This window comes from Tasmannia lanceolata, unplaced genomic scaffold, assembly GCF_043159265.1.
Source record: "Tasmannia lanceolata isolate RefF3 unplaced genomic scaffold, GAP_Taslan_0.1 ptg000026l, whole genome shotgun sequence".
NCBI classification, from domain to species: Eukaryota; Viridiplantae; Streptophyta; class Magnoliopsida; order Canellales; family Winteraceae; genus Tasmannia; species Tasmannia lanceolata.
The window spans coordinates 6,594,592-6,666,056 of NW_027518703.1; the positions used below are offsets into that span (position 1 = coordinate 6,594,592).

Here is a 71,465-nt window from a genome sequence, read left to right on the forward strand (position 1 = left end):
CCAAGCTCGTTGACTTTTTTCCTTTTTTCTTGGACGGTCGGCGGTTCCGTGTGAGGAAAAAGGAAAAAAATTGTGGAATATATCTTTCTTAGCAACCATATGGGTCCTTTGGAGAGAAAGAAAGGCCAGAGTCTTCAAAGGCTATGCAAAAAGTTCTTCCTTCCTCTATTTCAAAGTGATTGCCCTAATTATTTCCTGGGTAAAGTCTCTCCCAAGCTTTAGATTCGTGTCTGCTTTTGATTTATGGAACAGGTGGAAGGAGGTGTGCTAGGAGGTGTGTTGTAGCGTGGAGCAAAAGCAAAAGATATTACAAGAGTGGGAGCCTCCTTTTTTTGTTTTTTGTTTTAATAGTAGAGTGGGAGCCTCCTCCCCGCATCTTTTTAAAGCTAAACTTTAACGGGTCAAGCTTAGGGAACCCTACCGCTAGAGTTGGAGGTGTTTTGAGGAACGATACAAAGGAGGTGATTTGGGTGTTTGCGCGTCCCATTGGGGTTGTAGATGCTTATGAGGCAGAGGCAAGGTTCTGAAAATTGGAATCAAATCGTAAATCGTAACAGGGTTCGAATCGTAAATCGGAAGGTTTTTTGAGATTCATATATAAAAATGAGAAAAAATATTAAAAAATATAAAAAGGCAAAAAAATAAGAATAAAATGAGTAATTATCTATTTTCCATTTGAAACTATTAAATTAAATATAAAATTCCATGATTAGTAATTCGAAGCACAAACCATATTCATCACACAATAAATTACTAAACAAAGCACACACTATATTCATCATATAGTAAATCATTATATAGTTTATCACAAAAGTAAACAAAGCACATACTCAAATCTATAATAATCATCATACAAAGAAATGTCAGCAATAAACAAAACATTATGAAATGATTTTCATTTTGAAATCACAATCAGTTCTCAAAATCCAAAACAGACAGAATCGTAAAAATCGTAAAAAGAATCGTAAAAATCGCACGATTCAAAGTCGAATCGTACTCGAATCGTAAGATTTTTACGAAAAAAGATTCGTCGTCCGATTTGAATCGTTCAACCCATGAATCATTTTGAATCGTAAGATTCAAATCGTAAATCGTAAGATTTTAACAACAGAGGCCAGAGGTATGCACAATACACCAAGGTCTAAAGCAATTAGATAAAGATAGCATGAATAAAGTAGTGGTAGAAGGGGATTCCCTTAAGATAATCTGTTGGCTTAGAGGTTCTCATCAACATACATGGATAGTTGATCGTTTCTTCGACGAAATGCAAGATTGGGTGGGGTTCTCTTCTATTGTATTCCAGCATGACAAGAGATCTGCCAATGGTGTGGCCGATAGCCTTGCCAGGTAACGGTTGTCTAAGGAAGCTTTGGCATTGTTTGATTCCCTCCCCCCTTGAGTTTTGTCTTTTAGTTTTTTCTGATCTTGTAGTGTCTTCTCTTTTGGTCTGGCTTGCATTAAAAATAAATACAAATAAAAAAAATCTCACAAAGTTAATAACATTTTCTAATGATTATTTTCTAATTTTATCCTTCATAAGTTAATAGATAATAAACTACCAGTTCTTGACTTTGTTGATGAAATAATGAAATAACCAACAAACATTCAAAGTGAATTGTTCACTGGACCAATGTTTGAATAGCATGCAGTGAACACTTGTGAAACATTGATACCTAAATACAAATAAATTGCTTCGCCAGTTTCTTTACTAAAATCCTACTAGAATCCCAATTTTTCGACGACTCTGCAGTCTCATTTGTGTATGGAGGAGGGCTGATCTGATGTGCTGCATTCAAAATTAATAGTTGGGTGTGCCTCAGAGAAACATTATCTATCTTCTTTCAAAGTTCAGTACCATTATCCCAAATCCGAAGACGAATGCAAAGAGAACAGTGAACCCCATGATCACAACAGCAACCACTCCTAGGAAGTCATGTCTGAATCCAAAATAGCTCCTCAGGAATTGAGTTATTGTCTCTCCTGACTCGATTGTATCATGTCTATCTCCATATTGCGAAGCAATTAGCCCATATAGGGTCCAAGCCATGGGGCATGCCCAGTAATACCACCTCCACCACACAGGAATCCTCTGCAGTCAACCAAAAGATCATGGTGATTTCTGTTTTAGAAACCCAACATGTAGAGAACAGATAGAATTGGAACTTACTGGTCGCGGAATCATAAAACCTGAGAAGAGATTCCATAATGCATAGAATGCAACAGAAACTACGGAAGCGATGTGGTGATTCGGAGTCATAGCTACTGACATCATCCCATAGAAGGTGAAGTACAAGAAGGTGAAATACGTGAAGAAAAAATACCAAAAGAACTTGGAAGCTGTCCAATCAAATCCGATCATTGCATACACTATAAGCCCATATACAAAAGCCTGGGCAAAAATATATGGGATCTCAATCACAACCTGCAAATGCATCGTAACAATTTGAGAAGCAATATGAAGGAAGAAGCTTCATAGAGAATCATCGGTACCTCCATATAATCGTGTAACTAGTAAATGGCATTTGGATCAGTTTCTATACGGTTCCTTGTACTCGTTAATCAAACTTCTTAAAAGGAGTACCATTAGAGACATTGTAAAAAATGACTACCTGGCCGAATGCATATGGCAAAGCCGAATACATCCCTGCAGCTCTCTCTCTGTAAAATACTGATCGTTCTACGGACACTACTGGCTGCACAGATGAAGCATTTAGAAACCCAAGGACTAGCACTGCTGAATACATGGAACCCATTGTGTTAAACAAATCCTGTTGCGTAGTCCTGCAGTTTTCAACATCAATGTAATTTGCTATCCTTCTGTCTAAAATTAAAATTGAACTTAAGTGAAGAACTGTAGGGTTTCTTACGTCTTGGAGCCCAGGTCCCAGAATATCGTTCCTATCATCAAGGCAATGAATGTTGTGAAGAAAAATCTCACTGCAGTGTATGGTGGATTGCGCCAATATGACCAGTGCTGTTTCCATAGGCAAGCCATGCACTGCGTGAAGAAGGGTTGAGAATATTGAGTGGGAAAGTAAAGATCTTTAGAACCGGGAGGAGGAATACTCAGTTCTTTTATCAGAGATTCATTTCTCCTGCGGCAAATGGCAGAGGCAAGTAAGAGCTTTCCAAAAAAATAAAAAATGGTTGTCCTTTAAGACATGGGGGCCAAAAGAGTATATATCTGTTAATCACACCTAAAAAGTTCTGAGTTCTTGTATATTTCTGTAAAGTTAACCCCCAAAGATTCTTCTTGTGCTTGTAACGTCACCTCCAACATCCATGTTGCGGGGTTGTAACCTTCGGTTATCTTACTGACTCCATCTACTCCCTTAACAACATAAACCCAATTCGATTAGAACCAATCTGGGAGAATTTGTTACAGAGGCTTCGAGGAAAACATGATTCGAAGGTTTTGCACCTCAAAGTACTTGATTAAGTGGAAAGAATTGTGCCCCAATGGACCTACATATATTTCTTCACCTCCTCGCTTCAATAGGAAGAGCTTAAAGCAGAATGGAAAGGCGTTAATATGCGTGAATTAACAATAAAACACGGCACACAACTAACAAATTTCATACAAATTTCATATGCTCTAGTTGTTGCAAGTTTTCCATTATATCCGTTCCTTCTCTTTTTAATAAATTGCTTAATTAGCTAAAAAAAAAAATTCTTAATTTCAATTTTCTCTCACCTCATCAAAAGCCTCGAATATGTCAATGCTGGGTTGGTGAATTGTGCACACCACTGTTCTTCCTGTGTCCACAGTGTTCCTCACTGTTCTCATCACAATAGCTGCTGCCCTGGCATCGAGCCCGGAGGTTGGCTCATCCATGAATATTATAGAGGGGTTGGCGACAAGCTCAACTGCAATGGTTAGCCTCTTACGCTGCTCAGTTGAAAGCCCACTGACACCAGGCAATCCAACCAATGCTTCCCTCAATGGTACCAACTCTACAAGTTCCATCACCTCTTCAATGAACATCTGCATCTCAATATTATATGCCTTTAGAAGCCAATTTTGAGTAGATACTATATTTCTTTTTTATGAGAAAAGCAGAAAGAGTGTATGAAACAAATATATTTACACCACCAACCATTCTTCTTGTATAATCGACTTCACTGGGCAATCGGAGCCATGCAGAGTAGATAAGAGACTCATAGACAGTGACGTGTGGAGAGTGAATATCAGTCTGTTCACAGTAACCCGATATGCGGGCAAATGTTTCTTGCTTCTTGGGATAACCAGATATGGTGATGTTTCCCTCTATATATCCACTGGTTTTCCTTCCTGCCAACACATCCATTAGAGTGGTCTTACCAGCCCCACTAACACCCATTAGTGCCGTAAGAACTCCTGGCCTGAAGGCTCCGCTAACACCCTTCAGAAGCAACAGTCTATCTTCTTGAACACCTTGAGCTTTGATCTCCTGTGAGTTCAAATGTAACAAGGAACTTTCAATTTTTGTGATCAATAGGCATGTGAACAAGTATTGAAACTCCTAGACACTGATTTACCATTTATTGGGAACTTAATGATACCTGCGGCATATCTACAGAGTATCGTATATTATCGAAAGTTATGGAAAGAGGTTCAAATGGAAGAACCATCCCTCTCATCCGAATCTGATTGCCATCAGTTGTTGTTTCCGCCTGTGCAGATGTAGAGCCTTCTTGACTGCTGCTTCTAATTTTATCATCTCTTGCTGCAGTAACATAGATTGATTTAGATTATATGGATGAAGAATGCATTAGAAAATCGCAAACTGAATGATTGATCTTACCTTCCAACATAGTACCATCAGCAGAGCTCTTTCCTCGCGATGACCCCGTCCTGTTAACATGTTTCTCCTCTAGGATCTCTTCAGATACCATTGCCTGAGCTGACCCGAGTGCTGCCACTAATTTGATTCAATGATCAGATTATAACTGTTCAAAAAATGATCAAATTATAAATTTGCTTCTAAAAGATTTAAACTGCGATAATGTGCTAGAGCTTGGATTTGATTAAAGTCGCCCATCAAAGAAGAGAATACTCGCGGTTGAGATAAGTAAGAGCCATAGTATAAAGGCCATTGAATAGGAATATATATCCAAACAACGCGCTTACGCCAATCCAGTACCAGTATGCATGGGGAAAGATTCCACGAGATTCCAGAATTGTCACTCCCAATGTCCGTGTTGATCCAGGAAGGACCTGCATCAATTGCCAAAATAAAATCTGACCTGATTTTCCAGTATAAATTTAGAGAATCCCAACTTTGTAAAAGGACTCTTACGCGTCTCCACTTTTCTGCAAGGAATTCGTTTACTGCAATTGCATTCTGCCCGTACATCAAGGGTGAGACCCAGTATCCCCATTTCCACCATTTTTTCACATCCACTGTGTCATGAAAATAATGTTACGACTTCTTTGTAAGGCATTAACTATATAATCTCTAACATTATCAGAACCATTATTTACAAATGATCATATTTGAATTCCAAAATTCTTTTTGCATATATGATTATATGCAAATAATTATTAGATGTATCAAAAGAATTCCTTAGTCATTCTTGTGGATATAAATAGCCAAGCTTCCAATTTCATTGATGTGCTTAGTTACGATGAAGCCTGTGTGTTTTAGAAGTAGGAAAGCATGCACCTTTGGTGTATATTGTACCTCGAGATATGACGAATCCACCCAAAACCATGATTGCGAGCAATGCAAAAGATCCAAATGTGTTTGCAACAATCATGTTCCTTCCCAATGCAGCAATAAACCGGAAAAGTCCAGAGGCCATCTGATTAAGTACTAGGAGTAACAGAAATTGCCTAAACAACCTGCAACAATATCACTGTGGTTATTGCCAAGAACTAATGAAAGAGAAATATAATCCAAAACGTCTTGGAAATGATCTGTTATAATCTTCTTCCTCACTCCTACCTCTTAACACTCGGATCATAGCCAATGACATAATAAGTCATGAAAACCCAGACAAAAACTTCTACAAATGATATTGGAATTTTGAGGATCCACCCAGGTATAGCATATACCCATGCAGGATAGAAAAGGAGGTCTCTTTGCTTATAGAACACAGGAAGCTTAACAACTGTCATGCTGAGCTCTGTGAATCCGTTAAACATAATCGCAGTCAGTGTAAAAAACAGAGAACCCATATAAATTCCTCCATCTCTTTCTGTATCGCGGTGCATCTTAGTGCGCAAGAATACCGTCATTGATGAGACTGCAAGAAATATAAGCTGGAATTTTGGAAAAAAAAAAAAAAACATAATTAAGTTTTAACTTTTATATCTGGAATACAACATTGATTTTGATGAACCACAGAACCACTTTACTTACTTGGCCTGACCCGAAGATATAGACAAATGAATTCCTCTTCATAAGTAAATATTCTCTTGAGATGGAGGCTTTCAACAGTTCCCTCATAGTAGCACCATATTTAGAAGTTGTCAGAGCTGCAGGATGGCTCTTGTTCTTGTCGAACGGAATGGCGAGTTCATCTCCTAACTTCTGACCAACATGGAACGATTGGAATGCCTCTGAAAATTCTTTAACACGAATGTATCTGTAAGGCTCATCTTTGCGCATCCAGTATTACTGCTGATCTTTCCTTGATGTCACCTATTAGCTTATAAAGAATTCAGCACTGACTTTGCCATGAGATAATGAATTAATTCTGATGATGGAAATAGTTCTCACTCGAGACACCTATATAAAGTGAAAATAGATGGAGTGGTAAAGAAAATCAGTATGAGACACTTACTTCCTGCAAGAAATCAGCGACACCTTTTCTTTCCGGGCATTTGAAACCCATTGATTCAAAGAATTCAAGCACATGTTCTCGCGGACCTTCATACACAATTTGCCCATCGGATAGAAGAATAATGTCATCGAAGAGGTTGTAAGTCTCTGGTGCAGGTTGGAGCAGAGAAATAAGAGCTGTCTCATTGAGAATGTGAATGGATTGCCTAAGCGAATTCACAATTTGGAAAGTCGTGGAGCTGTCCAAACCAGTGGATATCTCATCCATGAACAATGCTCTCGCGGGTCCAACAAGCATTTCCCCTACATATTTTAGAATCCCAAATGATACAATCCAAACTCCACATAAAACTGTAAAAAGATATTCTTCACTATAGGATTCAACCTTAGACACTAGTTTTTTTACCCGTTGTAACACGCTTCTTCTGTCCTCCGGAGATTCCCCTCAACATTTCATCTCCTACCAAGGTATCTGCACAGATGTCTAGTCCTAAAATCTGCAGTTTTAAGAGGAGTGACAAGAAGAATTTTATCTCTATCCTTCAGGAAACCTCCTCCGTGTAGAAATGGCATGTTTCTCTATCTGCAGTACGTACCTTCAGAATATAATCTGTAACTACACTGCTCTCCTGCCCTCGTAGTGCTCCTGCCTGCAGTAGTAGAAAGGGAAAAAGAAGAAAATTATTCTATCAAGAAAACAAAATGTATCTAACATTGTATGTTTTCTATCAAGAAAACAAAATGTATCCGACTTTGTATGGAAAGAGAACTTATGTAGGAAGCATATGATTTCCTACACTATCTAATAATTGCATAAATATAGCATCGAAATCGAATATTCACCAACGAAGATGGGACCAAACACGGTTTTATAATGTTTGAATATAACCGGCAGAAGCTTATAACTCATTTGGGCTTCACATTATTTGATGGATCATCGACGATACAACAAAACAATCAAAAGTTCGATTCAATTGAAAGATAGAATATAGAAAAGCCTGTGTTAATGGACGCTGAGCCTAACTCTGTATATCAGAAAGAGTAAATCTCGTAACTGGAATGACACATTCGGCTCACCTTCATGAAGACATCGATATCAGGATCTGGCTTAATATTCGCTGCCTTCTCTCTTCTAGACAGTTCTGCTAACATTTCTGCACATTGTGATTTGAAAGGAATCAAACTCTCTGAAACTTTACTTTTAAGCTCTCCATATCAAAAGTTCTCATATTTAACTTACCATAACCTGTTCCGACTCCTTGACATCTGGCAGAGAAGGCTAGAGTTTCTCTCACGGTCATTTCCCCCGTATGGAGATCAAACTGACTTATGTAAGCAGATGTCCTCCGAGGCACAAACTCTTCCATTCCATGGCCATTGTAAGTTACTCTCCCAGAAACCTTTTCATAAAAAAAAGCAACAGAGAAAAAAGAAGAGAAAGTTGTGATCAGTTCAGGAATATGTACCATATGTCAACCCGTGACTCGATTTCTTAATTTTATAACTCGTGACTCAACTCAACTCGTGACTTGTAAGAGTTTTTGATAAAAAAAAAGAAATTTAGTTGAAAAAAATGTAATTATATATCAAAAGATGAAGTATGTAAAAAATATAACCCAATAGCAAAAGATGAAGTATGTAAAAAATATAACCCAATAGCACATAGATAAAGCACTATACAAGCATACTCACATTCATTAAAATTTTCTAAAGGATTCATTAGCCGACCCCAACTAGTTTGAGACAAAGGCTTAATTGAGTTGAGTTGAGTTGAGTATGCTTGTAACTTGCATGCACAAAAATAACTAAGTTCTAGTTGGAACTTAATCATGGGCGAAAACCCTTCCTTGCTTTAGATTTGTTTCAGTCCATGATTTATAGTATGTTTGGAAGGAGATTTGTCGTGGTTTCAGGTAAGAACCCAAGATTGTCCAAGATTGAGAGCCTCCCACATGGTTTTATGAAGCTAAACTTTGACAGGTTTAGCATGGGGGAATCCTAGTCCTGCCGAAATTAGGGAGTCTTGAGGAATGAATTTGCAGGTCCCATTGAAGTCACTGACGCTAATGAAGCTTAAGTGTGTGCTATCTACCATGGAATAAGGTATCTTCAAAATGAAGATTTGAATGAGTTAATGGTAGAAGGAGACACGCTCAATGTGATAAGGTGGCTTAGTGGTTCTCATTCCTTCCCTTGGAGATTTGCCTCTTTCTTCGATGAGATCCATGACAGGTTGGGGGAGGCATTGATTTCTTTTCATCATGTTAGGCGGTCAACTAATGGTGTGATAGGCAGTTTAGCTAGATATGGTGTCTCTAGGGAGAGAGTTGAGCTATTTAATTTCCTTCTTCCTTGATCCTTGCAGTGAGGCTTGTTCTTGTCTTTCTTTTTCTTTTTTCTGTCTCATTATTTGTATAGACCTCCTCGGTCTTTTTTCGCATTTAATGCAATTGCCAAAAAAAAAAAAAAAAGTTCAAAGTTCCAACTTCCAAGTTTTCAACCATCAAAACAAGAAAGGCCAGATCCAGCGACTCTCCTTGACTTTTAAGATTCTTATTTTTTCGAGTCGACTCGTAAGAGTCTTCAACAGAGGCGACTCTCCTCGAAAGCCCAACAACTCGACTCAATTCGAGAGTTGACTTGTTCGACTCGTAAGATTTTGACAACTATTAGTATAATTGTTAAAAGGAGTCAAAATTTGAAAATTACAACAACCATGAAACAGTAAGCAGAGGAGTCGAGCTCCTCGAGCTCTTCGCTAGAGTCGGTGCCTCCTTTGGCGCCTTCTCTTCTGAAGTGGCCGGGTATCGCTCCTCAATTTCTCGTTACCAGAGCTAACAGTGTTCCGCTTGGTGGTGGTGGGGATTTTGGTGGTCGTTCAACAGGGTTGGGTTATTTGGGGGGTGGATCCTCTGACTGGAATAGGGTGCGAAATAAGCGCACTCTGCGAATTGAAAAGGCTAGGACCAGAAGGAAAGAAGGCGGTTGGGGAGATTGGAGATGTATCAGGTGTAAATTTAGGAATTTCCAGAGAAGGGTGGTTTGTAAGAACTGTAATAAAATTTGGTCTGGGCTGGACTTTAACTTTCCTATGGGTATTAGAAGCGGCAGGGTTGTAGGAGGTGGCTCTTTGTGGCACAAGAAATCTAATACTGAATGTCCTCTGAGAAGTATCTCTAATGAGATAAAATTTTCATCGGGTGTTGCCTTGAAAATGGACTCTGTGCCTTTGAAGTCTATTTGCAATGCTGATCTAAGCCTTTGGGGAAAGCTGAGAGAAGGTTGGTCTGGGAATGTTCCTGCATTAGAAGAGTGGCTGGGTAGAAAAGGGCATTTACAGAGCAATGTGTCTATTCAGAAAATTGATTCTGGAGAGGTGATGGTGTTCCCTCCGATTGGGGTTAATCTAGTAAGTATCTTGAAGATATGGCTAGAAGCGGTGAACTCACCCTTTGAGGAGATGAGGCTCTGGGCAGATAAATTTCCAAGGGTTGGAGCTGCTGTCTGGTGGCGAATCACCGGCGTTCCACCTGAAGCCTGGTCTGCTGAGAATTTCAAATTTTTAGGTGAAAAAATTGGGAATGTGTTGGCTCTTGATTCGACCTGTGATAAGGGCTCTGGGTATTCCTATGCTTTGATTTAGATAGCTTCTTATGGGGATATTGGTCATTCAATGGTGATTCCGGCTTCGATTGATGGAAAGATTATGTGGATTCTGGCGGAGAGAGGTGCGGATCCTGAGAGTTCTCCGATTACGGAGAGTCTTGATAGCAGTTCTGGTTCTTCCAATTTGGGCTTGTGTTCGGATTCTGAGGGAGGCTCTCTTGAAGCTTCTGGTTCGGAGGCTCTTGAGGAAGATGAAGAGGCAGTGCAAGATAGCCGGTTGCTCTATGATGCGCAGGTAGTGGCGCAGGTTAGAAGTAATTTTGAAATTCAAAATGTTTCTCCACCTGGCTTTAGATGGAGGAGTGTATGTGGATCTTTTGACACCTGTGATGGTCAAAGGTCTAGTATGCCCCTAGCCTGGAATAGCATAGCTGATATTATCGAGGCTCTGTCTCCTCGAGCCACGCGTGACCCCCCCTCGTTTGTTTCTTATGGGCTTGGGTCGGTGGGCCAGGTGGGCTTGTTATCTTCCCCAGGTGTGGTTGGGCCCCTTCAGTTGGGCCCGTCGCCTCGACCTGGGCCTAGATTGACTTCCTCGCCTTTGCCTCAGACTCTCTCTCATTCGCGGGCCCAGCGGACCTTGCTTTCTATTTGTGGTAGGCATAGTTCTGTAGACGCCTATTTTGAGGATGGATCTGGTTCGTTGATTGGCCCTGATAAAAGCAAGGAGTATGCTTCTTTTTCCCGGTGCCTTGTGTTTGAAGAGGCAGAAGATAATGCTCCTTGTAGTCCCCCTTTGACTGGTCCGAGGGACTTGCAGGTGATGGATCTTGGTTTGGATGTGCTGGGGGTTCCTAACCCTATCTCGAGCATGATTGTGTATGATCCGTTGAACCATTTTTTGGCGTCTGCTCCCCTGGAAGTGTATATTCCTTCCTTCTCTGAGGGTCCTTTGGAGGATTTTTGCTTTTTTACTGATTCGATAGCCGATCAGGGACCCGATGTCATTGAGACTCTGGTTAATCACACAGTGTTGTTAAGCAAGAAATTGGGTTCATCTATCCAGGGCTGGAAGTTGATTTCAGAAAGATGATCAGAATAGCGGAGAATAGAGATCGGATTCGTGGAAATTCTGGGGGGAATAGATCTTCCGGGAATTTGGGTAGAAAGGAGAGAGAACTAAAGAGGGTGAATTCTGCGGTGAATTATGGGGGATCTTCGTCGGGTAAATCTAAAGTGGTGGGTTTATCTGAGCGGAAGTATTCGAAGAGAGCAGGTGGGAGTACCTCCAAAAAAGTTGTTTTATGAAGATTTTATCATGGAATATTAATGGGTTGGGTTCGCTCGACAAGCGGATCCAGCTTAAAGATCTTGTGGTTAATCTCAAACCGGAGGTTGTTTGTATTCAAGAAGCAAAAATGGGTCTTATCGATCGGCGATTATTGAAAAGTATTGGTGGTAAAACTGCATGGGATTTTTCTTCTCTGGCATCCAATGGAGCCTCTGGTAGTCTCTTAATTTTTTGGGATGGATATAAATGGCAGAAAGAGGCCGAGATGTGTGGTAAATTTTCTTTATCTGTGCTTTTTCGAAATCGGGTGGATTCCTCTTTGTGGTTGTTCTCTGGAGTGTATGGTCCGCTTATTGGGGTGGAAAAAAAGATTTTATGGGAGGAGTTGGACAGGGTTAGGGGTTCTTGGTCGGCTCCTTGGTGCATTGGAGGAGATTTTAATGAAATCAGATTGGTTAGTGAGCGGTGGGGATGTAGGCGATCTAATTCGAATATGTAGGCTTTTGCGAATTTCATTGCTAAGCATAATCTTATTGACTTACCTCTTTCAGGGGGCAATTTTACTTGGCGTAGAGGGGAGAGTCATAGCCGCATTGATCGTTTTCTTATTTCTCCTGGTTGGTTGAGTGTCGTCCCTGAAGTTCATAAAAAAATTCTTCCTCATTCGGTGTCTGATCATTGTCCCCTATTATTGGATCCCAGGTTGGAATCTTGGGGCCTGTTCCTTTCAGGTTTGAGGTGGCATGGCTCCAGGATCCTAGTATGGAATTGTTATTGGGCGAATGGTGGAACTCAATTGATGTATTTGGTCAAGCTGATGTGATCATTGGTATGAAGCCGCGGTATGTGAAATCTAAGTTGAAATCTTGGGTGATGGAAGGTAAGCTGGTTAAGCTGGCTAAGAAAAGATGGGTGGAGAATTTTATGAGAGTGATCGAGGTGAAGATTGAGGAGGGATTGGGTTCTGAGGCTGAGAAAGTTGAACTGGGCAAAGTTCAAGTAGAACATAAAGGTTTGTTACTGAGAGAGGAGATCTCTTGGAAACAACGTTCGAGGGTGAAATGGTTGCAAGAGGGCGACATAAATTCAGCCTACTTCCATGCCATGGCCAATGTTCATAGGAGGATTAATCGCATTTCTATGCTGGAGGTGGAAGGAAGGAGGCTTGTTGATAAAGAGGGTATATCAGGTTCCATTCTTGATTTCTATTAGTCTTTATATTCTGCGAAAAATATTGTCCGTCCCATTCCAGAGGGTGTGGTGTATAATCGGCTAACGGTAGCTGAGAGGGCGCTGTTGGAGGTTCCCTTTGTCGAAGAGGAAGTTCAAAAAGCTGTCTTTTCAATGAGCAGAGATAAAGCTCATGGCCCAGATGGATTTTGTTTGTCGTTTTTTCAATCTTGCTGGGATTACGTGAAACAGGATATTATGAGGTTCTTCCAAGATTTTTTTAATGGTTTGAGCTTGGATCGGAGTTCAGGGGCTACTTTTATTTCACTTATCCCTAAAGTTACTGGCGCTGTCAAAGTATCGGATTTCAGGCCTATTAGCTTGGTGGGTTGTCTTTACAAAGTGGTTGCAAAAGTGTTAGCAGACCGAATTAAGGTGGTGATGTCTTCCGTTATTTCCGGTTCTCAGAGTGCCTTTGTGTCCAATAGACAGATATTGGATTGCGCCCTTATAGCTAATGAAGCTATCGATTCGCAGTTAAGGTCGGGTTCTGGAGGGATCATTTGTAAGCTGGATATGGAGAAAGCATATGATAGGGTGGATTGGGGGGTCTGGATTATGTTATGGGTCGTATGGGGTTCGGGGAAAGGTGGAGGGGATGGATGCGAAGATGTGTGGAGTCTGCTTACTTTTCGGTTCTTATTAATGGATCTCCGAAAAGCTTTTTTAAGTCCTCTAGGGGGTTGAGACAAGGGGATCCACTTTCCCCTTTCCTTTTTGTGATTGTGGCTGAGACATTGAGCAGGCTCATTGTTTCTGGGTGCGGCCTTGGTTTGTTCCGAGGGTTTGAAGTGGGTAGAGATAAGGTGGAGGTCTCGCATTTACAGTTTGCTGATGATACGCTGTTCTTCTGCTGTTTTGATGCGCCTTCTATTGAAAATCTTAAGGGGACTATCAGATGTTATGAGCTGTTTTCTGGTCAGAAAGTAAATTTCCACAAATCATGTATGTTTGCTGTTAATCTGCCTTCGGAATTAGCTTCTGACCTTGCTGCGAAGTTGGGTTGTAAACTGGACTTTCTCCCTTCCAGCTACTTGGGGCTTCCTCTTGGGGTGGGTAGACCAAAGAAACATCTCTAGGCCCCTGTGGTTGAGAGAATTGATAGGAGGCTAGACATGTGGAAACGGAATTTCATATCCAAAGGTGGCAGATTGGTGTTGGTTAAGACGGTCCTAGCTAGCATCCCTCCATATTTCCTATCTCTTTTTAAATGCCCGGTTAATATTTCGTTGAGGATCGAGCAAATTCAACGAAGATTTTTATGGGGAGGTTCAGGGGATTCTTCTGGGGTTCCTTTGGTGAAATGGGAGGAGGTCTGTACTCCGTTTAAGTCTGGGGGTTTGGGGATTAGGAGAATAAGGGAATTTAATATTGCGCTGTTAGGGAAATGGTTGTGGAGGTTTGGTAGTGAGCAAGACCAGATGTGGGCGAAAGTAGTGGTTAGTAAATATGGGGCTAAGTTAGGAAAGTGAGAGTCGGACGACTTATTCTTGCCTAAAGGGATTACTGTTTGGAGAGATATTTTGAAAGTCAGATCAAAATTTGCTTTGGGAACCAGGTTTAAAGTATATTCAGGAGATCCTATCCGATTCTGGTTGGATGCCTGGTGTGCTTCTGAGCCTTTGAGTGTTTTGTTCCCTGCGCTATTTCTAATAGTTCCTGACAAGGCAGTGTTGGTTAAAGATTGCTTCGTTCGGGAAGGTGGTAGAGTGTTGTGGATGCTAGCTTTTCGCAGGAATTTCTTTGAGAGAGAGTTGGACGTACAGAAGGAGCTTTCCGTGAGACTAGAAGGAAGTAGTTGGTTTGACACGCTATCTCCAATGATGCTTTGGCGAGTCTCTTTCATCTGTTAGAATCTTGCTATATTAAGTTGTTCGGGGTTGATAAGAGAGTATGGATTTGGGATTCATCAGGTTTTTTCTCTGTTAAGTCTTTCTATTCCCATCTTATCCCTGGCCCGCCTTATCCAATTTTGGCTATGGTGTGGAATTCTTCATGCTCTCCTCGGGTGTGTTTTTTCGGGTGGGCAGCTTGCAGGGATAGGATTCAGACCATTAATTTTCTCAGGAAGAGGGGAATGATTCTAGTTGACTATTGCCCTCTCTACTTTAAGGCCGGTGAGTCGGCCTCTCACCTTTTATCCATTGCAGCTTTGCGTCAGTTGTTTGGGGTTTAATATTGTTGAGATTTGGCCTTTGCTGGGTGTTCCCTAGTTCTATTTTGGATTCGTTGAAGTGCTGGGAGGGAGTGCCTTGGAAGAAAAAGGGGAAAATGCTTTGGAAGATGTGCTTATTTTATACATTTTGGCAAATTTGGAAGAAGATGAATGCGAGAATTTTTGAGGGTGTGCATAAATCTGCTCAGAGGGTTTTCATCAATATCATTGCTTCTGTAATAGAAAGGGCTCGTTGTCTTTCCTCTTTCCGTTTCGTTTCTTCTTTTGATTTATGGGAAGGGTGGAGCGTGATTTGTATGGAAGGGTCCCATTGCCCCAAGGTGATTCAAAAGTGGAGTCCTCCCCCGCCTGGCTATCTGAAAATTAATTTTGACGGTTCTAGTATTGGTAATCCGGGGCCGGCTGGGGTGGGGGGATTATGCCGTTCTTCTAGTGGTGAGCCCATTTGGTCTTATTCTGGTCCCCTGAGGGTCTGTGATTTCAGTGAAGCTGAGGTTCTTGCGGCCTTTGAAGGGTTCAAACACATTGATAGGGGTTCTTTGAACTCGTTCATCGTGGAAGGAGACTCTCTCAATGTCATCAGATGGCTCCGGGGATCTGCATCGCCTCTGTGGAGATTTTGGTCCATTCTTGATGAGATTCACGATATCGTTCGTGGCTCTTCCATAGCTTTCAATCATGTGCGAAGATCTGCGAATGGCGAGGCAGATGCTTTGGCTCGGGAGGGTGTAATTAAGGATGTTTTGGAGTTTTTTGAGTTCTTCCCTCCTTGAGGCCTTTGTATTTTCTATTTTTCTTGTTCTTTTTCTCTTGTTTCTTCTTAGGGTGACCTCCTTGGTCTTCCCGTTTTAATATATTTGTTCTGTCTACCTTTCAAAAAAAAGAAAAGAAACAGTAAGCAATACAGTATCTTTACCTTGAGTTTTGGGTCAAGCTTCCCAGCCAAAGCTAGTAGTAAAGTAGTCTTCCCTGAGCTTGGGGGTCCCAAAAGCAAAGTCATTCTGCAAATTTTACATAAAAAGCAATTGATCACCCCAAGAATCCATATTGGAGAAGGAAATCGTAACCGATTCAATTTGTAATTCAGTAGAGCCTTTCTTACCTGCAAGGCTTGATGATTCCACTAACATTGAGAAGGATAGGTAATGTTTTCTTTCGGCTTCGAAGAATACTGATATAGTTCAGTAACCCCTTCCAAAATAAAATAGAAATTAGCATATTAGTAAAATTTATGAACAAGAGCACTTTGCAGACACCAAAGTCCAATATTCCCTTTGCGGGTTGATGATTTTAATATAAATATGAATTACCTCCATCATGTTCATAGAGTAGTTAAGGAGTGTTGGTGCAGCTCTGCTACCCACATAGGCCTCTGCTTCGATGTTCAAATTTTCAAACCGAACTTCAATTGTCGGCATATCAATTCCAACTCTGAAAAAATCCGAAGAACACAAGATATCCAACAGAGATATGTTATTAGAAGACTACGAAACTTGATAAATATGAACAGCCAGAACAATTCATAAAAGAAAAACTGGAAAAAGTAGGGCAGAGAAGAGACGTTACTGATCCATGCGGTTCTTCAATTTCGAAAGGAACTTCTCATTGTCCTCCTCTGCAACTCTAATCAATCTATCTAGCAAATTTTTTTCTCATGATACCCAAGACTATCAATATCAACTTCCCTAATCCCACCTTCAACCCCGGTCAATATCCCTTTCCTTATACGATCGTATGTGGGCAGTTTCTCAAGTGCAGCCCATTTTAAAGCTTCTTCGTCGTTTTCATCACGAGAAGATCTAGAGAAAACGTCAACTGTGTTGTTCCTCCATATTGAAGAACCGTTTCGGTGTATACTACTACTGACCGCTTGGATATCACTAGTCTCCATTAAACAACCCAAAACTTCAAAAAAGGGAAATCGCCTAAAAAGAAAAGCTTCAAGTTTCAGGACATGAAATTTGTAATCTCGACGTCTATAGATAGAAAAAATGACAAAAATACTATGGATTTCTTATCTTCTATTTCGTTTTTCCTTGATAGAGAGATGCAGTGCTGTCTCTGCTATAAACAGGAGGTTGATGGGTGGGTCTTTGTTGAATACAACAGAAGTAGGAAAGAACTTCCCAAGTTTAAGGGGAGAAACTTGAAAATCACAAATGTAAGTTGTTGAATGCAAAAGGGAGACGGGTTTATATAGAGAATATACAAAGGCGGTCGTGTCATCTAACTAGTGAACAAATTTTGAAGGGAAATGGACGTGCAATTCCTTAAACATTTGGAACACGTTGTAAAAACCAGGCCCACTCGTGCAAGTGACTACTTGTGGGTCACTTTACCCACCATCGATCTGGTGGGCCACTACCTCATGCATCACTGCATAGCTTGGTGGATCCTGATCATGTGCCAGGTGGGCCCGCAAGTAAACAAAGCAAAACAAATCTCATTCATGCTGAGTGGAGATTGAAAGTTCTCTATCTCTCTGTCTTTCTATTTCCAACCTCTGCTCCTTTTTTAATATATATTCTCAAAATGGGTTTCATGGATAAGTGTTTCTGGATTTTTTAAATGTTTATTCAATTTTTTATGTCCTGAAAACGTGATTCGTCATTTTCTTTAAATTGCTAAATGAATCTTCTACAAGAAAAAACATGAAAACGAACATAACCCTTTCACACGAGCCCACTCCTTTCCTTCCCTTCTCCTTGTTGAAGTACTCTGGCTAAGGTAAAGCTGGGTTGACGGGCAAGTTATTAACTCAACCAGGGCAAGATAAGACTGAATCGACTCGGGCGAGTTTTTAAACAGTACTCTAAAAGATCAAGGTCATCTAAATCTAGTAGTTTTTAAAGGATGATTTAGGCAAGGTTGGCTTTGAAAATTTTTACTGTATATCTCCCCTCCATTAGAACAACTTGAAATTGGTCAAATTGGTAAAATTTTACAAAATTTTACATAACTCAACCAAGGCACACAGCATCTTGTCGTTTAGTATTTAAGGGCTTCTAAGAGCTTTTTGAGAACTGTAAAATCCTTCTGACAGCTAGACGATAAGATGCTACGCGCATCTTATCAAAACTACACGGTATCAGAGCTACTTTGATCCATCTTCATCTCTCTCTCTCTCTCACCATCATGGCACTTCCTTCTTCCAATTCAACCACCTCCACCCCACTCACCGTGGACGCTCCGTTGGTCGAATCTCCTCTGCTAGTCGCTCCATCACAACCGTCTTTTACTCCTCTTGGCCACCTTCATCATGCGATATCCCTCAAACTAACTTGATTGCACCAATTACTTGCAATGGAAATCTAAATTCCTTCCAATCCTCAGGGCTCCTGATCTCCTTGGAACTGTCATCGAAGAATCTATCTGCCCACCAAAGTTGTACCATCTTAATCCTGCATTTCACCGTCAATACCAATTGATTCTCAGTTGGATCATATCTTCACTCACTAAAGGACCGTTATCACACATGTGGTTGGCCTCGCATCTTCATCAGCTATCTGGCACACATTGGAACAGATTTGCGCATCTTCGTCACAAGGGCACTCGCTCTAAGAATAACTATCTTCAGTATGTCAAATCATTGGCTGATAATATTACTTCGGAAGGTCATCCTATTGCTCGCTAGATTTAGCCCACATCATCCTCGTTGGACTCAGTCATGAATACAAAGCACTAGTGACCGCTCTCATTACTAAATCTGACTTGCTTTGTCTTGATAACCTGCTCTCATTACTAAATCCGACTTGCTTTGTCTTGATAACCTTCAACACATTTTCTATAGCCACGATCTACGCATGCAGATGCAATTAATGACTCTCTCTCTCTCTCTCTCTGACATTGTCTCAACAAAAGCTCATTTTGGATCCAAAGTGCTGATCTCATCTGGGAAACCTAGCAAATTGTCAGATAGAACATGGCGTGGACGAAGCCATGTCAAGGGGGTGGTCGTGGGCGTAATGTAACTTCTCGCTCCAGCTCTCCTCCCCAGTCCCACCCACCACGAATAGATTCTCATGGATGAACCATCTGCCAGCTTTGTGGACGAGCTGGCCATTCTGCGTTGACTAGCTATCATTACGACTTTGGACAACCTCCTGCTACACCTCCTCTCCTCCATCAGCGTTCTATGCTGGAAATCACCCTGGTGCACTATCTCCACCTCCGTCTGCATTATACGCGGACATCAGCCTGCTATACCAACCGTTTGTTTCTTCGACCTGTATCTACTAACCATATCTCCCCTAATTTGGCCTCTCTTCACTCTCCTTCTGAATACCTTGGCCAGGATCAAATTCGTTTTGGTGACGGTAAAGGTTTGCCTATTCTTCACTTCGATTATTCCTCTATTCCTACTACCCCTCGTGCTTTATCTTTATGTAATCAATTAGGCTCTAACAATGCTGTCTCTATTGAATTCACTCCCTCTTGTTATTTGGTTAAGGATCTGCGTACGAGGATTCCTCTTCTTCGAGGGGCGGTTACTGATGGGCTCTACAGTCTGCCATCTCCGCTGCCTCCATCTACATCTTCACATATTCATGCCTTCATAGGGGAGTGCACGACCGCTAATCTATGGCACCACCGTCTTGGTCATCCCTCGCCTCGTTTCAGCTCGCAGATTATACACCGCTTTCATCTGCTAGTCACCTATAATATGTCGCTCTCATTCAGCTCCTCTTGCCAATATGGCAAAATCCATAGACTTCCATCTGCTACCTCTAGTTCTAGATCAACTTCTCCTTTATATTTAGTTTATTTTGATGTTTGGGGCCTTTCCCCAGTACCTCCCGTGAATGGTTATAAGTACTATTTGCATTTTGTTGATGATTTTAGTAAATTCACACGGTTTTATTTCCTTCATAAGAAGCCTGGACTCTTGTCTCTCCCTTCCCCCAACAAGAGTACTTTCTCATGCAAGTGGGTATTTTGGATCAAACGTCATGCGGATGGCTCATTTGAGCATCACAAGGCATGACTTGTTGCTAAAGAATTTACCCATCAAGGAGTTGATTATGATGAGACATCTAGCACTATCATTAAACCCACTATGATAAGGACCGTTTTGAGCACATCAATATCAGCGGAGTGGCCCCCTCACCGACTTGACATACATAATGTCTTTCTTCATGGTCTTCTCCAAGAAGAAGCTTATATGGCTTAACCTCCCGGCTTCATTGACTCTCACTTTCCCTCACATTTGTGCCGTCTCCACAAAGCGATCTATGGCCTTAAGCAAGCTCCTCGTGCTTGGTACCATCGTCTTAGCAAGTACCTCCATGATCTTGGTTTCATTAACTCGCACTCTAACTCATCTCTCTTCATTTTTCACATAAGTGACATTGTCATTTTCCTTCTTGTCTAAGTGACTGGCATTATTCTCACCGGCAACAATGTGGTGGCACTTACCAAGCTCCTCCATCAATTGGGTACTGAGTTTGCTATTAAACACTTTGGCCCCTGGCCTCCACTTCTTCCTTTTCATGGAAGTTCATCCAAATTTTCAAGGCCTCTATTTCATAACTGATCTCCTTCATCGCACTCATATGGATGGCGCCAAACCTTGCTCGATGCCCATGGCCTCATCCTTGTTGCACTTATATGGATGGCGCCAAACCTTGCTCGACGCCCATGGCCTCATCCTTCAGTTATCTCGGTTCAGCAGCATGGCTCTCTCTGACGCCAATGAATATCACAGCACAGTTGGAGCTCTTCAATCACTATGTCTCACTCATCTAGACATCTCCTTCTCTGTGCATAAAGTATGCCAATTTTGTCATCGTCCTACCACTGAACATTGGGCCCCAGTCAAGAGGATTCTACGATACCTCAAGGCTACTCTTCATATGGAGCTCCTTTCCTTAGCTCTTCAAGCATTCTCAGATGCTGACTGGGTAGGATGTCCTGATGATCGCAAGTCCACTGGCGACTATTTTGTATACCTCAGTTACAGCATTATTTCTTGGATTTCCTGCAAGCAACAAACGGTTGCCTGCTCTAGCACAAAATTAGAGCATAAAGCTCTCGCAAATGCCACAGCCGAAATGTCCCGGGTACAATCACTTGTTCATGAGCTCGGTGTCCCTCAATCTCATCCTCCCATCGTATGGTATGACAACTTTGGTGCTATCTATCTCTCCGCAAATCTGGTTTTCCATGCTTGTATCAAACAAGTCGAGATTAAATTTCATTTTGTATGAGACAGGTCTGCATGTAGGAGCTTGATATCTCATTTATTTATAGCACTGATCAACTTGAGTTACACTCACCAAACCTCTTAGCACGTCGTGGTTCTTAATGTTACGGGACAAGCTCACAGTGATTTCTTCACAGTTTCACTTGCGGGGGTGGGGAGAGTGTTGAAGGGAGAGATTGACATCAATCAAAATAAGAAATTAATTGACCCCGCTCTCTCCCAAAATCTCTTTCTAAATAGGTGTACGGTCAAAATCACTTTCCAATATGGGACATCCCATATTTAACCCAATCCTCGTATACTAGGATTTTTTTTAGGGAAATGATATCTGCGCCAAGTGTTCCAATAAACATGCGCTCCATTTGTTTGCGTATCGAAACACCTTGGCGCAGATATCATTTCCGTTTTTTTAATATGGGGTATTTCATATTTGCTAAGATTCCTTGTATTCTTTGACCTTCCCAAAATGTGTACACACAATCTACTTTATACATATACTCTTCCCATGTGATAATGTTATTGAGAATTTATATGGTGGCCGACCGTTAGACAACAAGGGCAGAGAGAGAAAACTCTCCCCCCTAATTTTTGATCCAGGTCAAACCCCTTTTTTTTACTTTTTCCTTAATAAAAAATCAAGGGGTTGATATTTTCTCTCTCCGCCCTTTATATGTGAAGGGCGGCCACCATATAATTTCTCGTGATAATGGGCAATAGAGAAGGTTGCATTCTTTCTTCTAAGTACTTCTACACTGTTTATAAAAAAAAATGAAAAAAAAAAGCATGAATCACTCAAATAAGTGGGGCCCGCTGGCTATGTTTTTTTTTTCCTTGGGAAATGATACCCCCGTGATGGATAAAAATTTATCCTCAAGCAGTGAAACCATTCACACCCGTTACGTTGGAAGGTTAGAATCATCCGATTCGAGTGGATTTTCAAGCATAGCCGATCCATAGCAAGTTAGTGGCTCGGATCATTCAATAAATTTAACAAGTGGGTCCCACTTTTACTTCTACGGGTGAGGTTCCTACTTTTAGAGGCATTTTTCTTCCGCATCCATTCATATTTTTCAGTTCTAGGCCTTTGAATCTTCACAAGAAAGCCTTTACTCTTTCGACTCTTGCAAGGGTCGAGAGCAGAGCCAAAAACAAGTGCAGTTTGAGTTATCATCTGATCAACAGATTTTTGAAGGTTCTAATTTGGCAATTCAGAAAGATTGTTTTGAACAACAGTGTGTATTTTTTGTCTTTTCTATTTCGTGATCACCAATAATCCTTGCAAGAACATGATCCATTCTTAAAATGGTGGAAGCGGGTCCGATCCCTAACAATGACTTCTCTGTCATAAACTTCTGATATGATTTTCGCAGCACAGTGACAATCATTGCACATTCTTAGGTTCTTCACAATTCTAATGGTTGCCCCTGAACTCGAATCGATCAGTCCAAAAGCAATTGCCAACTTCTCACTGTGCCAATGCAGCGCATTCTCTTTCTCTTCTTCCCCTATATCAAGCAACACCTCTGATATGTTAGGCACATATCCAGCAAGCTTCAGCTCTCTATCAATCTCATCCAACTTCGAATAGATCTCACCCGATCGAGGGTGAGATCTATCTCCGGCTACAAACTCGTGGACCAAACCATTCATCTCTATCAGACTGCAGCCCGGTGTCTTTTTTATTCCCCTATCCATCATCAACCTTCGAACTTTACGAACATCCTCCCATCTATTACACGCCGCATATATATTAGACAACATGACATAAACAGCACCATTTTCGGGCTCCAAGTCAAGAAGTCGCTTGGCTGCTGTCTCGGCCAGTTCGACATTCTTATGAACTCTACAAGCACCAAGAAGAGCTCCCCAAACAATAGAATTTGCTTTCATTGGCATGTTATGTATAATCTCTAGGGCCTCTGTTAACTCCCCGGCTCGACCAAGAAGATCAACCATACATCCGTAATGTGCAACGTTAGGCACGATCCCATGGCGAGTAGTCATGGTAGAGAAAAATTCTCTTCCCTTATCTACCATGCCAGCATGAGTACAAGCACAAAGAGCACCAATGTAGGTTATTTCGTCCGGCAGTATAGAAGCTCTTTGCATTTTATAGAACAGATCAAGAGCTTCTTCTCCATGACCATTGATGGCGAGGCCAGTGATCATCGCAGTCCATGTAAACTTGTCCCTGTGAGGCATCTTTCCGAAGACCTCGATTGCATTTTCTATACTCCCACACTTTGAATACATGTCTATCAAAGCATTCCCTACAAAAACATCGGTTTTGATCTTGTTCTTATTAATGTAGACCCTTATCCATTCCCCTACTTCGAGCGCACCCAAATGGGCGCAAGCCGTGAGAATGCTGACCATTGTGAACTCATCCGGTCTGATCTTCGCTGCTTGCATCTCACGAAAAATCCCCAAAGCCTCTTTGAAACGGTTAGCTCGCAAGTACCCATCGATCATGGCGGTCCATGAGACAAAATCCCTTTCTGGCATCTGATCGAAAAACTTTCGAGCCTTGTCGATTTTCCCTGAGTTTGCAAAACCAGCAATAATGGCAGTCCATGAAACTACGTCTCGAACCTTCATATCCTCAAATAGTCTCAGAGCAACATCCATGTCCCCAAACTCAGCATACATATCAATCAACGAATTTTCGAGGATCAAATTGGGTTCGATCTTATTATCTTCAATGTAGTGATGGACCCGCTTGCCAAAATTCAAATCCTTCATCTTGGTACAAGCCGACAACACTGAAACAAGTGTAACCAATGTTGGTACCACATTATCCTCCTCCATCTTGCAAAAAAGTCTACATGATTCCTCAAACTGGTTACTCCTGTTATAACCAGAAATCATAGCATTCCAAGTAACAACATCTTGTTTAGAACTTTTATCGAACAGTTTACGAGCGGCATCGACCTTACCGCACAGAGCATATGTATGGATCAAAGCATTCTGTACAAAAACATTTGAATTGACTCCCAGCTTGATAATTTGAGAATGAAATTCCTGTCCGCAATTTAAAGCGATTTCTCGAGTAAAGGCCTTAAGCAAGAAGGGGAAGGTGTAGTTGTCAGGCTTGACGCCTTTCTCTAACATTTCTATGTAAATGGAAGCTGCAGATTTGGGTAGTTTCCGACTAGAATAGCCCCTGATCATGGTATTCCAAATGTAGATATTGGGGTCTTGAATTTCGTCGAACACAAGGCGTGCATAATCCATGTTGCCAGTTTCATGTGTGCAACAGAAGGCGATGATTCGGCTCTGTTCGAGGGTTCCGGTTCGGATCATTTGAGAGTGAATTTGTTGAAGTTCTTTCATGGTTTTACAGTTTTGCAAGAGAGAGATTGAGGGGTGTTTTATTTCAAGAGGAGGATGAAGTTGCGTGGTTGGAGAGAGATGGGTTGAAGTAAAAGAAGCCATGGTTATCATCATCTTCTTTAAATGGGTGTTGGAACGAGTTGAGATTGGGAATGGCATAAAAAAACGAAAGAGTAAAGATTTTTCATCATCTGATAGCAGTGCGAGGCAACAATTACCAGCAGATGACACATATCAAGAGGAAATTCATCATGGTCATGAAGAGCATAACAGGGGAGGAACAATCAGGCGTACCCCTGTTTGGATGGAAGATTATATTAGCAAATAGCTTAAGAGTTGTTAGTACTAATATGCTTAATTAGCCTTGGTAAGTGTCTTTAGGAAAAGAGAGGGAAAATCTTTTTGTACTGTATGTCAGAGAATAATAAACCGTTACAATACTATTATATAGGAATGTGCTGTAGATGAATGAAAATATTCTCTCATATCCCTTCCTTCTTCCTTCATCTCTTCCCCTTTTCTTCTTCTGAAACTTCTTCTCGTTAACTGGTTCTTGAAGCTTGGTTCTGAGTATTGTAACATTAGCGCTTTCACTGAGTCACCTCTAATGGCCGAAAATACCAGAGCGCAAGCCAAAATTGACGAGCAATTGAAACAAGACCAACAGCAACTCAATGATCTGCGTCTTCTCCAATCTCAGCAACATGAGGAATTAGTGAATATGATTAAGCAATTGCAGATCCGACCCAGACATCCAATTCCCAACGATCTACCAGTGATGATCATTCCTCAAGCACCGCGGAGGAAGGACTCATACCGGTCACATCAAATTTTAGCAGATTTATACGGATGGATGTTCCGAAGTTCGATGGATCGGATCCTGTCGGATGGAATTATCAAGGTTGAACAATTTTTCAATTATTACAGTACACCAGACGATCAACGTTTCACCATCGCTTCATTTCACTTGGAAAGCCCTGCTCTCTCCTGGTTTCAATGGGCGAAAGCAAACAGCATGTTGAATTCATGGAAAGGATTTCTGGAATCCATTCAATTGCGATTCGGCCCTTCCCTTTATGAAGATCACAAAGGCGCATTATCAAAACTTCATCAAACTTCATCTGTTGCAGACTACCAAACCAGGTTCGAGGATTTATCGAACAAGGTCAGTGGGTTACCTGAGTCTTTTCTCATTAGTTTCTTTGTCTCCAGGCTTAAACCAGATCTGAAACGAGAACTATTGGTTAAACAACCACATTCTCTTTTACAAGCCTTTTCATTACCTCGAATTTATGAACAAAAATATGACGATCTACGAAGATCTTGGAATACTCTGTTTCCTAAGACCACCGGAGGACCTGGGTTACTTCCAACCCTACCCACTTTTCCCGTCAAGGCGATAGCAGCCACTCCACTCCAACAAATCCCAATGAAGACTCACCAATTAACTAAAGAAGAAACGAGATCCAAACGGGGAAAAGGCCTATGTTACTATTGCGATGAGAAATTCACCCAAGGGCATGATTGTCGACGACGACTGTACCATCTTGTCGCCGTGGATGATGAAATGGATCCTTTATTAGAAGGTGCTACAGAACTGGTCGACTCTCTTCTACCAGAGGACTCACTTGACGAAAATTCAGCTGAAATTAGTTTCCAAGCCTGGTAGGACAACAAAATCCGAGCACCATACGAGTCACGGGAGTCTGCGATAATCATTCACTTCATGTCTTGATTGACAGTGGATCTACTCACAATTTAATCAAAGAGAAAGTTCCTAGAGCTCTGAATTGGCCCATTATTCCGACAACCCCATTCAAAGTGTTAATTGGAAATGGTGAGTCCTTACTCTGCAACAAACGGTGTTTGAATGTCAAAGTGACATTACAATCTCATTAGTTTTCCTTTGATTTATTCATTCTACCAATCCAAGGAGCTGATATTGTTTTAGGCATCCAATGGCTAGTGGAATTAGGCCCCATTGTCACAAATTACAAGATTTCGACAATGGAATTCAAGTGGAAAGGTCACCCAATAAAGCTCACAGGGGAGGCAGCTTTAAATCCTTACCCTCTTAAAGCTTCACATTTGAGATGCTTGACCAAGACAGATTCGATTGCCTCCTATTTCCAGTTAGTCTGCATTACCAATCAACAAGCCACATTCCTCGGAACTGAAATCGCTCAAAACAATTTTCCAGCTGATATACCAGTTGACATTTCCGCTCTTCTTCGTGAATACGCGGAAGTATTTTAGGTCCCAATCGCATTGCCTCCTCACAGAGAAATAGACCATCAAATTCATCTCATTCCAGGGTCCAGCCCTGTTAATGTCAAACCATACAGGTATCCCCACTTTCAAAAAAATGAAATTGAAAGATTGATTCAGGAGATGTTGAGTAATGGTATCATTGTTCCCAGCCATAGCCCCTACTCTTCCCCAGTTTTATTAATTAAGAAGGACAATACATGGCGGTTTTGTGTTGATTACAGAGCACTTAATTCCATCACCATCAAGGATCGATTTCCTATTCCTACGATTGATGAGTTAATGGATGAGTTACATGGTGCCATGGTTTTTTCAAAACTCGACCTTCGATCAGGCTACCATCAGATTCGAATGAGGGAAGAAGACTGTGCCAAAACTGCCTTCTGTACACATGAAGGTCATTATGAATTTGTTGTCATGCCATTTGGTCTCACAAATGCGCAATCGACATTCCAGAGCACTATGAACAAGGTATTCAAACCCTTCCTTCGACAGTTTGTCATTGTTTTTTTTTATGACATTCTAGTTTACAGCAACAACATGAATGCCCATATAGATCATTTGAAGTCTGTTTTAAACTGTTTACACACCCACAAACTATTTGCAAAATTGTCCAAGTGTCAATTTTGTCAAGACAAAATCGACTATTTGGCATTTAGTTTCAGGAACAGGCGTTCAACCAGACCCTGACAAGGTCCAAGCAATGCAAGAGTGGCCATGCCCCACTAATCTGAACCAATTAAGAAGATTCTTGGGCCTTACTGGCTATTATAGAAGATTTGTTCGGCACTATGCTACGGTGGCAGCACCCCTTACTAACCTCCTGAAGAAGGATGCGTTTAGTTGAAACTAAGAGGCCCAAGTAGCATTCGATGAACTGAAAGTGTGTATGACTCAACTTCCAGTCCTAGTGTTACCTGATTTCTCTCAAGATTTTGTTGTCGAAACGGATGCTTCTAGCATAGCTATTGGCGCCGTGTTGATGCAAGGTAAACATCCTATTGCCTATTTCAGTAAAAAAATGTCGCAAACAATGTCCTTAGCCTCTGCATATGTCAAGGAACTTTTCGCTATCACTGACGCTGTTAAAAAATGGCGCCAATACTTATTGGGTAGACACTTTGTGATCTATACAGATCACCGTAGTCTCAAAAACCTCATGGCTCAAACCATTCAAGCCCCTGAGCAACAACAATATCTCTGTAAATTGTTGGGATACAATTATTTGATCCTTTACAGGTCCGGCAAGGAGAATCACGCCGCTGATGCTCTATCACGAATAAAAGAAGCAGTCATTCCAACTCCCTCTTCCGGTGCCTCTCAAATGCAAATGGCAATCTCTCGACCTGTATTTGACATCTCCGGTCATTTACAAGTAGAGAACACCACGGATGAGGAGTTACATAAGCTACATCAACAGATCACTCAAGGCCTTGCTTCCCCTGAATTTACTGTCAAGAATGGGCTCATCTTTCATAATAAGAGATTATTCATCGGCTCTAAGTCTACCTTGCGCCATCACATCATGTATGAATTTCATAGTACGCCACATGGAGGCCACACAGGTGTCCTGCGAACCATCTTACGAATCTCTGCAAATTTCTTTTGGACTATATTGCGAAAGGATGTTAAGCAATTCGTCAAAGATTGCCTTGTTTGTCAGCAATTAAAATATTCTACTTCTCCACCAATGGGGTTACTCCAACCCTTGCCCATTCCGCACATGATATGGGAGGATCTAACCATGGATTTTGTTACTGGATTGCCAACTTCCAATGGATTCAACACTATCTTTGTCGTTGTTGATAGGCTATCAAAGTATTCGCATTTGGGAGCACACTATACCGCAACGAAAGTAGCAAAACTGTTTATAGAGATGGTAATCAAACTGCACGGCATTCCCAAATCTATTGTGTCAGACCGAGATCCCATTTTCATCAGCAAATTCTGGTCGGAGCTCTTCAAATTCAGTGGCACTTCGTTGAATCTTTCGTCGGCATATCACCCCCAGACTGATGGTCAATCAGAAGTTCTGAACCGCTGCATTGAGCAATATTTGCGAGCTTTCTCTCAAGAAAACCCCAAACACTGGCACAATTATTTGATATGGGCCGAGTATTCCTACAATACAACATTTCACACAGCCATCAAACTGACTCCTTTCGAGGCCGTCTATGGGAGACCTCCACCAGCTTTACCCTTCTACATCTCAGGATCTTCATCTATTGAAGCAGTCGACACAGAGCTGCAACAAAGGGATGACATTTTGAGGCATCTTAAAACTAACCTCATTCAAGCTCAATCAAGAATGAAATGTATGGCTGATCGAAAGCGCCTTGACAGACAATTTGAAGTAGGCAGTTGGGTTCTGTTGAAGTTACAACCATATCGGCAACATACAGTGGCTAACAGATCCTCTCAGAAGCTCAACAAAAGATTTTATGGACCTTATCAAGTTGAAGCAAGGGCTGAGAAGGTTGCATATAAGCTGAAATTACCAGAGGGCAGTAAAATCCACCCAGTTTTCCACATTTCCTTGCTCAAACTTTTTTATGGACCTACTCCCCAATCACCATGCACCTTACCAGTTCAGAGTTTCAATAACCAACCATTAATCTCACTGTTAGCCATCTTGGGTAGTCGAATTATACTCAAAGATAACCAACCAGTGAAGCAAGTACATGTCCAGTGGAAAGGACTACTTCCGGAAGACACTTCTTGGGAAAACTGGCATGACTTGCAATCGGATTACCCACAGCTAAACCTTGAGGACAAGGTTAGTTTTGAAGGGGTGGGCAATGATAGTAGTAGGAGGCAACAATTACCAGCAGATGACACAAATCAAGAGGAATTTCGTCATGGTCATGGAGAGCATAACAGGGGAGGAAGAATCAGGCGTACCCCTGTTTGGATGGAAGATTATATTAGCAAATAGCTTAAGAGTTGTTAGTACTAAAATGCTTAATTAGCTTTGGTAAGTGTCTTTAGGAAAAGAGAGGGAAAATCTTTTTGTACTGACATATGCCAGAGAATAATAAACCGTTACAATACTCTTATATAGGAATGTGCTGTAGCAGAAAAGATATGATGAATGAAAATATTCTCTCTTATCCCTTCCTTCTTCCTTAGTCTCGTCCCCTTTTCTTCTTCTGAAAGTTCTTCTCGTTAACTGGTTCTTGAAGCTTGGTTCTGAGTATTGTAACATCATCTCAGTTCTTCCCAACCCAGGGATAAAAATAATAATTTCCTCCGAAACCAAACCTCAAAACTAGGGGTGCAACTCGGGTCGTGCGGGTCGGGTTTTGGAGAACCCAACCCTACCCGAGAAATATCTCGGGTCCGGTCGGGTCGGGTTTTTTTTCGGAAAACCCACGATTCCCAAACCCGGCCCTACCCATGATAAATCTCGGGTCGGGTCGGGTTTTTTCACGTTGACGCAATTTTTTAAGGAAAATTCTTGTTTGGCAAGGCAACTCAACTCATAGAAGTAGAAATTACACTCACATTACACTTGAATCAAACAATGATGTAATTACACTCACATTACACTTGAATCAAACAATGCCGTAATCAAACAATGTTGTAATTACAATCAAACAATGCTGAATCAAACGCTTGAATCAACTCAACTCATAGAAGCAGAAATTACACTCACATACAATAACAGTGGGTGCGTGGGTTTTCACTTTTAACTTGTAATTAACAATAGAAAAAAATGTACATACTATAACTTATGTAACTCGGGTCGGGTCGGGTCGGGCCCCTTCAAACCCGGCTCGACGGCCCGACCCGACCCGAGATTCATGCGGGCTTTTGAATGCTCAACCCGGCTCGACCCGAAACCCATGAAACCTGAACCCGAACCAGGTTATTTTTGGGTCGGGTCGATGCGGGTCGGGTAAAACCCGGCTCGAGTTGCAGCCCTACTCAAAACCCTAGAGCCTAGACAACGTTTGATGCCAATCAATAATATAGCTTCGGCAATAATCTGGGCCGGGTACCCGGGTACCATAAGTGTGAGCTTTTGCTAAAAGGGTGATGATAAATTCGCACCCCTGTAGGATGATGATTCACAGCCATTTAAACACATAATTCCCGTTCAAGGGTGCGAATTATCCTATAGAGATGCGAATTTATCATTGTCCAAAAAAAAATGAATTGGAAACAATCTGAACCCGAATTCCCAAAAATGACTCCAGTTGCAAATTGTGGCCAGTGGGAAAGAGCCAAACAACCACATCATTTTAGCAATTTTTTGAGGAATGCTAAACTGAAGGGCGCTGAAGGGTGCCCTTCGAAAATCAGCCAGAAGGGCGCCCCCATTGGATCCACATCACCAAAGTGCTTGTCCCAACACAACCCGAGAAAATGCCAACCCAACCCAAGCCAAAACCGGGTTGAACCCATCAGGTTTGATTTGAGCACGACCCAAGTTGCACTCCTACATGGGGCGTAGCAGGTCATATGCTTCTTTCATTTTGTAACAAGAACAACATTAAAACGACGGTGGTTGCTAGGCTCCATAAGAGACATTTTTCTGTTGATGGGTTTCTTGATCCGACCAGCAAAGACATGTCTGACCAAATGCCATTAAGAACTTGATTGGATGATTATGGGACCTTGATCTACCAAATTCTATTCAGAACACCTTGACTGGAGCGGATTGAATAAGCTTGGAGATTTTTTATGCACTTCCCCCTTGATTATTTTGGGTTGTAATTCTATGTTTCAATTTGTTGCTTGCTCTTATTGTTGTTCCAAGCATCTCGGTTTGATTGCACAAACGCTGGCATTTATTAGAATTTCAAATGCCAATGAACGTCGATTTCTTGTTTGATTGTCATTATTGTATTGAAGTTCCATTTGACACACTAACATGTTCCAGACATTATTATTGTTTTTTTGCATATATATATATATATATATATATATATATATATATGTGGTGCCCATGTGGCACTAATGGTCCCCTCTAATAATCTTTTGACTAGTGGAAGAATAGTTGAAAAGATATTGTCTTTTGTATCTTTCTTTCTTTCTATCTCTTCCATGTCTCTCTCTTCACTCTTTATTTTGGTAATGACACTCCTACCTTTTCCACTGCTCTCTGAGAGAACTGCCTCTCAACTAAACACTACTTACCACTATTTCACTATTCTTCCGAATAAATCAAATGCGTGTCTTCTCCCTTTTGATTTCTTATCCTACTACTCTCCGAACCACCCTTACCTAACCAATTTGGTTAAAAAGGTGGTAAGACCATGCACGGGGGATTGAGCCTTCAGTTCAGTTGGTTAAATCTTTGCTCTCGAACTCTGATGTCAAAAGGTTCAACCCAGCTTACCTACCCAAAAAAAAGACCATGGGGGACGTTCGTGGCATGCCACACAAGCTACGTACAATGCATTAGTAGCAGTATTTTTTTTTTTTTTGGGGACAAAAATATTTTCAACTTTTTTGTAATGGACTACGATACGTTTAAGATTATGAACCGATTGTGAATGCCAAACCGGTTATTGGACTCGAAATTACGTTTATGTTTGAGCCCAATAAGGCACTAAAATCGCTCCATGGTTTAAAATTTTGGTTTCGGTATCGGTTTTGGGCTCTTGAAATTTTGAAATTCCGGCCGAAATCCAGCGAAACAAAGAAAAGAATATTTCATTCAATATTAAATTTCGGCCAAAATTTCAGCGAAATATTAAATTAATTAAAAAAAACAGGGGTCCGAAATTTCGGATTTGGGTTGAAATTTAAAACCATTTGTATCGTTCTCCAAGATGTGGAGAGAGAAACACAAACCCTTCTCTACAACGTGTCGGGAGGGGAGGGGCGTGAAAGGAAGGTGAGAGACGAATCTTCAACTGTAATACGTGGATGATGACGTGTCGAAACGGGCGCTGTTTTTGTCCGGAACTTCTGGAGAGACGTGTTGGGCTGCGGGACTTTGTACTTATCGAGGCATGTGACGTAGCATATTCACTTTCTAACGTGTAACCATCTGGACCATTCGTTGCGTTGCGAATCACGGGTTCGGTACTCTAATACGAAAACCATAAATTTTTTGGACTATTCAACAAGTTGAGGAACAATCCGTTTTTTGAGTAAAGTCTAAACCCTACTCTTCCTTTAAAATACTTCTTTCTAAACCAAGCACACGCAACATCTCTTTAATGAGAACTTATAAAATCACGAGAAAAAACACATCAGACTCTTAAAAAATCGATGAATGCTAAACTCAAGGGCGCCCTTCCTGTTTAGCATTATTCCTTATAAGTCTTAAATATTTAAGCACTAAATTAAATCATAAAATATGTATTTTGATTAATTATAAATGGTGAGTTATTTATACCATGAAAGAAAGGGTAACATGCATTATGCACCACTTGTTTCAACAAAATTCAACCAATTTTGAACCGAAGAACCAAACTAAACTTGTAATCTCTCATGGCCGTGGTTCGCCATCTGCTCATTTAGTCTCCTGTCCAAATTAGGCAATCTTTGAGGTATGGGTTCTCCTCGTATAGGCCTCCTCCTTTGGAGAACGGTTATCGAAACAACCATTTTAATAAAGGGAATGTAAACAAGCAATTCATAGGGTACTGTTCAGACAGTGACCGAGACTTGGATTCGTAAAGTGAAGATAATACCATAACAAAGAATTAGGGCAGTGATAAATCGACTCCTATATATCTTAAATCGACTCCCCATGTGCCTTTCTCTCTCTAGTCGATTTATCACTCCCCAAGAATTATTGTACTAACGATAAAGGCGCACGAGATATCTAAATACCCTGCACACTGAGGAGAGTTACATTACAACTATGTAATGCTAAAGCTAAACTATGCCTTGTGGTTACCGATGGGTCATAACTTATAAGATAAAAAGTAAAGAAAATGTAAAGTAAAGACGATGTGTGTGGCTAGTGCCGACTCGAAGGTTTGCGTATTATTTGGGACTTTCAGTGGAGTCACAACTTCCTTCACGGGGTCTTTTAGAATGTCTTCCTGCAAGTCTCTCCTATAATCGCCTTGTTGATTGTGCACCTACTAGGGTGATGGCTTCGTGTGACATGCGATGCTGCCCACTCTCCTTTTCATCTGTAGTGGTCTCCTATTATATGAAAACCTCCGCATTTCTTTATTACGGTTGATTTGCCTATGTCTCTTCACCCTTCACCCTGATCTTTCCTTGATCTCTGGATTGTCCTTACCGTGGCAAGATTTTGTCCTTGTAAATTGACGACGGTGTTTTGGCCAACTTCTGAAGATATCTGTGATGAAACAGATAGTAGTCAAATTGTACCCAATGTTGCTTGTTGTGAGTCGGAACAGGAAGCGGAAGAAGATCACCCCCAACAAAATAACATAGAGCTCTTCCATCAAAGAAAAACAGGATCTCCGAAATTTCAGAAGTTGAGGAAGAGTCACAGAGCTAGAAAACTTAGCCAGAAGATGAAAGACATCTTTCAATAGGGAATTTGGCGATTGTCTCTAGAGATGCACGTGTATTCTCTCTTCTTTTGCTTGTTTTGAGCTTTATTTTTAAGGGCAACATGTCCTTGGTTGTTCTGTCCCTTCCTTGGGCTTTGTCTTAAGGATGGGGGTGTGTCCTTGTTTCTTTTATTGTATCATCTTTCTTTATTTAATATTCTGATAGGAGTCCGCCTAAACCCAGCTTACCGATAAAAAAAAAAAATGGGTATATTCATATTAGTTGGAGCTCGTGGCTGCAACTAAAGCTAAAGAAACAACACTAGCTAGGGTGAATATGAACGTGCATTTGTGGGGACCCACTAAAAATGAGGTGGGGATGATAAACTCAACAGTTGGATCAGTAGACATGGCAATTGAATGCGGATTGTTGTGGGCCCCAAGATTTGTAACGTTTTGAATTCTTGAATAAAGCCATCCATGTCAGGTCTTGCATGGATGGTTGAGATTGAAGTAGACATGGCCACAAGTTAGAGGAGATATGCCCAGGAATCAACCTTTATAGTTTATACTACTAGAATATTCTACAATTCCTCATCGTGTAAACCTTTGGAAGTATTTAACTTGGGGATAGCAAGCTGGGGTTTATTTTATCAGACTTGCTATCCTCTCCGTGACCCCCTCTATCTTCAGATAAAATAATAAACTCATCCGGCAGAAACAGCTTATCAAGGAATTACTATCCTTGTGGTGAACCGCTGCAAAGGGGCTGCTTGATTTGTGGGTAGGGTAACTAAGTCAAGAATAAGTATCAGGTGGAAGCCGGGTTCTACTCATCCCCAAAATATAGCGGGTCAGATCCAACACTGATATCGATTACCCTAGAATAAGACGAAGCGGAAAAACAATGTTCCATGAGAAGAACCTTAATGTGATATTAACGTTGCAACCAAACAATGTTCCCTGAGGACCTTGATTTGGAAACGTAAGACAGAAAGCAGCCTCTGTGATTTCAAGAGGAAAGTGCACTTCTTTAACACGAAAAAAAAAAAAACTCAAATCATGTCAAACACGGATGTGTTGGTTGTATGGCAAATGCTTTGACGATTCATCCTTCACGTGATACTTATTTTTCCTTTCAAAAAATTGGACGATATTTATTGGTTAGTATCAGCTCACCACCGTCCATACAGTATTGTGTGGCAGTAAATGGAGCCATTGATCTTGTGGGCCACCAACCGTCAGCGTTATTTGGTCCCCACTAAACAAACAATCCTCACCCTTATGATCAAAAATATTTTGCCAAATAGAATTCCTAATTCTAGGGTTTCTCAAAGCCCAAGAATTTGGGTTTCTCTGAATCTTCACCCGTTGGTAATTCTCGTATTTTGATGTCCCCCATTGGCAATTTTACCTTAGAAAAAATAATGGAATAAAACTCTTGATCCAACACCAGCAACATCTTACTGTTGGAAGGGCGGTACTGTTTTGACGGTACTTGACGGTCGGACATCATATAAAAACGCTAAACGGAGATGGGAATGCCAATGTAAAAAAGGAGTTTTTATATGATGCCCGACCGTGAAAATTAGAAGGGTAGGGTTTTGGAGCAGGGTGTCAAAAACTCTGCACATTGATTTTTGATCTGGTCAAAGCATCTTGTTTGAGTTTCCACTTACATAAAAATAAAAATAAAGGAGCAGGATTTTGACATCTGCCCTTTTAATTTTCACAGTCGCCACCATATAAATTCTCATAGAAAAGAGAAAGGCATCTTTGGGTATTTTGGGTATGAGAGTCCACATTCATTTATATTTGTTGCCCTCTCGTAAGAAAGATCTTTTGTATCTATTCATCCTTTTTCGTGGCATTTCTTTGACGGTGGAAAAATCTCTTGCGCTTGTCATTGATTAGTTGACGGTGGAAAAATCTCTTGCGCTTGTCATTGTTAGTTAAGTTCTGTTTTGAGAGTTAAAACAAAACACATGCATGAAGTCTCATTTCATAGGTTCCTTTTGTTATCTTGATATAGGCAAACTTTCATCATCCCCAAATATTTTTTTTATGCTGCTCTGAGGCTTCTGGGTTTTGAAGTACTTTGAGATATGGAAGCTGCTATCCAAACCAAAGGTCTTCTATCTCTGCCTTCAAACTCCAGAACTAGAGATTTCTCTCCTTCTCAAAGGTTGAAATACCGTTTCAACAACAAAAACAATAGTCCTGTTGGTGGGTTTTCTTTTTCTGTTAATGGGTTTGTCTCTAAACCACATGGGTTTTGCCAAAAAAAGAGAAATCTGCAGATATGCAGAGCAGACTCTGCTGCTTCAACAGATGGGCAGGTTTTTATTGTTGATTCAGAGAAACCCAAGTTCTTGGGGGTTGAGGTTTTGACCTTGAGGAAGATTGTCCCACTGGGTTTGATGTTTTTCTGTATTCTCTTCAATTATACAATACTTAGGGATACAAAAGATGTTTTGGTTGTGACAGCAAAAGGGAGCAGTGCTGAGATAATACCCTTCTTGAAGACTTGGGTGAATTTGCCTATGGCTATTGGGTTTATGCTCTTATACACAAAGCTCTCAGATGTATTGTCCAAAGAGGCTCTTTTTTACTCCATAATATTCCCCTTTATTGCCTTCTTTGGGGCATTTGGTTTTGTTCTGTATCCTCTCAGCAATGTAATTCACCCAACAGCCCTTGCAGACAGGCTACTAGCAGCCCTTGGGCCTAGCTTCCTTGGGCCGGTCGCGATTTTGAGGATTTGGAGTTTCTGCTTGTTCTATGTCATGGCTGAGCTTTGGGGGAGTGTGGTGATATCAGTTTTGTTTTGGGGATTTGCCAATCAGGTAGACTTTATTTTTGAATTGATGTTCTTGTTTTAATCAGTTAAGAAATCTTACTCTCTGATGGTTTAGGTTTTAATATCTTGATATGGGTTTTTTATTTTCATTTTCTGTTAATAGTTTCTAGTTCTTCATTGATATATATGCTGCTCAATTATTTGAAAAGTTTTGTAGACATATGGTTTTTGCTTTTTAATCAGTTCATCATATTCTACTCTATTAAGGTTTAAGTTTTAAAATCTTGATATGGGTATTTTTATTTTCATTTTCTGTTAATAATTTCTAGGTCTTTATTGATATACATGCTGCTCAAAGATTGGTAAGTTCTTTAGAGATATGGGTTTTTGCTATTCCATTTTTTTTATGAAATTTACGGTTGCTTGGGTTTGAATATATTTTATTTTAGGGGTCTATGCTGTTTTTAAAATCTTCCTCTTAAATAGGGATATTGATTTCTGATTGGATGTTGATAAATACTTTCTTTACCTTTTTAGCACCCAATCTCTATTACCATTTTCCTTTTCTTCTTGTCCTGTCTGTGGTCTATTTGTCTTGGTGAATTTGCATTTCATTTCCATGAGAGGGAAGTAAAGAAATTTGTTGGGATTTCTTTCCATCTTTCTTCTACTTGGGATTATCTCCGTGATTCCACTTCTTGTAATTGGTGACATTTCTGGAGTCGAGTTAATACCGATCATTTCCTGCTTGAATCTGTGATAGTTGCTTGATCTGTTCATTAGATTTAGTAATATTAAAGTTTTTCTCGAACATCTATTTTCTTATTTATTGGCAGATTTTAAGCATGATCTTAATTATGTAACACGTTGTTTATGTTAGAGTTTGCTTGAACCTGCAATTTTCTGTTGGAAAATTTGTTGAGGGTATTGTTGATGATAGAAAACAGAAACTTGTTGCTTCAAGGCGTGATATCACTTTCCTTAAGACAAGATTCGCCCCCACTAGTAGTGTGCAAAGGGGATCCGCGAATTGCCTCCAAGATACAATGAAGCCTAGTAGGGAAGCCCTACTAATGTTTGATGACGCGTAGCACTAGCGGAATCAAACCCGAAATGCCCTTCCGAAATTTCAAGCCTTAGAGAAATCTCTAGATTCTGTTTCTGCAGAAAAACAGTATCTAGAACAGTAAACAAAAGAAAAACAGTATGTAGAAATACTTGGGGATTTTTGTAGGAGTGTAGAAGAGAGTGTAAAATCAGTCAGAATTGCCAATTCGATTTCTATATTAAATGACTGAAGTTTGCACATTTTTTATAGACCATCTGGTGACTTTTCAGTGTGAAAAACACCTCTACAGGGCACCTTTCCAGAATGTTTGAAATCTGACCGTTAGATCGCACCCATTGATATTGAATGGTCCTGATCGATTCTAGAGGTGACTGTTGGTTTGAGTAAAACCTCTCTCCAACCCAGTCATCGTTAGATCAACCATCTATGGTGTGGATCGCACCCCCTTGGCACATGACCGTTGGGGGAAGGGACACAACCCATTTGATCACACCCTTTGACCGTTGGAGTCATGGGCCCGTTGGGCCGACCGTTAGGCCCGAACCGAAGCCCAACCCAACTGAACCATTCGGCTTGATGGGCCTGCGAACCATTTGACCCACCCATCCGACCGGTCCACCTTCATCTTGATCCAACAGTGCAGATCAAATCTGGAAAAATTAAAGGCTCCAATCGCTCCCCGCGACGTTGCGTACGTGCGAAGTGCAAAGTGCGCCTAAAAAAGAGCCACTATGCGCCCTATAGCCCATTGCCCACGCCGCGCGCGCGCGTGTGCGAACGGTGCGTTGCACCGTCCCGCGGGTCCAACCATGGGTTCAACCCAATGTGCAATCAACAAGATTTAGAAAAGGTAGTGCTTTATAAGCCCTTCTCTTTCTTTTCTCTCATCCGATGTGGGACTATCTTTTCAACTACACTTCTACATCCTTTTGTAAAAGCAAATATTTCCAAGAAAACATTTTCTTTTTCCCAAACGCTTTTGATAAAATATTTTCCAAAACACTAAAACATGTAATATACATGATTTTGAAAATGCAAAATCACTAACTTTTTCTTCATTCCTGTTGGATTTTCAGCATGAGTATTCTTAATTATGTAACACTTCTATCTTTATCTTGCTTATTGTTGAATGGGTATTTGATCATATTTCTAATCTGTATCGATCCAAGAATGTCTACTTCTTTACACGTGCCGCTACAATTTGTCAGATGTTTCTCCTGCCACAATAATAAACTTGTCTTTTCTTATTACAAGGGTTACTTTTTTTTTTTTTTTTTCATTCTGAGTATATAGGTCCTACACCTTTTACATTTCTTTGACTCTATTTGTTCGGGGCTAAAAGTTTCTTACATGACCAATCACAGCTCCATAATCCATTGCATGGTTTTTACTTGTCACTGTTGGACTTTCATGGCAAATCCTTTTTTTTAGAGTCGGTGGACCTGGTAGGAAGTTTCCCAGCTTATATTGTCCTTGTTATCATCTTTTCCCTACCCTGCATGCAGAAAATCCCCATTGATGAACTGCTAGTTGGAACTACAGTGTAAATTGAGTTGATGCTTCCTATGGCCAACTTTCTCTGTATTGAAACATCAATGTTCTGAACTTGTGACTGGTTTGAAGATTGAGTTTTTATACTATCTGCTAATGGAATCCTATTTGAGGGCTTTGCTGAATCAGATAATATCCATCCAAGTATAACTAGCAGAATATGCATTAACAGCAAACTGAGGACTTCTACATTCAAACATCTCACTTTCACTTGAGTTCGTCATGGGTGCATCACGTCTTTCTGTAAAATGGTATACGTACCAGTTGAGTGTCTTGCTCACTTCATTGGAGATATGGGCTAAATGGTTTACTTGTGTTCCACATAATTTCAGAATCATAATTGGTCTGTGATTTTATCAAGGATCTTCAAATTATAGGATGTGGAGCAAATGCATGCACGCGCGCGCACACACACACACACACACACACACATTCACACATGATTTATCTAGCAACCCATGGAGGCACCTTAAATTTTATTGATAAGAAGCATCTCTCTTCCTTGCTTTATTGTGTAATAGGTACATAACTACTGCATCCAATTATTAAAATCAGAGGACGGCTAGGCTGCCCGTCACTGTCGAGATAATGCGAACGATCAATTTTTGGGTTCCATACAGAGACAAGTGCGGACTTGAGACTGTTGATCTTGTAGAAGATCATATGGTCTTTGTCCCATTCTGAATGGACATCCCATGCATAAGATAGAGGACCCAAAAAAAAAAAATCAACAGTTTAGGTTTTATTGCCAGACCCTGAATGAGGCTTGATGGATGAAGGGCCCAAGATCATCTAATCAAGGTGTTCTCTATGGCATTTGTCTGGATTTGTGATTGCCAGGTGGATCAATGGATCCGATCACGTCCATGTGGCATCCATAGGGTGCAAAAATGGACGTTAGGAAGGAGCCCATATTTTTAGCCCTTTTCTTAAAATTAAGGATAGTTTGCTGTTCGACATACAAGTTCAAAGTATCAACCACTTTAAATAATTTATGTATAAAATGTTTTTGCACCCAAGTGATGAGATCTCTCTATTTCTCTCTCTTTTGAATGGTAAAAATTTTATTACAGAATGGGTGACGCTCAATGACCGTGGTGGTCAAATACACCAAAGACATCAAAGAAAGAAACTACAAAGGATAGTTAGGCACAAACTAAAGCCTGAAAGACCAACAGCTGAAACAAAACTCAGAAGGGATGGTCAAGCAAAATAGCTGTCTGCATTGAGACCCCTGGTCAATAGGATCAGCTAATCTCCAAGGATATCTGACGTGGTCTGTCAACCATCTATTCACACTAAGAGAGTCACCTTCAATAACGAGCTGGTCCATCAGAATTTGATCCGACAACCCGATCCTATATAGAAGCCCCTGCACCTTTGCTTCGGTAGAACCCTTAACATAAGGATTTTGCCCTTCATAATAGAGGACTATATTTCCCTCATATCAGAAATCTGAAGATCAATATCAATCTGTTCACGAGTTGAATCTTGTGCTATGGCATGGAATCATGAAAGATGGGTATGCTTATATGCCTTGTAATTTTGGAGAGCATTGTTGCATGATTGCATGAATAAGAGAAAATTGAGATTGGTTAAATGAATAATAAATAGATTCTGGTTGATTGAATGAATTAGCATGCTGCACTTGATCCTTTTAGGTGCTTCAATGCTATAGTTTCAAACATAGTTTTGAAACTCCCCTGCGTCCGCGTTGACTTCCTTTTACCTTGGCTGTGTTCCGCGTTGCGCCGCATCCGCATTCTGCGTTTTGCTCTACAGAGTCAATAAAATTCCTTTGACTGTCCTGAATTATGACTGCGTCAACCGAGTACTCTGCCGCGTCAATCGCTTTCTTGGCCGCGTCTGCGTTTTTGTACACTGGTTTCAAATGAATGGGCTCTCAGGATAAAAGGAGGAAAGCATTGCGCTATAGTCTAAGCCCAGTGCAAAAACTAGTGGGTGACATATTTAACTTCATGACTTTGAGTTGCTAGGATACTGACTCTAAACCCCTATATCTTCTTTTTCTAAAATAGCTTTTGCTTACAAAAAAATGATTTACTACATTATATAGGAATATGCATGTAAGGTGGTTACTTATGCCCCTCGGATCATCAACTGATCCAAGCACCTTCATGCGCATGATGATTCAAGCACTCTCTCATCTCTTAGGAAAATTTGTAATGTTTTCTTTTGAGGATATCCGCACGTGAATCAAAAGTGTAGAGGAGATCACCATCGACAAATCATGAACTTTCTTTGATGTACAAAGTGCTTTTTCACAAAAAATTTGACGAGAAATGAGAGGTAAAAAATGGCCAACGAGGCCTAGACCTAATCCTGGACGAAGAACAAACTGAAGACTCGTCTTCCACATCTCGACGATGGAGCGGAAGATGTGGCTCTGCCGGAAGAGGATGAGAACTATAATGGAGGGATATGAGATGTGCAACGTAACGGATAAGGGAGAAGAGATGTCTTTTTTTGGATACCCTGTGATTTGCCCTTCCATTCGCCAAAGAATCCACCTCATTATGAATATGAGAGACCTGTAAAAAATTTTAGTGAATTTCTTTCCAACCTTAATTAAGCTTGTCATCAGGCATAGGAGTGCACGAGACTCTTTCTCTAATTCAGGCATTTATACTCAACCCATTCCTTACTAGATAGAAAGGGAGTATATAGAATTGCAGTGTGTCTTGGAGCATGATTTTATGGTGCTTAAGTTGATCCTATGCAAGGGGTTTATAAGGAAACATAAGGCCATGGTAGTTATCTGTTGAGGGAGTGGACCCTAGCTTGTAGTGCTTTTAAGCATAAGTTCCAAGCTTAATGGGTCTTATGGAGTTCTCTCTTCAAAGACAAGAGTTGTGGCTCTGAAACATCATTTCTTTAAAACAACTCCAGTCCAAAATGGAGGTCTGCATTTCTAGACCACATCTTGACAAACTCTTTTCGTTCCCACTGTTACTTTTGTTAGAGTATAAAAGATAAATAATGCCTTTCTCCAATAGCTTAAGCTTTTGGAGAAGTTGGCAAGTTAACATGGTATCAGAGCCAAAGGTCTCGAGTTCAAACCTCCCGGATAGCAAAAATCCATATGCGATGGTCGGCCCAAAGTGGGACCACATTTGCCACGTGTTTGCCAAGTGGGCCACACGTGCGGGCAGTGTTAAAGTATAAAAGATAAATAACGCCTTTCTCCAACAGCTTAAGCTTTTGGAGAAGTTGGCAAGTTAACAACTTTATTTCATTTTTTGTACAAAATTTATGAGTTGGAATTCTACAACAAAATTACTTCTGAATGTGACCGTTCTTTTTCCCAACCTTTCTCTGCAATCCTAATTAATCTCTGTATGTTATCTTTGGTTGTAACGGTATTCCTTCTGCTGCAGATAACTACTGTTGATGAAGCAAAACAATTCTATCCCCTATTTGGCCTTGGAGCAAATGTCGCCCTTATCTTTTCAGGCCGCACAGTAAAGTACTTCTCTAATATGCGCAAGAGTTTGGGCCCAGGGGTCGACGGTTGGGCAATTTCCCTCAAAGGAATGATGAGCATTGTGGTACTGCTGGGACTTGTAATCTGTGCAATCTACTGGGGAGTGAATACCTTTGTTTTGAGGGGCACCTCTCTTCCAAAACAACCCAGTCGTAAGAAGAAGGTAGGCCTCTGGAAGGATCATTTCAAACTTTTTCTATTAGCCCTCCTCTTTTTGTTTCTCATCATATAAAAGTAAATTACGTTGTAGGAAAAACCCAAACTAGGCTTGAAGGAAAGCTTGAAGTTCTTAATCTCTTCGAGATACGTCAGGGATCTTGCCATGTTGGTGGTTGCATATGGTATTAGCATCAACCTTGTTGAGGTCACGTGGAAATCAAAGCTCAAGGCTCAGGTAAGGAAATTGCCTCAATCGAATCTTTACCTTACCCATCTGCGACCACTTCCAATCCTTAACAACCTTTTCTTTTCTTCATATTGCAGTTTCCAAGCCCAAACGAATACTCATCCTTTATGGGTGATTTTTCAACAGCCACCGGGATTGCAACATTCATAATGATGCTTTTAAGCCGAGTGATACTTCGCAAGTATGGATGGGGAGTTGCTGCCATGATCACACCCACAGTGTTACTCCTTACCGGAGTAGGATTCTTCTCTCTGATTTTGTTTGGCGAGCCACTGGCCCCCTTACTCGGGAGTATTGGGATCACTCCTCTACTTGCAGCCGTTTACGTGGGTGCTCTGCAGAACATTTTCAGTAAGAGTGCAAAATACAGCTTATTTGACCCTTGCAAAGAAATGGCTTATATCCCCTTGGATGAAGATACAAAGGTCAGGAGTTAATACATCCTACATTCATTGTTCATACTCAATTCTACCTCCATCCCTTTTATCATATTGCCAAATAATTCATTTGGTTTCAATCTGTTTCCAGGTAAAAGGGAAGGCCGCCATTGATGTTGTCTGCAACCCTTTGGGAAAGTCTGGTGGTGCTTTGATTCAGCAGTTCATGATTTTGACATTTGGGTCGCTCGCAAATTCGACTCCCTACCTTGGAGGAATACTATTGGTGATTGTTCTTGTATGGTTAGGTGCGGCAAGGTCTCTGGATTCCCAGTTCTCTGCCTTGGCTAAGGAAGATCTTCTGCAGGAGAAAGAGGCAAAAATGGCTGTTAAGAAAGCGGCAGTGGAGGTCTCCTCTGTAAAAGAAGAGGCTACTAATGGATCAGTTGCGAGTGAGAAAAATTCATTCAATGGGTCGCCACTGAAAGAGCCAGCAGCTGAAGGGCCTGAAGTTTCATCCGGGAGCCCAAACCAATAAATTCTTTTTATTTTCTGCGGGTGAAAATTACAATGCTGATAGGAATGATCAGAAGTTTTCTTGGTGAGTTACTGGTACAAAATTGTGCTCTACGGATTGAAATAACAAGCAGAGACAGGTCTGTCTCTGATGAGTTGTTCCTTTCTTTTTTTAGTTGATAATTATACAATGCCCTACTGAACATTTGCTGGGATTCTGGTCTCTTGGGCAAATACATGGAGGTCATTTGTTTGAATAGTTATAAAAGCACATCTTTTCATAGGCAATGAATATGCTAGTGTTTGAAATTTTTGTCAAAAGGAGAAACTCAAATTAAACTCTCTAAACTGAAATAAATCCAGATGAAATAAGCCAGTATATCCAATTTGAATAAGACTTTGTGCGGGAATGCCTATCTGGAGACACTCTCACTGTTCAATTTTTCAAAAGTGAGGGTCAACTAGCTGATATGTTCACAGAGGAACTTCCATATAAGCAGTTTGTTTGGCTAAACCTTTGGTGCGTTTGAAGGAGGTTATTTATGATCAATATGGCAGGCAAGTTGCAATAAATCTATGATCAATGCATTCAGTCAATTGCTAGCGTCCATCGCAAAAGGCATTTCACGGCTGGTCTTTCTCACGTCAGACCAGCCACAAAAAGCCTTTTGTGATGGGCCCCAGCAAATCCCTTTTTTCAAATGTTTCCATAAATTTTATTGAAATATCATGGAAAAACATACAAGAAGGTAAAAGATGTCCCAGTATTACATGTCATCCAGATAATAACCATCGAAAATCTGATAGAGAAATACATAAGAAAATATAGGGCGCTAGTCCATCTCGTTAGCATAGACAACCACGACAGTTTCACTATCCACCCCTGCCTTGATTCATCAGCATTGGTTCGCAGATCTCCGCATATGGACGAATTGAATGCGGATAAATCTTGCCAAATCACGGATTTCATCGATCTTGCTAACTGCTAGGGACCACAACATCTGTTTTTTTGCCCAAGCAATAGTGTTAGATGAATCGCCTTCAACAATAAGAGGGCCCAAATTGTTCCTCCCATACCATTTTAGCCCAAAGAGAAGTGCAGACACCTCTGCTTCATTCGCATCACATACACTAGAAAGACCCGAGTAGGTCATGATGCTGTTGCCGTTGTGGTCACATATACAATAGACCTAATCAAAACTATAATATATACATATGAGAGAACATTTCCTACATACTTGTGTAGGTAAGTTTCCTACATACTTGTGTAGGTAAGTTACCTACACACTACCTTAAAATACAGTGGGGGCCCACATTGTTTGGGTGATCCAAACAATTCATTTGAATGGTCCTCACATAGATAGGGTGTCCACAAAAAATCAGATCCATAGGATCATCCCAACCCTACGATTTGCGGAGGTAAAATGGACGTGCATAAACCTTCACAAATTAGACCATTTTTTGCCTCCATAGTTTGAATGGTTAGGATGATCCTATGGATCTGATTTTTTGTAGACACCCTATCTATGTGAGGACCATTCAAATGAATTATTTGGATCACCCAAACAATGTGGGCCCCCACTGTATTTTAAGGTAGTGTGTAGGTAACTTACCTACACAAGTGTGTAGGAAATGTTCTCTCTCTATATTCTCTCTCTCTCTCTCTCTCTCTCTCTCTCTCTCTCTCTCTCTCTATATATATATATATATATATATATATATATATATATATATATATATATCTTTGATGGGATAGATCTTCTGATGATCAATTTGATGGCAGTAGAGACTAACCCTCTTATTTATAGAAACTAATTGTTACTGTTCTATCCCTAAAAGAACTCTAATCGGTCAGTTGATCTGATCTTAGATCAATCTACTATGATCTAATGATGCACGCTATGATCTAACGATGCACGTGACAATGCATGCATTAGAGAGAGAGAGAGAGAGATCCAAATCCTTAATAAGCTGTTCCTATCCTGCTTAGATAATTTATCTTAAAATTATGTATCCTGCCATTCACCAATTTTCTTCTTGTAATATTTTATCCAAGTATAAAGGTCAATGTAAACAGAGGGTAGCAAAGTTGTCCAAGGATAAAGTAACCCTGCTTGCTGTCCTCATGAACAGCCTCATATAGGGATTCAAGTCATTGTCAACCTTTGGCCTCTTGTTATAAAGTTTTGTCTTGGTCGCAGAGAATGAATGGCAATGTGTCATGGAGAGAAGGAATATTGCATTGCATTAAAAGAGAAGTTTGTCTCTACTTTCGTCCCTCACCTTCAAACAAACCTCTATCCATCACCCCATTATCCTTCTCCCTTCTCCACCCCATGCTCTCAACAGTAAAATCCACATATAATATTTCCCCCTCTTCATCTCTACCTTTAAGCAGCAAGCTTCTACCTTTTACAAAGAACCCAAAAAGAAAAAAACATTTTACATGTAGCAATTACAAGAATACTAGCCTTGAATATTTGTCATTTTCCAGATTAAAAAGGCATCTTGAATTCCAGAGTGTTTTAATCCTGTTGGCTGACAAACATCAATTGCACGTGTGAGCTGTATTATACACACAATAGGTGATCTTCAAGGGCACGCAAATCATAAACCGCTGACAAGACATGGTCCGAAAGATCGAAGGTTGTGTTTATCCGATTGGTGTGATTTTTTTTACTGTGACTCTTGCATTGCAAACCCATCTAGATGGACGGTCTCGATGACTCACATGGGAGCTATGTTGAGATGGAGATAGCGAGGGATCACAGTGTATGGAGCTCTCGCGGGTCACCTTTGTCTATTAAGTGCCTTGGAGCATGAATTCCTCCAATAAGACCATTATCAACTCTTGGCTCTACAACTAGGACCTCTCTCTCTCTCTCTCTCTCTCTCTCTCTCTCTCTCTCTCTCTCTTCACTAGAATGAGGCCCCTCTTCCCAAAATCATCTGACAAGGTGGCAAAGCCGGAATTCGCCATCGAAAAGCCGCCACTGGCAACACAATTTGCCGGGGAATGCTGGTTCGACGACACGTCCATCCTCGACATGGACTACTTTGTGAAAACAGTCTCCGGGTTCAAGTCCAAAGGTGTTCGACCGGACCTCATCGGCTCAATTATTGTTCATTACGCTTCCAAGTGGCTTCCCGACCTCTCTGGTGAAGAGACTGTCAAACTTCAAGACAATCCAACCAAATTGCCGGAGAGTGTCACGGCCTCGTGGATGAAGAAAAGGTTCTTTGTTGAGACACTAGTAGGAGTCCTCCCCCCGGAGGAGGACTCAGTGTCTTGCAATTTCCTTCTAAGGCTCCTACGAACGGCCAACATGGTCGGGATTGAGTCAGCTTATCGAGCTGAGCTTGAGAAACGAATTTCGTGGCAGCTCGACCAGGCCTCTCTCAAGGAGCTAATGATACCTGCCTTTAGTCACAGTTGCGGAACCCTTTTGGACGCCGAGCTCGTCCTTCGATTGGTTAAACAGTTCATCGGCATGGATGAAGCCACAAGGAGAGGAGCAGCACTTGTCAAGGTAGCCAAGCTGATAGATTGCTACCTCGCCGAGGTCGCTGTGGATGCTAATTTGATGTTACCGGAATTTATGGCTCTCGCCGGAGCTCCACCTAGCCATGCTCGTGCCACTGACGATGGGTTGTATCGAGCCATCGATACCTATCTCAAAGTAAGTCCATGCCTCTTGTAACGAGCCATCAATAATATATTTGTGGGTGCTTATTTAAGCTTAGTTGCACACAATAAAAATATCGAGCCATCGATACCTAGACTCACAAGCACCCTTGCAAAAAAGGGGTAAAAGGGCACCCCCATTGGTCAATATTCCTTTATTTTGCACTTTACCACTACACTACGACATCATTGTAGTATAGTGAAGCACTCCCACTACAGCGTACACACACTACGGTATAGTGGGTTCCACCTTTGAGTGATCTGAACAGTCTATTCGATAGGCCTTGCTTTGGATCCCTTATATCTAAAAAATTATGCCGTTCATGCAATCTTAAATTCTTGGCCAAGTTAGTTTATCAATGGTGCGAAAAGATTAGAGAGGGTGGGAGGAGAGACTCGAGAGGACATGAATAAGGAGAGGATGAGAAGCAGATAAGAAATAATGAAAAATAATTCGTATTTTTTCCCATAATTTTCATCCTTCCTCTCCTCACTCAGTCTAGGGCTGGCAACGGGGCGGGGCGGGGCGGGGCCGGATGTTGGGGTCCCCTTCCCCTTCCCCTCTGCGGGGAATTTTCCCCCTCCCCTCCCCACGGGGAATATCTAATCCCCATCCCCTCCCCTTCCCCGCCCCGCATCCTTCGGGGACAATCACTTTACTTTCTCACTTTACTTTGTTAAATATTAGGTTTAAAACTAAAGATTTGCTAGGGACAATCACTTCAGGCATGTTGCGGCTTGGCTGTTGCATGTGAGAGTAGCCACACAACCCACTTAGGCTAAGATTTTGTCTTATTCATTTTATCAACATGGGGACAAAGGTGGTTGCTCTCAGATTCATTTAATTGATCAATAGTCCCTAGCAGATCCCTAATTCCCAATCCCACTTGCCAAAAAGTATTGTACGTGTCTCACCATAAGAAGATCCAAACTGTCCATTTGATGGGCACACCATACTACCATAGGCATAGGATGATCCAAACCTTCCACTTGATGGGCACATTGTAGGATAATCCAAACTGTCCATTTCATCCAAACTGCCCATCGGCCACAACGTAAATAGGTTGTGGCCCAAAAATCATTTCCATAGGATAATCCCAACCCTCTGATCTATAGAGGAATTGCATATTATGGTACCTTCTATAGATCGGAGGGTTGCAATCATCCTATGGAAATGGTTTTTGGGCCGCAATCTATTTACTTTGTGGCCCATCAAATGGACGGTTTGGATGATCTATGGTGTGGCCTGTAAAGTACTTTTAAATTGTAGCCTATCAAATGAACGGTTTGGATCATCCTATGGTGTAGCCCATACATTACTTTTTGAAAAATAATGGACTATACGAGCGCACACCATATAAAATCTCATCACTCATCAGAGAGATGTTGCCTTTATTTGGGGGAGGGAGATTTTCAAAGAATTTAATGTTGCCTTACAATGATGGTTTGATGGAGAGATTTTAGGGATTTCTAAGGATAATATACTAATATAATGAGGGACAATGCCCAATGGATTATGGGTAAAAGAAAACATAAAAAGCTATTTCAGGGACAAAACTCTACTAATGGAAATTATGAAAATTTTGGGAGAATCTTGTAGATATGTTTTGATCCAAGGGGTTTTTAGTAGCTTTCCCAAAAAAAAAAAAACACTTCAAAAAATACAAGAAAAAAATAGCATTAATGCGGGGCGGGGCGGGGCGAACTCCATCCCCTTCTCCTCCCCTTCCCCGCACCGGGGAATTTTTTAAATCCCCTTCCCCTTCCCCTTCCCCTTCCCCACTCAAATCGAGGAATCCCCTCCCCAAGCGGAGCGGGGCGGGGCGGATCCCCGCTTTTCCGGGTGAAATTGCCAGCCTTAACTCAGTCCCGATCAGGTCTTTTCCTCTTCTGTCCTTCCTCTCCATCTAGAAAGATAATATTCCATGAAAAAAAATAAAAAATAAAAATCATGGTTGCCAAATATTGCATTAGTAACTTTTTTTTGTTGAATTTGAACAGTTGGTTATATGTAGTTTTTGGCTGAAGTTATTGTGCTTAGGACCGGCAAGTGGTACTTTATTTTTTGTTTTTTTGTTTTTTTGCCATAGGTTATCCAAAGTGAAACCTGAGAAATGAATGGCTGCGATCATTCAAATCTGGGGCCAACTATGTCTTCTTCACAATCAAGAAATGCAGAGAGACCAAAACTCTAAACAGATTAGAGCCAGTGATCTGGAATTAAATTTCAAAGAGGCTGTAACTTCCCATTTACTAATAAAATCTAACTTAAAATTGGTTTGAGGTTACTTTGGTTTATATCATTAGTCGATCTTCCAAAATGATCAAATTATCCTCAAGCTCATGTTCTTCCATAGAGTGACACCTTCAAATGTCCCTTGGCAGGCACATCCAAGCACGCCTAAGCAAGAAAGGAAGGCTCTCTGTAGATTGATCGATAGCCGGAAGCTATCGCCAGAGGCATCCCTACATGCTGCACAGAATGAACGATTGCCTGTTCGAGCTGTAATCCAGGTGCTCTTCTCTGAGCATGCAAAGGTTGGGCGTCATGTTGACTGGAGTGGCTCCTTTAGTAGGGTGATTAGCCCGAACCCTTCCCTTCAGGCGTCTGTCCGGTGCCAATCAAAGCGTGAACTGTCAGCTCAACAGAATGAGATTCAGAGATTGCGCGAGGATGTACTCAAGCTCCAGAGTCGGTGCTACTCAATGCAGGCTCAGATAGATAAGCTTTTGGACAAAAGGAAGGGTTTTTTTGGTTGGCGAAAGCTAGGGGGGCCTTTATTTCGACCGGCCAGGGAGGGAGAGAGGATAGAGGAAGGTGGTGGAGAGTCTGAGGTGGGGTTGGAGCACCGAACGCCTGCACAGATGAAGGCAAAGCTGGTGCAAGGCAAAAAAACCCCACAAAAGTGGAGAAACTCATTGTCTTGAAGGTGGCTAAACAGTTAGACGGTTTAGTGTATCTAGTTCATCTTGTTTATCCTTGTATTATTCAGCTTCTTGACCTGCCAATTCATGGAAGTCTAAAGTAAGATATGTTGGGTATTTCCTTCTTAGTTCTGTCATGTTTTTTCATTGAGCCATGGAAGGCATGATCAATTGGCTCAATCAGATTAGGAAAAGGCTAATTGCAGCTTCCAGATAGAGGTGTTTAATCAGTACAAGAAACCCAATCAGCCAAAACATATACTTGAGATGATGAAGATCAGCTACTAATCTAGTAAACAACACTCAAGATATGGGAAAAATGTACTTGGAATATTTCAAGCTTCCATTTCTCAATAAATAATCTATACATTCATGTTAGAACAACTTGTTTTGATACACCACCCTATGCTAATCAATATTAAATGATGTGATCTAAGAACAAACAAGATCATCACCAGAAGTCCTTACAGGAACATGATCCATCCTTAAATTGATGAAAACGATTCCTATCTCGCACAATAATCTCCCTATTGTAAACTTTCGCGATGAGCTTGGTTGCAGAATGGCAATCACTACAGATACGAAGGTTCTTCACAACTCGAAGAGACGCACCTGGATTTGTACTTATAAGCCCAAAGGCAATTGCTAACTTCTCGCTATGGCGACAGAGAGCATTCTCCTTCTCCTCCTCATCCATGTCAAATAACACTTGAGATTTGTTGAAAACGTAACCGGCATCCTTTAAGCGTTGCACCATGTCATCCACCATTGCATAGATATCAGGGGATTGAGGGTGTGAGACATCACCCATGACAAATTCGTGAACAATCCCATCCACCTCTATCAAACTGCACCCAGGGGGTTTCTTAATGTTCCTTTGTGCCATGAGTTCCCTTGTCCTCGTAACTTCATCCCACTTCCCTAATGAACCATATATGTTAGACAGGAGAACATAGGCTCCACCGTAGTCAGAGTTGAGCTCTAGAAGTTGCCGAGCTGCTTTCTCTGCAACCTCGAGATTACCATGAATCCTGCAGGCACCGAGGAGACCTCCTAAAACAAAATAATCTGGTGCCATGGGCATGTTTCTAATCAACTCTTCTGCTCTTGCTATGTGACCACCGCGACCTAACATGTCAACCATACACCCATAGTGTTCCACACTAGGCTGGATGCCATAAACTCTAGACATGGAATTGAAATGACGGTAACCTTCATCAACAAGTCCTGTGTGACTACAAGCAGCTAAGACACCCACAAAGGTCACAGCGTCTGGCTTCACTCCACTCCTTTGCATCTCGTAGAAAAGCTCCAGAGCCCTCTCCCCATGCCCGGACATCGCTAGACCAGTCATAATGGCCGTCCAAGTCATAACATCTTTGTGGGGCATCTCATGGAAAACTCGCGATGCGATCTCTATGCACCCGCACTTTGCATACATGTCCACAAGTGCTGTTCCTAGGACTACATCAACCTCGACATTTTCCTTATCAATGTAGACGTGCAACCATTTCCCAAGCTCGAGAGCACCTAGATGGGTACAAGCAATCAATAAGCTCACCATGGTCACCTTATCTGCCTTTATGCCCCTAAGCTGCATCTCGCGGAAGAGCAGCAAAGCCTCCTTGTAATCACTATCTTCAACGTGCCCATTGATCACGATATTCCAACAAAACAAATTCCTCTCTGGGATTTCGTCGAAAAGTTTACGCGCGAGATTGACAGACCCGCACTTACAATACACATCCATAAGAGCTGTCGCGACAATTAAACTAAAACCAATCCGATTCTCAATCATATACTCGTGTATCCGTTTCCCCATTTCCAAATCTCTCGCCCTCGCACAAGCTGTTAAAACATTCACCAGAGTAACCTCATTAGGCTTCACATTTTCGAATTCCATCCGATGGAAGAGACTCAAGGCTTCGATAGACTGATCCCAATTCGCATAAGCGGCAATCATAGTTGCCCAAGAAACAACATCTCTGTCAGACATTTTATCGAACACCCGGCGCGCAGAGATTAAACACCCGCGATTTGAATACATATTCATCAACGTGTTCTGAATGTAAGAATCCGAGGGGAAACCGAATTTCACAACGTGGGAATGCAACTGTTTCCCTTGGTTCAAATCCTCACAAGATTTGAAAAGCGAAGGGAAGGTGAAATTGTCTGGTAAGAAACCTTGTTCGACAATTTCCTGATAAAATGAAAGTGCTTCTCCATTTAAGTTTTTGTTAGTGTAACCACGAATTATGGAATTGAAAATGAAGGGTGTGGGATTGAGGATTTGGGCATAGACAAGACGGGCGTAAGGGAGGTCTTCGAGAGCGCAGAAGGCGACTATTTGGCCTGCGGCGAAGACGTTGGAGATGAGGGCGGTCCTGATCATTTGGGCGTGGATTTGCTTCAGCTCGGACATGTTGGAGCATTTCTCGAGCAAAACGAGACATGGGTGGGGTTGAATTGTGTTGTTTTTGTTGATGAGGGTATTGGTTTTCAAGCGGGGTTTTTTTTCATGACTAGATGAGGGGATGTGGGTCTGCAGGGACAGAGGAGCTGCCATGTCTAACTGTCTAGGCACTTTCTTTTCTGTTCATTCAAATTTCAAAACCCCGTGTTTGTTATGCAAGGAGAAGCATATCAAACAGGGAAATGATATCAGCACAACCAAGTTTTAATAATTGCACAAACTACTCTTGTCTTTTCTGTTTTAATTTGCTTGTGGACTTGTGAGAGCTTTTTGGGAACTGTAGTGGCCTTTGACAACTCTCTTTAACTAATAAAAGACGAGATGAGTTGCTGTAATAATCAAAACTTGAAAACGTGGTTGTGCTAAATACCATTTCCCTTCAAACAGGGAAAAACTTTACTAAAGATTGAAGCAGGCAGGGCGGGGCGGGGCCACAGTCATTCCCATCGCTGCGCTGTCCCCGCCCGCAACAGGAAATTTTTTAATCCCCGTCCCATCCCATCCTCGTCTAAATTGGGGAATCCCCGCCGCACGAGGCTTGGCCGATCTCAAGGTGAAGTTTTGTTTGAGAGAGAGAGAGAGAGAGAGAGAGATTTATAATTGAAATTGGGTAACAATTGAAAGGAAACCCTAGAGTCCATCCATTACAGACTCTTGCTCTTCAAATATAACTGAAATTAGGTAATAATTGCAAGGAAACCCTAGAGTCCATCCATTACGGACTCTTGCTCCTCAAATATAACTGAAATTAGGTAATAATTGGAAGGAAATCCTAGAGTCCATCCATTACGGACTCTCGATCCTGAAATAGGCTCATTAACCTTATTGGACTTACATCGGACCCACACATATTGCTAACTCATTACCGTACTCCTTCCAATGTGAACACACGTGGATTTTCTCTTACTAACCTTCTATGAACCAATCTAGATTATTTTCTTGGATTTCCTGGATAGAAGAAAGAGAGAAGAAGGAGACCACCAATTGTTTTCTGATTTCCCACCCTTCTTTTCCATCGAGCAAGAGAGTAGGATATTTGACATGTTTCCAGGTTTTATAAAGCTCAGGATGGGGGAGAGATTTCTAAAACCTAGATTTCTCACTTAAAATCCAAGATGGCAGACGAGAGGACGTCCGTTGTTTTGTGCCCCTCTTGTACACATCTTTCAAACTAAATTATAAAATCCAGGTATCCAGATAGCCCCTTAAGCACCGTTTGGTGTTGAGAAAATCAGCTGGGCAAATCCGATTGGATCGTGCACAAATTAAATCGAAAACTAAAATAAGCAAAAGCAAACCACAGGATGTACACCAAGATTTTACGTGGTTCGGCCAACCCTACTCCATGGGCGAGAAACACGATCTTCCACTATGAGAAAACAATATACAAGGATTACAATGGACTAACCACAAACCCACAACCTGCAAACCTTTCCTTGCTTCTCAAACCAAGACAGTACAAGAGTAACCCAAGCGAAACCCACAAGAGAACGAAAGAAAAACCCCAAGAGGAATCCTTTCTCCTTCTCTCTTTCTCTCTCACTCTTTCTCTCTCTTCTCTCTCCACACTTTTGCAACCGCTTAGAGGTAGCCGACACACCTCACTAGAGGCCTCTACTCTTGCCGCTCACCCCTTTCCCATTCTCACGAGTAAACCTTTAATACATAGTTTTTTTCACCAAACTTAAATAAAAGTTATTTCTAATTTTGCCTTCCCAACCAGCATGGGAAATAAGGCAACTTTCTCAACATTTGGATACGCGGATTTTAGAATCTTAGATTTCCTCAAAATAGTAGATGGGACATGAGAGAAGAAGGAGACCATCCTTCATTTTCTGATTTCTCACCCTTCTTTCCATAAGTTTGTGAGCAAGAGAGTAGGAGATCATCCCATGTTTCCATGTTTTAGAAATCAAATCTTACTATATTAGGATGGGGGAGAGATTTCTAAAACTTAAATTTCTTACTTAAAATCCAAGATTCTAAAGAGAAGCGAAACGAATGGTCTCCTTCTTCTCTTGTCTCCCATGTAGGATTTTGATGAAATCCAAGATTATAAAATCTGCATATCCAAACAGTCCCTTAGGGTCAGAGAGAGAGAGAGAGAGAGAGAGAGAGAGAGAGAGAGAGAGAGAGGATTGTCGGCTCAATTAAGTGTCCATTTCGAAGTATGAGGAGTGTATTCTTGTCTAGAGTTCTTGTTTGCACGGACGGGTTTCCAAGAAGTTGAGTATTATGTTACATGCCTAATTAGCTGTAACGGAAATAAGCGAAAATAAAATAGAAATGAGGGGGAAAGAGGCTGATTCGAGGCAACCAGACCTCCTAAAGGCTCAATTCGAGAGGAGCCATGACTCTCCACTTTGTTATGAACACGATTCGGATCACAACGGATTTGATCTTCTTAGAGGGAAGATCGGCCTCTTGACCCACTTCGAGAGAAGGGTTCGTAATGCTTTGTGCTCAAGACACACTTTTGGGAATAAATTTCTGCTTTCTTTCATTAAATCGATTACAATTATTTATAGGAATCCAAGTGCAATACTGATCCTAAACTTTAGCAACAACATCCTATGTGCATACTCCTAAACAATAGCAAATTCACCTAAAAAATTGCAAAGTGATAGCCACAACCTACACAAATCGTTTTTAACTAAAATCTACCCAGTAACGCACGTCCATACCCAATCCCTTAAAAATCTCAACAAAGTGAATACGTAACATTCCACCCTCTTGAAATAACCTTGTTAAAAATCTCAACAAAGTGAATACGTAACATTCCACCCCTCTTGGAATCAACCTTGTCCTCAAGGTTGGAGATGAAGCACTAGTGAGTTGGAGAAAAATGAAATCTTCTTGTGCAGGACTTTTCAAAAGTCTTCTCTCTTATCTTTTTTCCTTTTTCCTTCTTGCTCCCTTTCTTCTTTTCTTCATCGTACGATTAGTCTCCATTTTGTATGGCATCATCAAGAGTTGAGTGAACTTCATTTTCAAATTAATCTCACCTTGTGATCACCAAAGCTCCAATGCCATATTTTTTTAAAATTTTGACACACGGATGGTCGTGGAAGGAAATCTGCTTGTTGGTGTTGGATATGTTGCAAGGAACGACGGATTTTCTGACAACGACCTTGTCGGAATTGACAAGGCTAACAAATGCCTTTCTTCTGTGCCTTTTTCTCCTTTCCTTTTTTGTACTTGGGAAGACAAGAATTCATTAAACGTGAAACATTTGTCACATAGAGGCCATAAGATCTACCTCCATTACGGCCTTGGTTGTTAGAGCTTTCCTTCGGGCCACGCATACGTGTAGCCGTCATCTTGTCAAACCGAGGGTTCAGAGCAGAAAACATCACCTCCATCTTCTTAATCATTCTCTCTTGTCCCACCGCAAGATAACGCAACGCCACTTCCAACCTTCGATCCTTGGATCATCCATGCCTTGCTCTGATACCACTTTGTTATAAACCCGATTCGGATCGCAACGGATTTGATCTTCTTAGAGGGAAGATCAGCCTCTTGACCCACTTCGAGGGGAGGGTCCATCCTTGTTTGTGGGCAAGACACACTTTTGGGAATAAATTTATGCCTTCTTCATTAAATCAATTACAATTATTTATAAGAATCTAAGTGCAATACTGATTCTAAACTTTAGCAACAACATCATATGTGCATACTCCTAAACAATAGCAAATTCACGTAAAAATTGCAAAGTGATAGCCACAAGCTGCACACATCGTTTTTAACTAAAATCTACCCAATAACCTACGTCCATACCCAATCCCTTAAAAATCTCAACAAAGTGAATACGTTTACACCCCTAGTGATTACGTAACATATTGCGCATGCTTAATTAATACAAAATTGCATAGCTAAGTGAGCACGCGTGCACATTAATTGCAAGTTAATGACATCTGATGATTCACGATTCATGGATATGCGACAAGGCTCAAGTGGGCCTTCTTTTTAAAAAAAAAAAAAAAAATGGTACGTGGGCTCTATTTACTGTTCAGAAACTGACAAAATTTCTCTCCTGTATTTTATTCTATGTGTCTTTGCTGGCTCCCTATTTTATTGCACTTAACTGGCTCAGGGAGGAACACCCATTCAATGCAATAGGAAAAATACTAAAAACAAACCCACTTTCTAAACCCAAAGCCACTTTCAGAGTCGTTCCTGCGAGGCTACAAGACCCTTATTGAGTCCACTTCTGCTAAAAACAAACCCACTTTCTAAACCCAAAGCCACTTTCAGAGTCGTTCCTGCGAGGCTACAAGACCCTTATTGAGTCCACTTCTGCCTCATTTTCATGATCAGATCTGTTCAACCAAAAACCAAAACCTGCCATTGAGATCACCTTGCTTGTTGATTTGATGGTGTCTTTTATATATGAAACACATGTGATGTTCTTTCCACGATTGGACCAAGACCGTGAGGATTGCCCCTAGATGTTCTACAAGTTCAACGGTCTGGATCTCTCATAGATTCTCATCTTTGTAGGTGTTGGGACAGGGTAGAACTCACCCTTTAAAGCTAGCTGTTAAGACGAGGGTGCCCGAGTCCTTATAAGCCCATCCACATGGATTCAATTTTCTGATATGGCATCTTTGCTTTTGAATGTAACCCCGAACCGTAAGACCCACAAATTAACTTCACTCTTGGCAGTATAAGTGACTTTCTTGCTAGTTGGTTCTCTAATTTTGCCCGTTGAATGTAGGCAATTTTTTAAAATAACCGAGTTGGATTAGTCATCGATCGACGCGATTTGAGCAAAATCGGCCATGTTTTCAGTTGAATTTGGAAAGCCGTTAAACTACTTACCCGAAACCAAATCAGCCACAAATGGGTGTATCCATTACAAGTCAACAATACGGGCACTGCATTTTCTGAACGGTAGATAGGGCCCACGTCGGATTAAAAGAAAGAAAGCCCATCTCATGCATTGTCCCATATCCATCACCCGTCACTCATCATGTTGTTATCACTTACCTATGCAATTACAACTCTAAAAACGGACACAGGCATGTTTGGCAACCATGTATATTTTTCATTAATATAGTTTATAAGATGATGAAAGAGAGGGGGTAAGGAGGGTGGGAGAACGAGGACTAGAGAGGGCATGAGTGAGTAGGGTGTAGGGGTGTAAACGAGCCGAGCCGAGCCGAGCTTGGCCAGGCTCGGCTCGGCTCGGGCTCGGGCTCGAACCAGGCTCGCGAGCCTTACCGAGCTTGGGTTATATTATTTTCACACCCCACATCTTCCCTGGACAGCCTTACTAGTGTAATTTGACTACTTTTTTTACACTATGGGGAGTGGTCCTAGTAACAAATGGGGTTCCAAAAATGAAGTGACATATTTTGGCCCCCCTTTCACTCCATGGACAACCCTTTTAATGTATATATTAATATATAATATAGATATTTAAATATATTAAATTCTTAACGAGCTTTAACGAGCCGAGCCTGGCCTAATTCGGGCTCGGCTCGGCTCGTTAAGGATTCGAGCCGAGCTCGAGCCAAAATTGACACCCTTAGTAGGGTGTGAGAATTGGTAAGGTTTCCACACAAAAGCAAAGATCACTTATCGAAAAAGTGAATCTATGGATGTGGAAGACGCTTATCACTACTTGGGAAGGGCTAGCCGCAATAATAATTAAAGATCACATATAGAAATATAAATAAAAAAATTAACAAACCCATCAAAAACAACACGGGATTTATATTGTTAGCTACATTTTAATCAAAGATAGGTTACCATATTAGAATTATATCACAAGTCTAAAACTAAAACTGCATACACTATAACAGCCGCAATAATAATTAAAAATTTAATCCAAATACAAAATTATGTGATTTTGAATTCAAGACATACTTATACACCACGCTTACGGCTTGCTAAAGATTGGCTTAAGAAAACTAATGCTGGATGTCGAAGGCTTGATGTCGGAAATGTTACGCGCCCTAATAGCGACCTAAAGAATTAAGTAATTTCTTGAGCGCAGTATTGCCATTACAAAAGTTAAATTTTTAATATTATAAATAAGGGATTTGCTAGGGTCCATGCAAAAGGCTTTTCACTACTGGTCTATCGGACATCAGATCAGCCACATCGTGAATGGAGACAAAAGCTATTGTCTCCATTCACGATGCAGACCAGCCACGAAATGCCTTTTGCGATGGATGCTAGCAATTCCCAATAAAATAAAAAGTTTAAAAAGAACGATAGGAGAGAAAGCATAAGATAGGCTATACGACTTACCCTCACTTATCTAATCAATAAAAAAAGTTTCACTAAAATCCAAAAATCGCTTCAAATAAAAACCGCGAAGCTGAAGACAGATTACATACCCGGACAAAACTCTCCCGCCGGAAATTATGAACGGCGACCAGAATCGGCCATCAAATGCCATCGGATTTCACCTCCTCCCGTCGGAACTCATCCAAGAGATCCTCTTCCGTCTATCCCTGCCAGAAATTCTCCGTCTAAAATCCGTCTCAAAACCCCTAGCTTCCGTCATCTCTAACGATTTCCGTTATCTTTACAACCTTCGATCCATCTCCGAAAGCTGGCTCTTCCTCTACAAGAAGCGATCACCTCGTGATTCAATTCTCCACGGCTTCAACGATCGATCCGGCCGTTGGTTTCAAATTCCGATTGCCGGAATCTTGTACGAAATCGTTCCTCCGGGAGAAGATCTCTACTTCCTGACGTCATCCGGCGATTTTTTTCTCTTCTCGTCGAACAATCGCCGGGAACTGATCGCGGTCAATCTGACGAGGAGAGTAGCCCGGAAAATCCCGGCGAGTCCATTGGGGCCACGTGGCACTTCATCGTGGCGGAGATCCGGTTTAAAACTAGTCTCCGGTCCGCCCGGTTCAGACACTTTCCGCTTTTATTTCGCCGAGTTACACGAAAACCGGCCGGTTTTGTTCGCGTACTTTTCAGAAACGGACACGTGGCGATCTATGGGGGCGAGAGAGTGGGAAGGAAATTTGCAGCGTGGCGCTGATAAGGATAAGGTTTTCCTTAGCGTGGTCCATCGGAGGAGAGAGAGTGTCATAATTTTCTACCGGCCGGGAAATGACACTCCCACCATTTTCCGGCCTAGATTCGACGGAGGCGTGGAGGAGGGTTTGGCGATCGGTCTTTGTACGGGTGATATGACCGATCGCTTACACGTGTACGGTGATGGGAACATGGTGGTGGTTAGATCGGAGGGTGTGGATGAGAGGGTTTTTACTCGGATAGAAATATGGGGGTTGAGTTTAGATGGGAATGGGTGGGACTTTATCTCGAAGGTTCCCAATAAATTGATGGAGAGGATTAAGAAGGCTTATGGTGTGATGATGGGTTGTTTAGAGGAGAGAGATGGGATAATTAGAATTGTTTTGCTGTCTAATTATAAGGGTCTGTGGGACCTCATTTGGCTCTCTTATGACATGATGAGGAGGGATTGGACGTGGGTCCCATTGCCGGAATGTGGGACAAAGGGGGCTAATATGGCCGGAATTGCCGTCTCATCTGCTCTCAGACTCTGATCTTCGAGGTCCTGATGTGATGTTTAGGGGGCTCTTGTAAATGGATTTGTCTGTTAATAAAACCATTTAAGAACCCTAGTCTTTCTATATGGAATGACATGATCAGACCTTTATTTAGAAGAAATCAGGATGCAACTCAGGTCGAGCTTTGGGAATTCGGGTTGAGCTTCTACCTTGAAATCGGAACAGGTAAGGGTTGATCCAATTCAATTTTTTAGCAAAAGCTCAACCTGACCGAACCAATGGGGCACCCTCTACCCATTTTTTTGGCAAGGGAGCCTGTGAGTCTAGCATTCCTCATTAAGGAAATATGATGAGAAAATATGAATTAATTTTGGACATCTATTTCCAACGAACAAAATTATATATAGTTTGTATGAAAAATCTACTATACAGTGAGATGAGGTACGGACTAAGTTCACTCTTTAGGTGAATTTGAGCCTCTATGGAAAAAAAAACTCTGGTGCAGCAAATCTCAGCCTAATCAGTACCGACCTTTTCATAATCTACACAATTGGAGAGATTTGAACCATATAAGTGGAACACTTCTAATTGCCCAACAATGAAAGAAAAAAAGAAGAAAAAGAAAGTAAAGAGCACCGTATTTTTCGCGTCTGAGGTGAACTCCTTTTATAGTCAAAATGTCTGTGTTAAAGCGTCCTTCCAAGGTGTCTCTTATATTTGAAAAAAAAAAATCGACCATTAGAATGAGGCATTTTGAAAATTGAAACACATGATAAAAATAAATAGAGCGGCCAAGTGCACGAGGCTCCCGCCATTGCGGGATCTGGGGGGCTAGATGTACACATGATAGATATGTGTTTCAATTGAAACAGACATGATTGGTATGTTAAATTACGAAACGGTTAGAGATCCAACAATTGAGCCATCCTACGGTTGGATCAGTAGAAAAATAAAGAACTGAAGGAATTTTAATGGCCAGATTTCGTAATGTGGGACAAAACTATCAGAGGGAAAGGAGAAAAAATACACTTTAAAAGTGGGAGGCAAAATCATAAATAAGTTAAACTTTAAAAAAATTAATTTATATTCATATTTCTGTATAAAACATTAACAATTCATTGTTACCTTAAAGAAGAGGGAATTGAAAGCAGCAATTAGCCAAATTCTTTGTCATTCTTGATGAATATGTGCAAAAAGTGTGAGTGCATGGAACTAGCTCGCACGTAGTTCGCCAACGCGCTGAGGTATGTGGCATATTGAAACATTTTGACCATGGTTCCTAAAAGAGGGGGTGTTTCCGAGACAAGCCTAATTTTAGGTTGCGAGCAGCTAGGACTCTAATGATGTATATAAAGTATACCACAAGAAATCAGTTCCTGTAATCCAAATTGGATCGATAATCTATCAAATGAACAATCCTATCTTGTAAATAAAATAAAAATAATTTAGACTAATTACCCAGTTGAGATTCGGATCAAAACCCATCGTCCTTATGACAAATTGCCTCCACTCCGACGAGTCGAAGATGTGTATGGTGATGACTTGTCCAGTGGACTAGCTAGCGAGCATGCCTTGTGTGCCTCGACTACTTGAAAGAATCTAGTAGGGATGCAACTCAGGTTGGGTTGGGTCGGGTTGAGGCCAACCCTAACCCAACCCGAGGTAGCATTCCCTCAGCCCTAACCCAACCCAACCCGAGCCTCGGGTTGAGGATGGTCAACCCTAACCCAACCCGTTTTCTAATCGGGTTCGGGTTGAGTCGGGTTGGGTTGGGTTTGGGTTCATCTGGGTCCAAACATAAAAATACAATAAAAAATAATAATTCTAAGAAAATCATTGCAAAATTAGAGGACGGAGGTCAGGTTCGGGTCGGGTCGGGTCGGGTTGGATTACCAATGCCTCGACCCTAACATAACCCAAAATTAAATCGGGTTGGCTTTTCCCAACCCTAGAAAATGCCAACCCAATCCGAGTCAAAATCGGGTTGAACCCGTTGGGTTCGGGTTGAGCCCGACCCAAGTTGCACCCCTAGAATCTAGAGAACAGAATGAGAGAAATGCAGAGGAAAAAACTGTGTAAATACTCTCGCTTTTGATTTCGAAAAGAGAATTTTCTTGGATGAAAAAAATTCACAACCATGTACTAATGAATTCGCTGAAAAGTCCATTTAGAAATGACTGTTTACTTAAACGTGTATGTTCAATAAAATGATTGTTCGTTAAAGCGAACACAAACAAAAATTGATAGAGATTCAAACATTATCATTTGTGATCACAAATATCAGTTTTTCGATCACATATGCATGTGCAATTGCGATCACTTCTAATAAAAGATGAATAAAATAAGAGGAATGATAGATGCAAGGGCCCTCTTCATTCAAGGGCCAGAGAAGGGCCCTTGAATAACTCCGTGTCATTTTTATAATCGGTTGAGAAACTGAATTCGGTTTCACTTAATGGCGTGGATCTATTCAAGAGCCCTTCTTTAGCCCTTGCATAAAGAGGGCCCCTGCATCTATCATTCCTCATAAAATAAACTATGTCAAATAAAAATAAATAAACAAAATTAGTGTGGTCAAGGAGAAACACAACCGTGACTCGACTCGATGCACATTATGAAAGTTTTCCTCTCAAGTCTCTTTAGTTTTCATTACATCCCAACCCTTAGAGAAATTTATTCTCCATAAAAACTCATATGTGACTAAAGATTATTTAGTCTCTTTAGTTTTCATTATTCATATGTGACTAAAGATTTTCACTAAGGATAAAGCTAAGAATAAGAGCACTTTGTTACAAAAAATGATTTAATAAGACAAAATAAATATCATTTTGAAATACATATTTTAGAACATATTAAGGGCATGTTTGGCACCCAAGAGAAATTACCCCATAGAATATTAGTCCGCACAATTGGAAGAGATGGGCTGCGGAGGGGCAGGGAGAGACTTGAGAGGGCATGAGAGGCGAGAGCATGAGAAATCCCTAAAAAATGGCGAATGATGATTAACTACGTGGCCCTTGTTTGGCAACCATATTTTTTTTTTCATTATAAATTTAATCACTAAAGTGATGAAGAAGGAGCAGGGCAGGTGGGAAAAGGAGAGGTTTGAGAGGGCAAGAATGAGTAGAGGATGAAAAAAGCCTGAAAAACAATGAAACAAAAAAGTTCACTGAAAATATTGAATATAAAAAAAAGGGCGGCCCAGTGCACGAGGCTCCCGCCATTCCGGGGTCTGGGGAGGGCTAGACGTACGCAGCCTTACCTTGCTTTGCAAAGAGGCTGTTTCCGTGACTCGATCCCGTGACCAGCAGGTCATAATGGAGCAACCTTACCTTTGCACCAAGGCTAGCCTCTTAAAAGTTGACTAAAAATATGATTGATTTTTTCCTTGTTTTTTAGCCATTTCTCAATCTCTACTCATTTGTGCCCTCTCAAATGTCTGCTCGATTCGAGAGGGCACGAATGAGTAGAGAGTGACAAAGACCTGAAAAACAAGGGAAAAAAAAAAAATTCTCTCAAAATATGATTGATTTTTACCTTGTTTTTTAGCAACTTCTAAATCTCTACTTATTTGTGCCCTCTCAAATGTCTCCTCCCACACGTATTACCCCTCTCTCACCACTTGAGAAACTAAATTTATCATGAAAACAAAATCACGATTGCCGCACATTGCCTTAAAATTAGGTTTTTTCCCTGTTTTTAGGAGCTTTTCATGCTCCCCTTATACCCACCCTCTCAAGTCTCCCTTTCCCGCCCATCTCTTACAACTGGCCCCACAATATCAATGGATGGGCTGCATTGATTTCCGGTCTGGCCATGCTTGGAATTGGGAGAGAGGCTCTCCATATCTTCAAACAAATGCAATCTATTGGCGGAAAATCCATCAAACCCAATTCCATTACATTTCTAAATGTTCTTCCTGTATGTGTTTCCGCTTGATTGGTCTTCTTGGGCATCACTGATTGTTAAAACTTTGAAGAAGCAACTTAATTTATAGAGCTTAAAGTTGGAAGTTGATGTCTGTATCTGGGGTGCTCTACTGGCCGGATGCCACCGGAATCCATGGAAGTTGGGTTAATTTGCTACTAGGAAGATACTAGAATTGGAGCCTATGCACCATGGCACATATATATGTTCTTACGTCGAACATTTATGCCGAGGCCAAGCGAACAAAGGACTTAGAGGAGCTTAAGAAAGAAGATGCAAGATGACATCTTAAAGAAAGTTACCCGAGTTGGATAAAAGTTAATGGAATCCGGTATGGATTTACAGCTGGGGACATTTTCCACTGATGATCATGGAGACTAAATGTATGAATTTACAGCTGGGGACATTTTTCACTGATGACCATGGAGACTATAAACGAATGCATTGTTGACTCTTACGTTAAGCTATCATTGGTATGACATAGTCGGATCTCAAGCACTCGGATCTCAAGCGTGCTAGAAAGAAACACTTTTAGGATAGTATAGCATCTATGTTTGTATCAAATGTAGGCTTTTTATCAGTTTGGGACTCACCGGTGAGTCGACTCAATTGGCCGCGCATGGGTGTCCAGACCCCAAATTTATTGAAGAAATTGTCCAATTCAATCATCATTACCTTTGCTGATTATATATCAAAGTCGTACATTTCATTAACGTATCTGAGTTCTCCTCAAAAATTAGAAGACTGATTTCATTACTACTCACATAATACCCTAGTTGGGAGTGTAGCACTAGTATAACTAAGGTTGGGTCATCAAAACCATAAGCATACAATTCAAAAAATTAAAGACAAGCAGAGATCGACGATAAATACCTCTATCCATGGATTTTGATCCTTTGGAAAAGATGATTTCTTGATCCTAGGATGATTCCGATCCTCTGCGAAACGAAGAACATTATGAGGCGGTCTTCTACTCTCTCCACGCTTCATTATGTGTATTCTAATTGGGAGTAATAACAACCTTGTAGGTGAGAGCAAGGACCAATCTCATATCTATAATAACTAACAGAAAGCCTAGAGTCTACCCATTATGGAATCGTGTTCTTCAAGTAAGCCCATCTATCTTATTGGGCTTACATTGGGCCCAGACATATTGTTAACCTATTACCATACCCCTTCCAACATGAACACAAGCAGCTAAGATGTTCCCGGCTCAAAACCTTATTGATCACTAACCGTCTACGTAAAGATCTGGATTACTCTTTATTATAATAAAACAATAATTCTTTACAATTCAGTTTTACAGAAGCCAAAACATGTGCTATGCAAGTCCATTAAAAGTTTTACGGTACTAACCAATCACCGACAAAATGCAAGACATCTACCAGAACAAATTCCCTTTGGTAAGAAGTCCCCAAATCAAATCCATGTATTTTACGTGTAATATAGTTTCTAGTCTGCTTGAACCATGAACAATACTAATATGAATGGGGCTATGATGGGCCTTATGGTTAAAAATAAATGGCTAAAAAGGCCTGAAAACAACACTTCTAGTTATATCGTATTGATATTGATACGATCTGTAAGTGTGGATGTCATAAATCTTAAGGAAGGGAAGGTAATCTGGCCAACATTCCAACTAAACCTAGATATTTAGTTCCAACCTCTTGTTAGAAAGTTCCTCTGAAGTGCTTTTCTAGCCTTTGGCCTTAAAAGGAAAATGAGTTAGAAATTAAGTATTAGATTCTGTTTCCCTTTTCCTAGTTTCCATTTATAGGCAGGCAAAGAATTCTTGGGTGGATTCTTTGTCTACTCAAATATCATTCCCATGTGGGTTTTTTCTTTTTAATTTTTAAAATCAGTGGGCTTCTCTCTCTTATGTGAGCTTGAAGATCACAAGCTCCTTGTTAGCTTGAAAAGAAAATTGTATTTTACCCTTGATTCTTTGCTTAAGCTCTGTCTCTTTCAACATAAGATGGGCGTGAAAAAAAATTTACACCAATTTTAAGTGAAAATAGGCGTAAATTTTGTTTCATGCCTATTTTACATCGAGGTGTTTATGTGCAAAGATCGAACTTCAAAAAATCCAAGCTTTTAGGAATGCAATTGAAGAGGAAGAGAAAAGTAGAATGGCAGGCCTATTGGGATTGGGATGCACTTTATAAGAATTCCATACCACTTATTTGGGTCGCTGCTTAGGATTTGGTCGTCCCAAAAAGAAACCCTGGGATCTGATAGTGGAAAGGTTGGAGAGAATATTATCAACGTGGAAGAGAAATCTCGTCTCTCGTGGAGTCAGAGTCACTCCGATTAAAGTTGTCCTAGCCAACATCCCTACATTTCATCTTTAGCTTGGTGTTTAGTTTTAAAAAGAAACGGAGCCTTAGGCCATGTTTGGAAACCTTGAAAAAATCTTCCATGTAATATTTGTGCTGCGACTTGTGTGAGATAGGCAAGAGAGGGAAGAGAGTGAGGGGGGAGCATGAGAAGCTCCAAAAAGAAAGGAAAACTTCACTATTTTTAAGGGATTGTTGAAGCTCTCTCCACTCCCACTAACTCATGTGTTATGCTCTCCCTCCTCCGCCCGCCTCGTACACTTGAGCACCTAATTATTCAATAGATTAATTTTTCACGGTTGCCAAACGTGGCCTTAGTGAATGAAATTTGCTCTGATTTTCCCTTCATCTTGAAAGGTTCTCCAAATATCAGTACGTTCACTTTGAACCCTTTTCCTATTTTTCTCTCATGACATTGTTGTCTGTGATCTTAGATTGGCTTGGTCTATCAATTTCAATAAACAAATATACGGGAAAAGGGCTAATTTTCTTATCAAAGTGGCATTAGAGCCTAGCTTGTGCTATTGAAGTTAGATATTGATTATGTTTAAATGAAATTACGATGTTGGAGTGCCTCTAGGACCAAGACATAAAATTCAATCATATTGAAAACCCTTAATCATTTGCAGGCCAACTGTTTGGAGCATTTGATGGAGGTTTAGTTGCGCAAGTCTGTTTATTAACAGCCCATTTGGAGGCCTCTGATGGAATGGTTGGGATTGTCTGATTGGCGTAATCAGCCTCTAATGCAATGGTTTTGACCATTGGTGAAGCATCTAGATTATGCTAAGATCATGTGAAGCTTTTCATGTTGGAAGAATGCTTCTGTAGGGTGCGACCTCATTGTAATACAATTAGGTGCGCTTACTACCACCTAGTGGACCCTACCTTTATCTGAATCATTCACCTGATGGTCCTTGCTGTAGATCTCCTATGTCCCAAAAATCACAGCAATCATGCAATCCTAACATCCAATAATATGTAATGCTGTTCATTAAAAGTGAACTGTCTGTGCCAACAACAAAAAATACACATTATTTGACATTGCAATAAGATGATTGACTTGATTTTTTTTAGGACAAAGGGGATCCAAAGCAATGTCTATTAGTTAACTGTTGAGATCAGTCAGAGGTGGGACCCATTATGTTAGGCGATCCTCCATTGGCCTAATCTTCTTAGACAGAGGTTTGGGACGCCCATGAGCTGGTCAATTTTAGGGCCCGTTTGGATGCCGAGAAGATTTTGATTTGGAATTCTCACATCTGCAGCCATTTTTGCATTGACATTTGGATCCCGATCAAATCCTCGAATTTCCAATTCAGCGACTGACTGTGAAAAAAGTCAGATTTCCAAATAAGATGTGGAAATAAGAAATTGGAAATCCACTGATCTGGGAGTTTCCTTAACCCTCTTGGCTCCTCAACCTCTCCCCTGCTACAGGAATTACCCTCTTCCTTCTCTGTCTCCCTCAATATGATCTGCCAGATCTATTCATTTTGTACTGAAAACTCAATTCCAAATCCAAATACAAAATCTGAGGTATCCAAACGGGCCTTAGGGAAATAATAAATTCACACCCTTTAATGTTAGAAAAGCGTTAAAGTCGACCAGATACCCTCCTTTACAGGTGTGCAAATTTATCATCCCCCTAAGTTTTATTAGAAACTGCAGTGGGCCATACCAATTGTAGTGCCTTCATCGGGACGATAAGTGTGGCTCCCACTCACTTCAGGTGGCCCCTTCGGCTCTCACCAACGGTAGCAATAGCATAGAAGTTTCCTAAACCACTAGAACAGAGAGAAATTGCCTAGTTTGTGTGCCCACATAATCATATGAAGATCTCATTATCAACGTCGTGGGTCCACATCTCATTAGATTGCTGATATTCATTTGGTGTCGTTTGTTTTGGATTTTGAGATTGATTTTGATTCCAAAACCAATTCTTGGTAACGTTTCGGCCATGTTTGTTTTGGATTTTGATCAATTGTGAATCCAAAACTGATTTGGTTCTTAAAATCCAAAACAATGCTTGTCTGTTTTGGTTTTGAAGAATCAATTGTGAGTCCAAAAGTGATTATTCTATCAAAATTAAACGTAAATTTGAGTCCAACAATCATTTTTGGACTCACACGTTCGGTTCTTAAAATCCAAAACAAGCAGGGCCTATAATCAATTTTGGACTCAAACATTGATTATACGTACCAACAATCTGTGTATTTTTGTTGACTAATAGAATCAATTCGAATCCAAACTCGATCCTGCAACTGAGGAGCAAATTCCCAATTTTGCCTAGAATTGGCTATGGATTGAAAATTGATTCTCAAAATCCAAAACAAACAGGGCCTTACTTGGGATGGTATGTATTGTTGTTGATTTTTTCTTATTGAAAAAACCAACTTGTAATTCAAAATTACAAATTGTGGGACATTTTGTCATTTTTTGGTTTGTCCTTTGTGACCTATTTTATAGTTTGTCCTTTGTGGCTCTCTTTGCCTTTTGAGCATTTTAACTCAAATTTTGGGCATATATATATATATATATATATATATATAAAGGAAACTGTTAGTGAGCTTAAGCTCACCAAACTTATGGTGAGCTAGCTTGCCCAATCACATGGGGGCCTACTTTGTTAGGATGATCCAAAGCATTCATTTGAAAGTCCCTTACATAGATGGGGGGTGTACCAAAAATCAGCTCCATAGGATCATCCTAACCCCTCCATTTGTGGAGGACAAAAATGGACAGACACAAATCTGCCCCATTTTTGCCCTCCACAAATGGAGAGGTTAGGATGATCCTATGGAGCTGATTTTTGGTACACCCCATATCTATGATAAGGCCTTGCAAATGAATGGTTTGGATCACTCCCCAAAATGTGGGACCCATGTGATTGGGCAAGCTAGCTCACCAACATTTTCCTCATATGTATATATATCCACTTTTATATGTCTTGTGAATGAGAAGAGGAAAAGGGAGACCCTCGCGCTTGAGCCGGTGGGTTAGACCATACCACACACGCGCTGCCCGGCCCGGCCACGCGCATTGCCCAAAGCCTTTTCTTTTTTTATTATTTATTTTTCTCTTTTTCTTTTAACGGTTCAAGAGTTTATTTATTTTGTTTTCATTCTTTTTACTGTTTGAGATTCCTTAATCGTGGTTTAGTGGCCATTTGGAAAAAGTCTCTCACGCACTAAAAGAGTGCGACGTTTCACCCTAACGTATCGATTGCTTTTCTATAAAATCGGTTCTAGAGAAAACAGAAAGATATCCTTAACGGATTCTTCTTCTGCTCCTTCTCTCTGATTTTCAGATCCTTTTCCCCTAGCTTTCTAATCAAAGCTTTTGGCACATATAAGTGAGTTCTTAGGCATCCAGACTGCGTGAGTACACACCCCTGGAGCAAGAGTTGTTGTATCCTTGAGGCATGTGCCAAGACGCCCATCTGTACCATTGATTCGTCATAGTGGGGGCGAGATTTGCCTTAAGGACAGCGAAGATCCTTCGTGCCTCAACTCGATAAGTGGTCTAACTGTATCTCTGTTTGATTACAATTGATTCTTGCAGAATAGTTATTGTTGATTTCTGCCTTCTCAAGTTAAGGTGTTAATTCGTTATAAGGTATTCTCGAATCCTAAAATACAGATTTGCACATAATTTTTCTAACATGTATTCTATCCTCACTGTAAAATGATAGAATTGTCACGTATAAATAATTTTATACGCAAGCAACAACTAGATTATAACCCTCCAAGGCTCCAACTATAAAACGATTCGTTCCAATCCCATGAGAGCATGAGAGAGAGAGAGAGAGAGAGAGAGAGAGAGAGAGAGAGAGAGAGAGAGAGAGAGAGAGAGAGAGAGAGAGAGAGAGAGAGAGAGAGAGAAAGAGAGAGAGAGAGAGAGAATTTTTGGAATTTTGAAAACAAATGGGGGGAGTTTTGGGACCAAAGCCTAAGGGGCATAAAACCTAGGCATGGTGTGTACAAGTAACGTGAGTGTCAGCTGAAACAACGGGAGGGACACATACACCTAAGTGTCTGTCCGTCCAACAACATATTCTAGGGCATGCTGGTCCCAAGATATTGTT

The 71,465-nt window shown here is 40.9% G+C and overlaps 4 protein-coding genes and 3 pseudogenes across 5 annotated transcripts; 4 read left to right on the forward strand and 3 right to left on the reverse strand.

Annotated features, from left to right (window-relative positions):
* Positions 1-1,553: 1,553 nt before the first annotated feature.
* Positions 1,554-17,029, reverse strand: LOC143858418 (pleiotropic drug resistance protein 1-like; annotated as a pseudogene). Its single transcript, XR_013238956.1, has 24 exons — positions 16,637-17,029; positions 16,381-16,501; positions 16,173-16,261; positions 15,987-16,071; positions 8,008-8,167; positions 7,845-7,921; positions 7,364-7,417; positions 7,174-7,264; positions 6,769-7,070; positions 6,345-6,626; positions 5,928-6,244; positions 5,664-5,824; positions 5,280-5,383; positions 5,041-5,197; positions 4,785-4,895; positions 4,543-4,706; positions 4,098-4,430; positions 3,695-3,985; positions 3,422-3,505; positions 3,198-3,331; positions 2,868-3,095; positions 2,610-2,781; positions 2,168-2,422; positions 1,554-2,089 (listed from the first exon to the last, which is right to left on the reverse strand). The product of XR_013238956.1 is annotated as a pleiotropic drug resistance protein 1-like (transcript).
* A 5,065-nt stretch (positions 17,030-22,094) lies between these two features.
* LOC143858519 (putative pentatricopeptide repeat-containing protein At3g15930 pseudogene) lies at positions 22,095-26,741 on the reverse strand (annotated as a pseudogene).
* Positions 25,213-27,720, forward strand: LOC143858459 (uncharacterized). Its single transcript, XM_077369112.1, has 5 exons — positions 25,213-26,270; positions 26,348-26,442; positions 26,557-26,852; positions 26,994-27,344; positions 27,508-27,720. Exons 1-5 carry the CDS (start codon positions 25,213-25,215, stop codon positions 27,718-27,720), a joined length of 2,013 nt encoding a protein of 670 aa, XP_077225227.1.
* Positions 27,721-36,183: 8,463 nt separating this feature from the next.
* Positions 36,184-44,839, forward strand: LOC143858642 (plastidic ATP/ADP-transporter-like). Its single transcript, XM_077369338.1, has 5 exons — positions 36,184-37,152; positions 43,125-43,394; positions 43,482-43,625; positions 43,715-44,062; positions 44,166-44,839. The coding sequence occupies exons 1-5, from the start codon at positions 36,412-36,414 to the stop codon at positions 44,550-44,552; spliced, it is 1,890 nt and encodes a 629-aa protein (XP_077225453.1). The 5' UTR covers positions 36,184-36,411; the 3' UTR covers positions 44,553-44,839.
* Positions 44,840-47,390: 2,551 nt separating this feature from the next.
* Positions 47,391-51,320, forward strand: LOC143858699 (root phototropism protein 3-like). The gene is made up of 2 exons (XM_077369413.1): positions 47,391-48,210; positions 50,601-51,320. The coding sequence occupies exons 1-2, from the start codon at positions 47,455-47,457 to the stop codon at positions 51,141-51,143; spliced, it is 1,299 nt and encodes a 432-aa protein (XP_077225528.1). The 5' UTR covers positions 47,391-47,454; the 3' UTR covers positions 51,144-51,320.
* Positions 51,321-51,468: 148 nt separating this feature from the next.
* Positions 51,469-53,864, reverse strand: LOC143858697 (pentatricopeptide repeat-containing protein At5g06540 pseudogene; annotated as a pseudogene).
* A 6,104-nt stretch (positions 53,865-59,968) lies between these two features.
* LOC143858779 (uncharacterized) lies at positions 59,969-61,590 on the forward strand. The gene has a single exon (XM_077369495.1). It carries the CDS (start codon positions 59,988-59,990, stop codon positions 61,149-61,151), a length of 1,164 nt encoding a protein of 387 aa, XP_077225610.1. The 5' UTR covers positions 59,969-59,987; the 3' UTR covers positions 61,152-61,590.
* Positions 61,591-71,465: the final 9,875 nt, after the last annotated feature.

Excerpts from the sequence above, each read along its gene's own strand:
- LOC143858459 (XM_077369112.1), top strand. The coding sequence starts at position 25,213 with ATGGCCGAAAATACCAGAGCGCAAGCCAAAATTGACGAGCAATTGAAA. Across the intron at positions 26,271-26,347 it reads GAAATTAGTTTCCAAGCCTG|TGGATCTACTCACAATTTAA; the intron begins GTAGGACAACAA and ends CTTGATTGACAG. Across the intron at positions 26,443-26,556 it reads CAAAGTGTTAATTGGAAATG|GCATCCAATGGCTAGTGGAA; the intron begins GTGAGTCCTTAC and ends ATATTGTTTTAG.
- LOC143858642 (XM_077369338.1), top strand. The coding sequence starts at position 36,412 with ATGGAAGCTGCTATCCAAACCAAAGGTCTTCTATCTCTGCCTTCAAAC. Across the intron at positions 37,153-43,124 it reads TTTGGGGATTTGCCAATCAG|ATAACTACTGTTGATGAAGC; the intron begins GTAGACTTTATT and ends CTTCTGCTGCAG. Across the intron at positions 43,626-43,714 it reads AATCAAAGCTCAAGGCTCAG|TTTCCAAGCCCAAACGAATA; the intron begins GTAAGGAAATTG and ends TTCATATTGCAG.
- LOC143858699 (XM_077369413.1), top strand. The coding sequence starts at position 47,455 with ATGAGGCCCCTCTTCCCAAAATCATCTGACAAGGTGGCAAAGCCGGAA. Across the intron at positions 48,211-50,600 it reads CCATCGATACCTATCTCAAA|GCACATCCAAGCACGCCTAA; the intron begins GTAAGTCCATGC and ends GTCCCTTGGCAG.
- LOC143858779 (XM_077369495.1), top strand. The coding sequence starts at position 59,988 with ATGAACGGCGACCAGAATCGGCCATCAAATGCCATCGGATTTCACCTC.